The 69,176-nt window shown below is 45.3% G+C and overlaps 6 protein-coding genes across 7 annotated transcripts; 3 read left to right on the forward strand and 3 right to left on the reverse strand.

Moving 5' to 3' along the window:
- The first annotated feature begins 13,116 nt into the window (after positions 1-13,116).
- LOC119317714 (ribulose-1,5 bisphosphate carboxylase/oxygenase large subunit N-methyltransferase, chloroplastic-like) lies at positions 13,117-17,910 on the forward strand. The gene is made up of 13 exons (XM_037592209.1): positions 13,117-13,541; positions 13,640-13,803; positions 13,906-13,989; positions 14,088-14,145; positions 14,590-14,643; positions 14,795-14,866; positions 15,103-15,183; positions 15,695-15,867; positions 16,661-16,763; positions 16,864-16,995; positions 17,152-17,274; positions 17,376-17,534; positions 17,615-17,910. The coding sequence occupies exons 1-12, from the start codon at positions 13,161-13,163 to the stop codon at positions 17,463-17,465; spliced, it is 1,515 nt and encodes a 504-aa protein (XP_037448106.1). The 5' UTR covers positions 13,117-13,160; the 3' UTR covers positions 17,466-17,534; positions 17,615-17,910.
- Positions 17,911-21,035: 3,125 nt separating this feature from the next.
- LOC119317715 (cellulose synthase-like protein E2) lies at positions 21,036-25,544 on the forward strand. The gene is made up of 8 exons (XM_037592210.1): positions 21,036-21,432; positions 22,097-22,418; positions 22,603-22,743; positions 23,478-23,609; positions 23,709-23,921; positions 24,034-24,252; positions 24,423-24,770; positions 24,864-25,544. The coding sequence occupies exons 1-8, from the start codon at positions 21,137-21,139 to the stop codon at positions 25,404-25,406; spliced, it is 2,214 nt and encodes a 737-aa protein (XP_037448107.1). The 5' UTR covers positions 21,036-21,136; the 3' UTR covers positions 25,407-25,544.
- Positions 25,545-26,561: 1,017 nt separating this feature from the next.
- LOC119317716 (protein NOI4-like) lies at positions 26,562-27,775 on the reverse strand. 2 transcript variants are annotated; one of them, XM_037592212.1, is made up of 3 exons: positions 27,628-27,775; positions 27,254-27,466; positions 26,562-27,167 (listed from the first exon to the last, which is right to left on the reverse strand). In XM_037592212.1, exons 1-3 carry the CDS (start codon positions 27,631-27,633, stop codon positions 27,123-27,125), a joined length of 264 nt encoding a protein of 87 aa, XP_037448109.1. In that variant the 5' UTR covers positions 27,634-27,775; the 3' UTR covers positions 26,562-27,122. The 2 variants fall into 2 exon arrangements, with proteins under 2 accessions (XP_037448109.1, XP_037448108.1); XM_037592211.1 differs by having other exon boundaries at positions 27,254-27,478.
- A 2,382-nt stretch (positions 27,776-30,157) lies between these two features.
- LOC119319556 (early nodulin-like protein 1) lies at positions 30,158-31,253 on the reverse strand. The gene is made up of 2 exons (XM_037594019.1): positions 31,023-31,253; positions 30,158-30,869 (listed from the first exon to the last, which is right to left on the reverse strand). Exons 1-2 carry the CDS (start codon positions 31,219-31,221, stop codon positions 30,409-30,411), a joined length of 660 nt encoding a protein of 219 aa, XP_037449916.1. The 5' UTR covers positions 31,222-31,253; the 3' UTR covers positions 30,158-30,408.
- Positions 31,254-31,576: 323 nt separating this feature from the next.
- Positions 31,577-34,925, forward strand: LOC119317717 (tRNA (guanine(9)-N1)-methyltransferase-like). Its single transcript, XM_037592213.1, has 3 exons — positions 31,577-32,033; positions 33,467-33,826; positions 34,353-34,925. The coding sequence occupies exons 1-3, from the start codon at positions 31,632-31,634 to the stop codon at positions 34,623-34,625; spliced, it is 1,035 nt and encodes a 344-aa protein (XP_037448110.1). The 5' UTR covers positions 31,577-31,631; the 3' UTR covers positions 34,626-34,925.
- Positions 34,926-45,137: 10,212 nt separating this feature from the next.
- LOC119319557 (nuclear transcription factor Y subunit B-3-like) lies at positions 45,138-46,183 on the reverse strand. Its single transcript, XM_037594020.1, has one exon. It carries the CDS (start codon positions 46,181-46,183, stop codon positions 45,443-45,445), a length of 741 nt encoding a protein of 246 aa, XP_037449917.1. The 3' UTR covers positions 45,138-45,442.
- Between the last annotated feature and the right edge of the window lie 22,993 nt (positions 46,184-69,176).

Raw genomic sequence — 69,176 nt, forward strand, 5'->3', positions numbered from 1 at the left:
CGGCCGGATGGGTGGCGGAGCCAAGCGCGGCTCGGGCGTGGGCAACCGCGGGCGGGCGGCAGCGGAACGGGCCGGGTGGGTCCCGCTTGGGCCTGGCGGGCCGCGGTGGCGGGGAGGCGACAGGTGGCACGCCTTGATTGGCCGCGGGCAACGGCGGATCCTGTCCGGTGAGGCCGGACGTGTCCGGTGGCGGCGAGGGGAGGATTTTTAGGGTTTGGACTACGAATTTCGAAGGGGAGGTGTTTATATAGGTAGAGGAAGCTAGGAAAGTCCAAATGGGGTGCGGTTTTCGGCCATGCGATCGTGATCGAACGGCCGAGATGATGGAGGGGGTTTGGATGGGTTATTGGGCCACTTTGGAGGGGTGTTGGGCTGCAACACACACGAGGCCTTTACGGTTCCCCAGTTAACCGATGGAGTACCCAAACGGACTCCAAATGGCACGAAACTTGACAGGTGGTCTACCGGTGGTGTACCAAGGCCGCTTGGCAAATCTTGGTCCATTCCGAGAATGTTTAGCACCCTCTCTCTAAAAGAGGCAAAAGGGGGCGCCGGACGACATATGAGTGTCGGATTGCAAAACGGGCAACGGGGAAAAGCTCGAATGCATGAGACGAACACGTATGCAAATGCGATGCGCATGATGACATGATATGATATGCATGACATGAGGAAGATGCAAAAGAAGACAAAAACCCAACCATGAATCTCATAACTTAGTGCCAAAAATGGCAAGAGTTGGAGTACAAATATGGTAAGTTACATCCGGGGCGTTACAACACTCCACCACTACGAAAGGATCTCGTCCCGAGATCTAGGACTGAAAGAACTCCGAATATTCGGAACGGAGGTGGTCCTCGCGTTCCCAGGTGGCTTCTCGGTCGGAATGATGTGACCACTTCACTTTCAGGAATTTTATAGACTTTTTGCGAGTCTTGCGCTCGGTTTCTTCAAGAATAGCAACGGGATGCTCATGATAAGACAGGTCTTCTTGGAGATCAATCTCTTAAAAGTTGATGGTGTGGTCAGGAGTCTTGAAACACTTGCGAAGCTGTGACACGTGAAACACGTCGTGCAAGTTTGCAAAGTTGGACGGAAGCTCAAGTTGATAGGTGAGGTTGCCTCTTTTGCCAATGATCTTGAAAGGACCCACGTATCTAGGGGCAAGCTTCCCTTTGATACCGAAGAGATAAGTACCTTTCATTGGAGAGACGCGGAGGTAGACATGGTCTCCGATCTCGAAAGCTAAGTCACAATGCTTGCTATCATAGTAACTCTTCTGGCGCGATTGCGCGGCTTTGAGATTTTCACGGATGACTTTGCACATTTCTTCAGCTTCTGTGATTAAGTCATTGCCAAGAAGTTGGCGTTCACCAGTCTCTGACCAATTAAGAGGAGTACGGCACTTTCTACCATAGAGAATCTCGAATGGGGCCTTGCCCGAACTTGCTTGGAAGCTATTGTTGTAGGAGAACTCGGCATATGGAAGACAATGTTCCCACTTCATACCGAAAGAAATGACACAAGCCCCGAGCATATCTTCAAGAATTTGATTAACTCACTCGACTTGTCCACTAGTTTGAGGATGAAAGGTTGTGCTGAAGCGAATGTTGGTGCCCATGGCCTTCTGGAAGGAGTCCTAGAACTTATAAGTAAAGATGCTTCCACGATCTAAAGATATCAACTGCGGAATGCCGTGCAAGGAGACAATCCTGGAGGTATATAGCTCTGCCAACTGAGCTGTTGTGATAGATTCTTTGATAGGAAGAAAATGATCCACTTTTGTAAGCTTGTCGATGACAACAAAGATAGCATCATTTCCACGTTTGGACTTGGGAAATCCAGTCATGAAATCCATCTCAATGTGGTCAAACTTCCATTCTGGAATGGTAAGAGGTTGGAGGAGACCAGCTGGCCGTTGGTGTTCTGCTTTCACTCTTCTGCAGACATCACATTCATTCACGAACTGAGCAATTTTTCGCTTCATTCGAGTCCACCAATACGACTGCTTGAGGTCATGGTACATCTTTGTACTTCCAAGATGAATGGATAGGAGTGAATTGTGAGCCTCGTTCATAATGATTTTATGAAGGTCACCTTTAGGAACAACAATTCGATCCTCGAAGAATAGAGTATCTTTGTCATCAAGGCGATAGCACTTGTACTTGGGTTGGCTCTTGGCAATCCCAATCTTCACCTTCTTCACCATTGCATCAAGAAGTTGTGCCTCACGAATTTGATCTTCCAAAGTAGGAGAGACTTGGGGGTTGGCAAGAAATCCTTAAGGAACAACTTGGAGATTAAGTTTGCGGAAAGCTTCACAAAGATCCGGTTGGAAGGGCTTGAGAATTAAACTGTTGTAGTAAGCCTTCCTGCTCAAAGCGTCAGCAATGACATTGGCCTTGCCTGGAGTATATTCAATACTCAGATTATACTCTTGAATCATTTCGACCCAACGAGTCTGCCTAAGGTTGAGGTTGGGTTGAGTGAAGATGTACTTGAGATTCTTATGATCAGTGAAGATGTCCACTTTCCTTCCCAACAAGAGATGTCTCCATGTTAAAAGAGCATGGACAACTGCCGCCAACTCAAGGTCATGAGTGGGGTAGTTCTTTTTGTTAGGCTTCAACTGGCGAGAGGTATAGGCCACAACTTTCTTCTCTTGCATTAACACAGCACCGAGACCTTGCAGGGAAGCATCATAGAAAACCTTGAATGGTTTGGATTCATCAGGAGGAGTCAAAACTGGAGCTGTGACTAGCTTCTCTTTGAGGGTGTTGAAAGCGATGTCACATTCAGGCGTCCAGACATACTTCACATGCTTCTGGAGGAGGTTGGAAAGAGGCTTTGCAATCTTAGAGAAATTCTCAACGAATCTTCGACAATAGCTTGCAAGCCGAAGGAAACTGCGGAGCTGCTTCACATTCTGAGGCGGTTCCCAATTCACAATTGCATACACCTTCTCAGGATTAACAGCTATGCCCTTGGTGGAGATGATATGGCCAAGGTAGAGAATCTCATCGAGCCAAAACTCACACTTTGAAAACTTCGCATAGAACTGATGTTCTCTGAGTTTGTCCAGCACCAATCTCAAATGGTTGGCATGATCCTCCTTGTTCTTGGAAAAGACCAAAATGTCATCGAGATACACCAAGACGAAATCATTTGTGTAGGGGTTGAAGATGAAGTTCATCATGCGAGAGAACGTTGGAGGAGCATTGACAAGGCCGAAAGACATGATAGTGTATTCATAAGAACCATAGCTTGTTCTGAATGTTGTCTTGGGGATGTCTTGTTCACGAATGCGAATATGATGATAGCCCATACGGAGGTCAAGCTTGGAGAATACTTGGGCACCCTTGAGTTTCTCGAAAAGCTCATTGATGTTGGGAAGTGGGTACTTGTTCTTTATGGTCTTCTTGTTCAATGGACGGTAGTCGACGCAGAGTCAGTCCGTGCCATCCTTCTTCTTGACAAAAAGAACACCACAACCCCATGGAGAAGAACTCAATCGGATCAGACCCATACGCTCTTGTACATCGAGTTGTTTCTTCAGCTCCTTCAACTCTTCTGGTCCAAGCTTGTAAGGACGTTTGCAAACAGGTTCCGTGTCAGGCTCAAGATCGATGATGAATTCAATTGGCCGGTGAGGAGGCATTCCTGGAAGCTCTTCTGGAAAGAGATCTTGATATTCACAAACGACTGGAATCTAAGAGATGGCATTCAACTCGCCCTTCTCATTGAGAGAAAACAGTCGAATGGTATCGTCATGAGTGGCATAGATGATCACATCCTCAGACGAGTGTGTCAATTGAATCTGCCTGGCAGCACAATCAAGCTGAGCCTTGTGCTTAGAAAGCCAGTCCATGCCGAGAATTAGATCAATATCCGAGTTACCAAGGACCATTGGAGAAGACAGAAATTTATAATCTCCCATCTTGATAGAAACATCCGGAGCCATCATTTTGGTGTTCATGAACAAACCCGGAGAGGAAACCGCTATCGGTTTAGGCAAATCGACAGTATGCAAATCATGCATGGATGCAAAAGGCTTCGATATGAATGACAAAGATGCGCCAGTATAAAAAAGAACTTTTGCAGGAATATCATTAACAGGAAGATTACCCATGATCACTTCTGAAGAGTCCTCTGCCTAAGCTGCGTTCATCGTGTTGACCTTTGCAGACTTGGAATTATGCTTGACCACTGCATTGCTGGCAGATCTCACAGGAGGAGGAGGCGGAAGACACCTCTGGTTGAAGCATTTGTTTGCATAGTGCCCCTTCTGCTGACACTTGTTGCAAGTAACCTCTGAGAGCGGACGGTGATAAGGAGAACTTGACCTTGGAGCATGAGACGGAGCTTTGTTCTAATAGCCTGGGTTGGGTGGCTGGGAAGATCCATTGCCACCTTTACTCTTCTACTTATAAGGCTAACGGAACAGAGGAGGAGGAGGAGGCAACCAGAACTTTTGCTGCTTAGCTGCCACTTGAGTTGAAGAAGACGATGGAGTTGCATCCCTGACTCTCTTCTTAGAAGCATCTCACTTGAGCTAAGCAGCTTCTTGCTTTAGTGCCATGTTGTAGAATTCATCATACTCGGTTGGCTCAAAAAGCATGAGAGCTAGTTGCAGATCTTCTCTAAGGCCACCTCTGAATTGATAAATCATGCTCTTCTCATCAGGGATGCCTTGTTTGGCGAAGCGAGCAAGCTTCTGAAACATGATGTTGTATTTGTAAACAGACATGTTGCCTTGCTTGAGATTGCGGAACTCCTCGCGCTTACTCTTAGCAACACTTTGAGGAATGTGGTGAGCTTTGAAGTCTCGGCGGAAATCATCCTAGGTAATCACACGACATCCTCTGAAATATTTGTATTGTTGATACCACTCAGCGGCTTGGTCTTTGAGTTGGAACGAAGCAAACTTGACAAAGTCCTTAGGCCTGACATTGCTACACTCAAAATGTTTGCATATATCCACGAGCCAATCGTCAGCATCTGTGGCCTTGACACAGTTACTGAAGGACTTCGGCTGGTTTGCGAGGAACTGATTGAGGGTAGCAAACTGAGCTTGATTGTTGCCTTGGCCTTGATTTCCTCGGTTACGCTCTTGCAAGAGTTGCAAAAGCATCTGCGTGTTGGCGTTGGTGGCGGCCATGACAGCTTGCCATGCCTCCGGAGGTGGAGGTGGTGGCGGAGGTTCCGGATTCTGACGCGTTGGAGGAGCCATCCTGAAGAGGGTGACATCGGTTAGCATCTTGAAAGACATATATTCAAGATGAATCAATGGATCAAAATTGCAGCATATAGCCTTAACATTCGAACAAGGATGAACGAATGAATTCCAAAGTAAATGATCACACTTCCATAAAGTTGAGAAGCCACTTAGATAAATGTAGATGAATAAAACAACAAGGTACGGACATGAACAAATAATTGGTAAGGATTACCCAATCACAAACCAAATATCTGCCGGAAGAAATACTAGAGCTACATGAATTCCCACCTATGAAACTCCTGAAACTTTCTGGTTATGCAATCAGGTGTTGGGGATACAGGGGAAGCATAATATCTCACCCAAAACTAGCAAATCCTACATCCAGCTGTATACATCCTTCAACACATAACCAAGAAACCTTCGGAAATCATTTACCTCAACCTTCGAAAAGCATCTGTTATACGAGTTATGGCAATACTCCCGAACTCCCGCCCCAGTACTGGGTGGCGTCGAGGTTATCTCACCAGCAATTGCATAAAAGAGATTTTCGATGTCGGCGAACTCAGGTATTCCAGAACTGCAACGATAAAATTGTGACGACAACACCTTGGAGCTCAACTCCTCGGGACACTGCCACAACCCCTAAATGTCAGGAGGCACCAAGAACAATGTTCTCGTCACAAAACCATCGGAATGATTCCAAGATACCCGCGTGATCCTAAAAAAATATTTCATGAAATTTGAGGAGAGAAGAGTCAAAACTCTACGTCAGGAGGCCTCACCAGAGCGGCGAAGGGACTGAGGAGTAAAAAGAATCCTACTCTCCGATATATATAATCCTAAAAGACTCAAAACATTTTTCTAGACTCAACAACGTCAGCGATTCAATCAAGCAGGGGGCTCCTAAGTCGAGGAAGGCTCTGATTACCAACTTGTCACACCCACGATGCGGCTATATCTCCCACGTGTCGGAGCACGACTTAGAGGCATAACCGCATAGTAGGCATGTCGCAAGAGAGGTAATCTTTACACATCCCATGTACTGAATAAGAAAAGGGATAAAGGGTTGGCTTACAATCGCCACTTCACACAATACATAAATATAGCATTACATCATCTAGAATACAATCAAGGTCCGACTACGGAACCAAATAAAGAAAGACCACCCCAAATGCATAGATCCCCGATCGCCCCAACTTGGATCCTTTACCGATCGTCTGGAAAGGAAACATAGTAATGTCCCGAATCCTCGTCAAACTCCCACTTGAGTTCGGTCGCGTCCCCTACAATAGCATCATTAGCACCTGCATCTGGTTTTGGAAGTAATCTGTGAGTCACGGGGACTCAGCAATCTCACACCCTCACGATCAAGACTATTTAAGCTTATGGGTAGGAAAGGTAGTAAGGTGGAGCTGCAGCAAGCACTAGCATATATGGTGGCTAACTTACGCAAATGAGAGCGATAAGAGAAGCAAAGCACGGTCGAGAAGCTATAAAGATCAAGAAGTGATCATGAAACTACTTACGTTCAAGCATAACACGAGACCGTGTTCTCTTCCAGGACTCCGCCGAAAAGATACCATCATGGCTACACACGCTGTTGATTCATTTTAATTAAGTTAAGTGTCAAGTTCTCTACAACCGGACATTAACAAATTCCCATATGCCCATAACCATGGGCATGGCTTTCGAAAGTTCAAAACCCTACAGGGGTGTCCCAACTTAGCCCATCACAAGCTCTCACGGTCAACAAAGGATATTCCTTCTCCTAGGACGACCCGATCAGACTCGGAATCCCGGTTACAAGACATTTTGACAATGGTAAAACAAGATCAGCAAAGCCACCCGATGTGCTGAAAAATCCCGATAGGAGTCGCACGTATCTCGTTCTCAGGGCACACCGGATGGGCAAGACATCGGGTTGGCATAAACCCTGGTTGCCCAGGGGGCGCCGGACATCGCCCAGGTTGGACCAACACTTAGAGAAGCACTGACCCATGGGGGTTAAAATAAAGATGACCCTTGAGTCCGTGAAACCCAAGGGAAAAAGGTTTAGGTGGCAAATGGTAAAACCAAGGTTGGGCCTTGCTGGAGGAGTTTTATTCAAGGCGAACTATCAAGGGGTTCCCATTATAACCCAACTGCGTAAGGAACGCAAAATCAAGGAACATAACACCGGTATGACGGAAACTAGGGCGACAAGAGTGGAACAAAACACTAGGCATAAGGCCGAGCCTTCCACCCTTTACCAAGTATATAGATGCATTAAAGTAAACAGGATATAATAATGATATCCCAACAATAAACATGTTCCAACAAGGAACAAACTCCATCTTCACCTGCAACTAGCAACGCTATAAGATGGGCTGAGCAAAGCGATAACATAGCCAAACAACAGTTTGCTAGGACGAGGTGGGTTAGAGGCTTGACATGCAATATGGGAGGCATGCTATAGAAAGTGGTAGGTATCGTGGCATAGCAAAAGAGCGAGCAACTAGCAAGCAAAGATAGAAGTGATTTCGAGGGTATGGTCATCTTGCCTGAGAAGTTCTCCGAGTTGACGTAAGCTTGATCCTTGTAAGCGTACTCAACGGGTTCCTCGATCACATACTCGTCTCCCGGCTCTACCCAAGTCAAGAACACAAGCAAAGGAAACAACAATCAACCACGGTGTAATGCGCAAGCAACATGATGCAAAACATGGCATGATATGCGGGATGTGATATGCAATGCATATGCATGCTCCCGAAGGAAAAGATTGAACCAAGCCTCAAATTGGCAAACCAAGAGTGCCGCTAGAAAGATGAGTTGATTTCCGTCGAAATTGATATAAAGATCACCGGAAACGGATGCACGGTTTGCAAATGGCAAGCAAAACAATAATGGCACAAATCTGCGATTAACAGCACGATGCCATCTAAAATGCAACAAGAAACTAAGCTACTGCTCTCTAACATAGCAACAAAGCACATGGCAGTGATCTACTCAAGATGCTTGACAAAAGATGAACGCTGAGCTATGGCTAAATCACACAAGTGCAGGTTCAAACCAGCATGGCAAAAGTGCAAAAGATATCAGCATCACAGACTTAGTGAAAAAACTAACATGTCAGGAATTAACATCAGGAAGCAATGTTTAGAGCAAGATAACAACATTCTACAGGAACAAAACATAACAAAAAAAGGGCATGGCATGAATCTACTCAAAGTATATAACAAAAGTCCCTTACTGACCATAAGCCAAAAAGGATCAGAATATATGATGGCACCCATGTAAACATAGCAAGTTTCGTTAACAGATTCAGACTTAGCAAAAAACTGGACATGGCAAAAACAGAATTATGAAGGCCTCTTTGCGAGCTCGATGCACTCACCACAAGGCATTGCATGATAAAATAAGCATACTAACAGCAAGAATACATGATCAAGAAGCTAACCATGGCAAGAACAATCTCATAGCATGCATGGATCAACTACAACAACCTTGGCAAATTTGATTAACACGTAAACAATCTGCCAGGAACATTTTATAGCAAAAGTAGAGCAAGATTGAGTCATGCTAGGGCACTCCATAAATGCAAACAGTGACATGGATTGATAGAGCATAACCATATGTCAAAATCATCCTTACTGAACATACTCAAAAGAAGCATGGATCTCTCTGTAGCAACAAAAACACATGGCATAAAAATAACAGTAGAGCAATGACTTTGTGAAATTCGAAGTCTCAGAAATCAACAATATGACGAGAGCTACTTTGCATGCATTTGCTAGCACCACATTGATCATAAAAATACATGGAATACACCCCTGTAAAGATGGCATGGCATAGCCCAAAACACATGTAGATCTCATGCTCATATGTAGCACACAATAAATGTGGCAAAATGACATATGCTCATAATCTGCTAAGAATCAGCACCTAACATTTTATAGCACTCTTGCATCAACAATTTGAGCATCAAGATGGACTCAAACAAGCATGGCACAATGGAACAAAATGAAGAGCACAACATGATGAACATTTCGATATATGGCATGCACAAAACGGTGCTACGGATGAGGAGTTATGGCATGATGAATAGTGCATGAAAATGCAAAATAAAATGACTTAATGGCAAAAACGAGGTCAACCTCCTCGCGAAACGGATCTGGATCTGGGATCGGGCGGCGCCGGGCTCGAGGTTCACCGGAGATCTGGCCGGGGTTGGAGGAGTTGGACGCCAGAGTTGGAGGAGGGAGACGCCTGGAGGAGGACGGGGCGGCGCCGGAGCTGGGTGGCACCAGCGATGGACTTCGGTGGAGGCTCGGCCTCCGCGACGGCGAGCGGCGAGGCTCGGCAGGAGGCGGCGAGGCGGAGGGCCGGCAAGCAGCGGCGCGGTTCGGCGAGAAGGCGGGAGGTGGCGACCGGACGGGCGGCGGAGCCGAGTGCGGCTTGGGCGTGGGCAACCGCGAGCGGGCGGCAGCGGAACGGGCCGGGCGGGTCCCGCATGGGCCCGGCGGGCCGCGACGGCATGGAGGTGACAAGTGGCGCGCCTTGATTGGCCGCGGGCGGCGGCGGATCCTGTCCGGCGAGGCCGGACGTGTCCGGTGGCGGCGAGGGGAGGATTTTTAGGGTTTGGACTACGAATTTTAGAGGGGGTGTTTATATAGGTAGAGGGAGCTAGGAAAGTCCAAACGGGGTGCGGTTTTCGACCGCGAGATCGTGATCGAACGGCTGAGAGGATGGAGGTGGTTTGGACGGGTTATTGGTCCACTTTGGAGGGGTGTTGGGCTGCAACACACACGAGGCCTTTACGGTTCCCCGGTTAACCGACGGAGTACCCAAACGGACTCCAAATGGCACGAAACTTGACAGGCGGTCTACCGGTGGTGTACCAAGGACGCTTGGCAAATCTCGGTCTATTCCGAGAAAGTTTAGCACCCGCTCACGAAAAGAGGCAAAAGGGGCGCCGGAGGACATAGGAGTGTCGGGTTGCAAAACGGACAACGAGGAAAAAGTTCGAATGCATGAGACGAACACGTATGCAAATGCGATGCACATGATGACATGATATGATATGCATGACATGAGCAAGATGCAAACGAAGACAAAAACCCAACCACGAATCTCATAACTTAGTGCCGAAAATGGCAAGAGTTGGAGTACAAATATGGTAAGTTACATCCGGGGCATTACATGGTGGGCCCACAAGCTCACATGGCGCGCCCTAGGGGGCGTCACCTGAGCTTATGGCTCACTAGCAGGGCCCCTCCTGGTGATTCATCTTCTAGTATTTTTTATTAATTTCAAAATAAATCTCCATAAATTTTCAGGTCATTTAGAACTCCGGAGAATAGCCATCTCTAGTGTAGCTCCTTTTAGGTCCAGAATTTCGGTTGCCGACAATTTCCCTCTTCATATAGAACTTGCAAAATAAGAGAGAGAAAATCATTAGAATTGCCTGATGAAGTGAAATATTAACGCAATACATCATAAATAACAAAAGAAAAACATGATGCAAAATGGATGTGTCAACCCACAAGGGCCCCACAAGCCAAGGGAGCACGCCCTAAGGGGTAGGGTGTGCCACTCTGATTTGTGGGCGCCTCGTAGCTCTTTTTGCCCTAATTCTTCGCCTATAAAATCCATATATTCAGAAACCCTCGAAGCGAGACCTGAAACAATTTTATCACCACCGCAAGCCTCTGTTTTAAAGCGATCTCATTTGGAGGCATGTTCTGTCACACTGTCGGAGGGGGAATCATTAGGGATGCCATTTTCATCAACCTTGCCGCCTCTGTGATGATGTGTGAGTAGTTCCTTTAGGACCCACAGAGCCATAGTAGTACCTAGATCTCTTTCCATCCCTCTCACTCTCTCCCTCCCTCCCTCCATCTATCTATCTATCTATCTTCTATACAATGATCTTCTCTAGGATCTATCCGATGTAATCTTTTACGGTGTGTTTGTTGGGATCCAATGAATTATGGGTTTACGATCAGATTATTCATTGAATTTATTCGAGTCTTTGAGATCTCTTTGCTACGTAATTTTATAGCTTTGTATTTCTCTCTGATCTATCCGTCTACTTTGCCTAGGTTAAATTGATTTATCTTAAGCGGGTGAGGTTCTTTGTGGTAGGTTCAATCTTGTGATATTGCCCTGTGTTAGAAGGGGCAAAGGCATGTATTGTATTGTTTCTACTAAGGATAAACTATGGGGTTTGTTCATATTTATTGATCTTATTTTGGCTACATTATGTCATCTTAATTAAAGCGTTACTATGTTTGTCATGAACTTAATACTTTAAGATACATACTGGATATCAGTCTTGGGGTGGAGTAATAGTAGTAGATGCAGTTGGATTAGCGGTCTACTTGTCACAGACGTAATGCCCATGTAATGATTATGCCATGGTTGATAATCAAAAGTATGCTCAATTTTATCAACTTCCCAACAATAATTTGTTTACCCACCATCGCGATGCTTTCGACAGAGATGCCATAAGTGAACCTATGGACGCCGGATCCATTCTCCATCAATACTAAGATTCCTACAATTGCTTTGTTTGCTTTCTTTCATTTTCTTTTTTACTTTTTATTGCTTTGCATGTCACATCAATTTTAATCTTGTAACTGGCAAGAACAAGGGGAGTGACGGTACCACTGGCGGAGCTATGTGGTGTGCTGCAGGTGCCATGGCCCCCCAGCTCATGATTTTTTGTGAAGAAATACTGTTTAGAATGACACAAATTAAGATAAGTACATTATTTGGTCCCTCCACACAATTATATTTAGCTATTTGCCCCCTCAGTAATATATCGCTAGCTCCGCCACTGGACCACACCCTTGCCTTCGTTGGGTGCAAGCAATTGTTGTGTCTGTGTGCAGGTACTATCACATTGCTGGTGTGCTGGCTCCTACTGGTTCGATAAACCTTAATTCTTAACTGAAGGAAATACTATCTGCTATTATATTACTTCACCTTTACTATTCGAAAAAATCCAACAACTCCATCATGAGTAGCAATACTCTTATTTAAAAAAAGTCACGACTAAATTTTGTGCACTTGCAGAACATCAGGTTAGCGCTCCGGTTCAGGTTTGCGTTTGTGTTTGGCATGGGAAATGAGTGCAGGATTGGAGATCCTACATGTACTCGAGGTAGAGGCCGCCCAAGGCGTCACTGAGGAGTCTGAGGTTAGTGATCGGTTATACGGTTATGTTTATGACATCTTAAAAAGATGATCATCGTTTATCATGTATTAAAAATGTCCAACATGTATAAAAAAATGTCCACATGTATACAAAAAATGTATAATGTGTATTTGAAAAAAATCATTGTGTATTTTTAAAAAATCCACCATGCATTTTTTAAAATGTTCAAGGTGTACCTAAAAACGTTTCACATGTCTTATTCTTTTAATTTGTATTCCAAGAAGTCTCAATGTATATTTGGATTTTTAACATATAGTACCTCTGTACCGAAATACTTGTAGCTGGGGAAAACTAGTACAAGTTTCTCCCAACTACAAGTATTTTGGTACAGAGGGAGTATTCAACAAAAAAAATGCTCAAACATGTATTTATAAAAATATTCATCTTGTATTTAAAAAATGTTGAATGAGTACAAAAGAATGTTCAGTGCGTATACGGAAAATGTACAACGTGTATTAAAAAAGTCGACATGTATTTGAAATAATAAACAAAGGAAGAAGAAAATTAAAACCAATGCACATCATGAATAAAAACACAGAAAAAAACGCGTGAAATCTTTTCAAAACCGATGAAAGGTTTCATCTTTGCAAAACCGTTCGTCACAACAAGCCCTGTCAAGCCCACGAAAACGGAGATTTCAAGCCTGCCCGTAAGAGAAACGGATAAAACCCCCGGCCCGCCACGAACGAGCGGATAAGCCCCCGCACCCGCACACAACCGTCCCTCCACTTTCGCGGCTTCGCAATGGCCACCACCACCACCACCGCTCTCCACCCCCAGTTCCGGCCGCCGTCGCACCCGCGCGCAACCCGTCGGCTCCGACCATGCCCCTCCTCCTCCAGCGTCCGCCCCCGCTTCTCCGTCCGCGCCGCAGCGGCGTCGGCTTCCGCGTCCGCTCCGGCGCAGCGCGAGGTCGTCGCGGGTGTCCCATGGGGCTGCGAGATCGAGTCCCTGGAGAGCGCGGCGTCGCTGGAGCGGTGGCTCACCGCGTCGGGGCTCCCCGAGCAGCGGCTGGCCCTAGAGAAGGTGGACATCGGCGAGCGCGGCCTCGTCGCGCTCAAGAACGTCCGGAATGGAGAGAAGCTGCTCTTCGTGCCCCCGACCCTCGTCATCACCGCCGATTCGGTAGAAATGATCATACAATCTGTCTCATCAGTCACAACCCCATTAACGGCATTCAGTTTTCACAATCACTGTCTTTCTTGTGCTCGTGTCGTGTGTAGGAATGGAGCAACCGTGAGGTGGGGGATGTGATGAAGAGGTACTCTGTGCCGGACTGGCCGCTTCTCGCCACCTACCTCATAAGCGAAGCCAGCTTGGAGGGTTCGTCGAAGTGGAGAAGCTATATCGACGCATTGCCTAGGCAGCCTTACTCGCTTTTGTACTGGTATAGCCCCACGGTTACTGTTGGTTTGACACCCGAGTGATAAGACGAGTGGTTTTTGAGATAACATTCTCAATCTTGTACAGCCTTTCTTTGTCATTGTAGGACTCGCACTGAGATAGATGCATACTTGGTGGCTTCTCCGATCAGGGAACGGGCAATTTCAAGGATCGGTGATGTGATTGGGACGTAAGTGTCTATCTGTTTTTTGTCCTAGTCATTTACCATACCAAGTTTTCTCCTCTGTTTGGTGCCCTCACTGGAATGACGCCTTATGGTTTTGGCAGATACAATGACCTTCGAGATCGAATATTTTCTAAATACCCAGATTTGTTCCCCGAGAAGGTATGCTTCGCAACCGCTGCTATATTACTCCCTCCGTTCCAAAATACTTGTCGTGGTTTTAGTTCAAAAGTAATTTGGAATGGAGAGAGTAGTTTAAACTGATGAACATAAGAGGGGGGTTTGGAGAACTATTCTTGTGACATGGGGCATTCACGGGAATTCCATTTTATTTCAATTTAAACACAAAAAAACTGCCATCAATCGATTATGTCCGGAATTCGTCGCAGCCAGTGCCACCCAATTTCTATACACAGAAGCATAAATTCGATTAAGTAAATGTTCCGAATACAGCATGACTAAACAATGCTGATGATATTTAACTGTTTGACTATCACTATGAAAACATCGTTACTATAACAAATAATATGGTCTGATGACACCAAATGTACCAATTATTATCATTAATTGATTTTTGAGTTTGGTGCTGCTACTTTCTTATTTTAGGTGTACAACATGGAGAACTTTAGATGGTCCTTCGGCATTCTCTTCTCACGTCTGGTAAGACAAAGTGTCGTGAAGCTAAAATATGATGCAAACCTTGTTTTACTTCATTTTGCTTATCTGATAGCCCTTTCCATTACATATACATATGCTTTTGCTGCCCTTTTCTGCTATAAGAACACGCACACTGCATCGGACTATTTTGCAGGTTCGTTTAGAATCAATGGATGGAAAGGTTGCACTAGTTCCTTGGGCAGATATGCTTAACCATAGCCCTGAGGTATTACATTTTCTATATTTTACAAAGAATCATTTCAGTTCTAAAAAATGTTGTATGGAATTATGAAGCACAGCAAGTCCCACATTTCGCCTGTTTACAAAGAATTTTTAGCAATATTGTGCTGAATTCCTTAAGCACCGCATATCGGACAATTTTCCACCTTTTTCCATCATTTCCCAAGTCTTCCTGAAGTGCACAATGTCATGCATTTTTTCTTAGCAAAATCAACTTTCCAGGTAGATGCATTCCTGGATTATGACAAGTCATCGCAAGGAATAGTCTTCACCACTGATCGTTCGTATCAACCAGGTGAGCAGGTAACTTTTTTCATTTGTGCTTTGACTCTACTATATATTTTCTCCATACCAAGTTAGTTATCAAGAAGTCCATCACTCCTCATCCATTGGTAATTGCCATGTCCACGACATTAATGATGATCATAATCTTCACTATTGCTTGTTTTCGGAAGGCCATGTGGCATCTTCTTTTGGTTTTACAGAACTGGGAATTAGTTGAAATCCAATATAATTTCATCTAGTATATTGTGCACCCTTTTCTGTACCAATAGACTAGCATTTAAAGTACGAAATCATCTTGAGTCTTGTACAGGCTGTGTCTCTGCATCTATCCATTTTATATTTTACAGATAGAGTATACTTGATTTCAGATGGGCCACCACTGTACTTATTTTATTGTGGCCTTATCATTTTCTGCATGTGTTACGCTTGGGGCCAATTAGTCTTATTCCATGCATATATTATTTTAAATGTGTTTCTTATGAGAAATTATTACTAGCTAACTTGTCTATTTCTTGTTTGACCTCCTCAGGTGTTCATATCCTATGGGAAGAAATCCAGTGGTGAGCTATTGCTTTCCTATGGTTTTGTACCAAAAGAGGGAACAAATCCAAATGATTCAGTTGAATTCTTGGTGTCTCTTAACAAGTCTGATGAGTGCTACAAAGAGAAATTACAAGCACTAAAGAAACACGGTTTGTCAGAGTAAGTGCTCTCATCCTTTTTCCATGCGGAACTTCATATGCTTCTGTTACTTGGTTTAGGTTAGAGAAGTTCATTAAATTGGGGTATTTGTTGGCATATTCTTGTTTTTACTTCATGATAGTATCAAGAATAAAATACGAAAATAGCATTTTGTTTGTGCAATGAGTTTGTAACACATTTCATTTAGAAGAGAATTTTTAATCACATTTTGCCCTCAAGAAGTAAATTTAAGATGCTATATCTTGTGTCGATGGTGTTGATCCATTTGAATGTCTTGGTGCTGACATCCTCGTTGATTCGATGTTCTCTCTCCCAATAAAATGGTAAAGTTCCTGCTCACGTTTTGGAAAAAATGAATTTGCAGTTGTGCATCTAGTCATAGATTTTGACTTGGTTCATTGTTTTGGGTAATGGAAGAGAAAACTCGCCCAGCGTCTGGATCTTGAGATGCATATAGTCATAGTATTTATTACAAGATTTGTCCAAAAGGGCAACGAAAATGACTAGCCACATAAAACTGGAGAAATGCTCAACACCACCTAAACCGGGACATAAAGATCGTGGCAATCAACTCCAACTTCTTGGCACCATCCACCATAGGCTCTTGTTTCTTGTCAGTGTCACCTTATTTTCGAGAGGACCTTTAGGTTGCATGTTCTCTGGGGAAAATGGCACCAGTTCAGTAGTATGTGCAACATTGTTTTCATTTTTATTGCCTTGTTTTGTACATTTTTTATACTATCAAAGTTATATGGTTAGTATTGACAAGGGTGGATCTGGTCACCATTATCAGGTCTGAAAGTTTCCCCTTGAGGGTCACAGGGTGGCCAGTTGAGCTGATGGCTTATGCCTTCCTTGTAGTCAGTCCTCCTGAGATGATTCAACGCTTTGAGGAGGTTAGTGCTGTTATTTGGCACCAATTATTTTCAGAACTGTCTCCATACAGCTATAACAAGGGTGGTCAACACAGCTTGCCTATATAACTTATTTGTGCAGATGGCTGTTGCTGCATCCAATAAAGGTTCATCCAAGCCTGCACTTAATTATCCCGAGCTGGACGAGCAGGCTCTTCAGTTTATCTTGGACTGCTGTGAATCTAGTATAAAAAAATATACCAAGTACCTAGAGGTGAGATCTTGTCTGTGGCTATCTTGCAGATTTCACAATTCCCCATGTGATTTCAGACCGCGCCATTCCTGTTATAAGTTACACAAATCATAATCATTCGGCACCAATATTATTTCCTTCAAATGTCAGTTTTTAAGTCAAACAATAATGTTTCAGGGCGCCAAGGGTTCTGCGGAAGTCTCAATCAATACAAAGCAGGCCAACAGGACCTTGCTACTAAAGCAGCTAGCAAGAGATCTGTGCATCAGCGAACGGAGGATCCTATATCGTTCACAATACGTAAGCCAGCATAGATCTTGCAGCCTAGCTGGTTCCTTCGCTCTGCACGTCATGGGGTTATTCCTTGGCGCCTCACATTTCCTCCCGTTGATATGGTGCAGATATTGCGTAGGAGATTGAGGGACATGAGGGCCGGCGGTGAGCTTAAAGCTCTGTCACTATTCAATGGTCTCAGAAAGCTCTTCAAATAAACAGATGGGCTATATCTTCTGCCCCCTGAAGATTTCGGGGAGCAATGCTCGTGTGTCTCCGTCGACTTGGTAAATTCTCAATCTGTCCTCATTTTTTACCACCTTCGTCGTCGAATGCCGTATTTTTCACTGAACACCACATGATGCAGTTTCAGTTCCACCACCCAATTGCTGGTGAGCTCAGGTGTTTGCTTGCCAAAGGCATATTGCAGTATCAGGCCAAGATCTTCGGAGCTGCAACTGAATAGTACGTAGGGAAAACTTAGAAAAGGTTGATGTGAAACCAAGAATAGCTGCGAGTTGTGATTGAACAGCCCTGAGCTTGGCATACGTGTATATGTGATCTAGGGTGCTGCAGCGCATCTGTTTATCTTTTCCTACACAGAGCTCTTTTTGGGGTCGCCTGTACTCCCAAAGACGCCAGAGCATTCGTGCTTCGTGTCCAGTTCTACCGGTGCAGCTCGGTGGCGGTATTGTGTGACTGTTTAGAGCATCTCCAGCCGTTGGCCCCAGGGGGCGTCTAAAATCGCCGTCTGGGGGTGAGCCAGCGCAAAAAATCGGCCTGGGGCGAGTTGGTCCCCGGCCGCCGGCCCCAGGGCCGCTCCCAGGCACATTCAAGAAAGAAAAATATATAGCAAATTTCGGCAAAGTTCGGCGAAGTTCGGCTAAACATGACTAAATTTCGGCAAACTTGGGCATATATTAGACATGTTTGCGGATTTTCATTACATAACAAAATATATAACTAATCTACAAAAGAAACTGGTTGAACGCCGAGTAGTCGCCGCCGTCGCCGCCATCCTCACCGTCGTCGTCATCGTCGTCCTTCTACTCCTTGACGCAGGCGTCCCTGCTGGACCCCTGCCCGGCGTCGCTATGGCGACTGGTGGCGGTGGCGGCGGCGGCGGCGGCGCGTCGTCGTCGCTGTCGACGATGACGACGACTCCTCCTTCGTCGTGGCCGCCCCGGCGGCGCTACGTGAAGCGCCCAGGGCGGCGCAATGGCGCTCCCTCGCCATCTTCAAGGAGTCATGGCGTGCCCATTCCAGGACCGCATCGTCGTCTAGCTTCACGTCGCCGTGCTCCGTCTTCATGGCGGGGAGGCCCGGCTACGTCTTTGGCTTGACGAAGCGCAGAGGAGGAGCCGACAAGGAGGCGCGCCGCCCGTGAGGAATCAATGGCAAGGCTGACCGACGGCAGCCTTGCCATTGATTCCCCGCGGGAAACCGAGGCGTTGGGGAAGACGAGGGCGGTGTCACTGACGCGGCTGGCCCGCGGCTCTTTCGCGCCAAAACCGCTCGCCCCGGCGTCCCGGGCGCTCCCAGTGCGTCGGGTTTGGTCTGGGTCCGCCAGCGCTGATTTCGGCCCAGGCCGGCGAAAATCGGGCTCCTGGAGGCGCAACTGAGCCGTTTTTCCGGCGCCGGCGCGAAAAAATCGCCTGGGGAGGCCTTTCTGAGGGCGCGGCTGGAGATGCTCTTAGTTGAGAATATCATAACACGCAACCACTACTTTCTTTAGCACACGCACAACGCTATATTTCATAATAATAATAATATTTCTAGTATATTTTTCTTATATCCAAGTCTACTCACTTGGTACACTCAAAATACACCTTTGGTACTCAAAATACACCTATGGTAATCCCTTAACTTGCAAAAACATCTTATATTGTGGGATGAAGGGAGTACAAAATTGACAATCTAAAATGGATGAAATATCAGTAATTTTCTATTTACCAATTGAAATATCAGTAATTTTCTGTTTACCAATCAAAATATCAGCAATTCCCTATCTTATCAGTCGACCTCATCATTTAGAGAATCAATTCCTTATAACATTTTCCACTAAACTGGAGATCTACTTTTCAAAAACTTTAGATATATATATTTTTTTGCGACGAAACAGGGAGTTTTGTTCCAAAGTAATAGAGTCAAGGTACAGCGCAAAAAAATAGAGAGTTGAGGTCTAGAGGTGTGCTAAGGTTCCACACATTGCCTCCTCCCCATGAAAAGCCTAGGGTTCCTTTGCCTCCCGCCGCCGGTCCGCATCGTCTCAGGTGGCCTTAGGGCTATGGTGGTGCGGTGGATCCCGACTCTTGCCAGATGTTTTTTCGAGTTTTGTTAGGGTTTGTATCTTGATCAGAAAGACAAGACGACAACGACTCTCTGAAGATGGAATAATGTTTTCCCAGCCTAGCCCATGTCTTAATGGTGTGTGTAGCATCGCCAGTGGGCGTGCAGAGGTGTGTCTCTGGCGAATCTTTTCTTTGTGGATTTGCTCGGATCTAGCCGTAGTTCGTCTATGTTTGTGCGTCTTCAAGTAGGATCCTTCCGATCTATGCTATTCTTCAACAACGACGACTGCTATTCTGGTGCGCTGGTCCTATGAGGTCTTAGTATGATGACTTCTCGACTGTCTACTAGATACTACAAATGTTTTGACTGGCTCCAGCAAGGGATGGACGATGACGGCGGCGCGCCTTCGGCTTGCTTCAGCGTTTGTAGTCGTCGCTAGATGGTCTACGGATTTGAATATAATTTTTATTATTTTTGGTGTTTAATGTACTACCATGATTAAAAATGAATAGATCAAGTTTTTCCAGAAAAAAAGTGTAGAGGTAAGATTTCCTCGATACATGGGGCCTTCTACGTAACCACACAACCGTGATACTCTTAGAACGGCTATACCGAACTTAAAAAAAGAACGGCTATACCTTGCCAAACAATCTGCTATTTCATTTTGATCACAATGTAAGTCTATGGAACAAACTCCCTATCGATCATCAGGGCTTTAATCTCCAAAGCCGAATGATATAAAAAATCTCAATAGCAAACTGAAATATATTTGCTTTTTAAGAAAAAAAATAGGGTTTCATTGCCTCCCGCCGGTGTCGCCGCCGGTCTGCCTCGTGTTTGGTGGCCTTAAGGCTATGGAAGCGCGGTTGATCCCGGTTCTTCTCAGTGGGAGGGCTCCGTTTTTTATGTTTCTTCTAATTTTGTTAGGTTTTGTGTCCTATTCAAGAAGACGAGACAACGGTTCCTTGAAAATGGAATAAGATTCTGTTTCACCTAGCCCATGTTTTGATGATGCGTCTACCATCGTCGGTGGGCATGTGGAGGTGTGTCTTCGGCCGATCCGTCTTTGATGGATTTGCTTGGATCTGGTCGTCGTTCGTCTACATTCATCTGCCTTCGGGTTGGATCCTTGTCATCTACGTTACTGTTCATCAGTGACAATTGCTGTTTTCGGTGCACTGGTCCTATGAGGTTTTAGCACTATAACTTTTCGACTGTCTGCTATAATTTTTGCCCAGATCGAACGAGGGAGAGACGATGACAGCAGCACGCCATCGACTCGCTTCAATGCTTGCAGTCGTCGCTAGGTGGTGTATAAATTTGGATGTAATTTTTATTATTTTTGATGTTTGTTGTATTATCATAATTTAAGATGAATAGATTGAAATGAGCATGGTGGCGGCTAAGCTACAGCGATGTGTCTACTAGAAGACTGACAAGAGGTCAAAGTTCTCCAACACAGAGGCGGCTCCAACGGGGAGGCTCCGTTGACCATCCGCTACATACCCGGCCCCTGCACCTCTGACCCAGGGACCCAGGCCTACCCGTCACGCTCCACACCTGCGTTCTCGCTCGCTCGCACTAGCAGGCAGGGAGGATGGCCGGGAGCAGCGTCTCCGGCGGCGGCGGCCGCCCGCCGCTGTTCGCGACGGAGAAGCCGAAGCGGGTGCTGGCGTACCGGGTGTACGCGGGCACCATCTTCGCGGGGATCCTCCTCATATGGTTCTACAGAGCCACCCACATCCCGGCGAGGGGCAGCAGCAGCCTGGGGTGGCGGGCGGGGCTGGGGCTGCTCGTGGCCGAGATATTGTTCGGCCTCTACTGGGTCCTCACCCTCTCCGTGCGCTGGAACCCGGTCCGCCGCACCACATTCAAGGACCGCCTCTCGGAGAGGTTAGTGCCTGATCTGCGCCGCGCTTTTTTCCTTCTCTCTCGTAGAGCAGAGAGCGTTCGACGGAATGGCTAGCTGGACAAGTAGAGCTCCGACGAGAGCATTAGTTCAGGGGCTCGCCTTTAGAGGCGGCTTCCCTTCCGATTCTGAATCACACCAAGTCCAGCAACTTACATCTGTGATCCGCGAAGGCTTATTGCTGAAATAATGTGACATCGAGACTCGAGAACAAACCTTGCATTGTATTGTATGTCTGCAGCAGTGTAGTTAGCACATTCCCCGTTTTCTTTTTCAGCTGGGCTCAAGCCTGAAGTAGATACGCTTTGTCATAACTACCCAGAGTTATGGATACAGTTGAAAGATCGCACCCATGCTAGAATATGGTTCCAGAGTTGTGGATACAATTGAAACATCGCACCCATGCTAGAATATGATTCATTTACATAGATATATTTCAGCTAGGAGTCACGGCTACTGCCAAATCAGGTACTGTTATGCTCCATCAAGGACCTCAATGGCCATGGGTATTGTGATGATGCACATTCATGGCTAGTTACATGGTTCAGATAGCGCGGTATCTGCATAGCATCGTATGAACAAAAATTAGTTTGATTGTACTATCTATGTCTGTGGTGAATGACTTGTTAAAATACTGGCCACAAACAGATATGATGATGACCAGCTCCCTGGTGTGGACATATTTGTGTGTACAGCGGACCCAGCTCTTGAACCACCCATGCTTGTCATCTCCACGGTTCTGTCTGTTATGGCTTATGACTACCCGCCAGAGAAGCTAAACATCTATTTGTCTGATGATGCTGGTTCTGCTGTAACATTCTACGCTCTTCATGAGGCATCTGAGTTTGCAAAGCACTGGATTCCATTTTGCAAAAATTACAAGGTGGAGCCCAGGTCACCAGCTGCCTACTTTGCCGAAGGGGCTACCCCTCATGATGCTTGTAGCCCTCAAGAATTGCTCCGCATGAAGGTAGATCACAAACTTGTTCTGCACCTATGCAATTTAGCTTATCTCGAAAGAAATGATGTTGTGATGCAGTCTGATACAATATTTACTGGTGTAAGGGCCTGCTGGCCTTCCATTTTTGCCGTGTAAGGCTGTGAAACCAACACATTGTTTTCTTATCTGTTTTCCCCTCTTTTGTGAATTGCAGGAGTTGTACAAGGATCTGACAGATCGCGTGAACTCAGTAGTACATTCAGGCAAGATTCCCGAGGTTCCAGAATGCAACCACAGAGGCTCCTCTGAATGGAATGAGATGATAACTTCTGGAGATCACCCTTCAATAGTCCAGGTAAAAAATGGTAGTTTGGTCAGAGTCTGACTACTAGATGAAGTGCATGGTAATTGATTTTGAAATTCAAAATAATATGATAACTATGAGAAGTGTGAAAACCAACTCGTGTAGCTAATACAAAGCTGGTGAATTGGTTATAAAAGCTAACATATAAGAGTGTTGGTGAATTGAAGTGTTGTGGAAAAAATAAATATGTTTTTATGTTTATCAAGTAGTACCTATGGAGAATAATTCTAGGCAATCTGTCCACTGTTAAAACTATTCCAAAAGGAGCTTCCATGTTCGCTCTGAGAAGCTAGAAATCCCACAGTAGTGTTCGCTCTGAGAAGCTAGAAAACCCACAGTAGTCAGAGGAAAAAGAAAAAGATGTACACCGCTTATTTTAGTGGCTCTGCAGTATAGCAGTGCAAATTAATCAGTGTGCAATAGAGCAGTTATTACAATTATAAAAGTTTAACGCATCATGTTGGTGTAAAAAAATACAATTGTTGTTTAGTTTTTTACTATCCAACCATGCAATTGATAGTTAATTCAGGTAGTTAAAATAAAAGGCATAGGTGCTTGTTTGGCTGAATGTAATTCAACCTGATGTAAGACGAGCCTGACATGGTTGATATTCATCCAGTGAAGAATCTACCTTCAAAGAAAACTGTAATAGCAGAGTAGAATTTATATTTCTTATCTGCATAATTTTGGTGATCCCGTCTAATCAAATGGTTCTCCATTGCTAGATTCTAATTGATAGAAACAAACGGAAGGCAGTTGATGTAGATGGAAATGCATTGCCAAAACTTGTGTATATGTCACGCGAGAAGAGACCTCAGGAACAACATCACTTCAAAGCTGGATCATTAAATGCTTTGGTAGGTGTCCTCTCTTGGTATAGTCAATGATTTTCTAGAATTACCATTTAGAATCAACCTTCATTGTGTTTATATACCTTAATAAGGTCAATTGTGCAGATAAGGGTATCTTCGGTGATAAGCAACAGCCCAGTCATTCTGAATGTTGATTGTGATATGTACTCCAACAACTCTGAGTCCATTAGAGATGCATTGTGCTTCTTCCTAGATGAAGAGCAAGGTCAAGATATCGGTTTTGTGCAGTACCCTCAGAACTTTGACAATGTGGTGCACAATGACATCTATGGCAATCCCATCAACGTTGTCAATGAGGTCAATTGAAAGATAATATAGCACCTCCTAAAATTTCGACAAAGGACACACCTATGTCTGAAGCTGTAATTAAGACTAATCTGGTTTGTTGTTTCATTGACTTGATGTTCAGTTGGATAACCCTTGCTTGGATGGATGGGGTGGAATGTGTTACTATGGCACTGGATGCTTCCATCGCAGGGAGACCCTCTCTGGACAAATATATAGTAAAGATTACAAGGAAGACTGGGATAGAGGAGTGGGGATAGCAGAAAATGCAGATGAGCTGGAAGAAACGTCCAAGTCACTTGTGACATGCACGTATGAGCATAACACCCCGTGGGGCATTGAGGTATCTCTATCTCTTTCTACAAACCTGAATATGAACATTTCCATTGATCCCCTTCTCTTTGATGAGTATATACAGAAAATCCTTCAGGTGATGCCCGAAGGATGTCCTTCCTTGCATGTGTGTACTGTTATGCAGATCATTTTTGATGAGTTTGTGTTTCTGAATTGCAGAAAGGAGTTAGATATGGGTGCCCACTGGAGGATGTGATTACAGGATTGCAAATCCAATGCCGCGGGTGGAGATCGGTGTACTACAACCCCGCTAGAAAGGGCTTCTTAGGCATGGCCCCTACCTCACTAGGCCAGATCCTGGTTCAGCACAAGAGATGGTCAGAAGGGTTCCTCCAAATATCCCTCTCCAATTACAGTCCCTTTTTATTAGGCCATGGTAAGATCAAGCTGGGTCTTCAAATGGGTTACTCGGTCTGTGGCTTCTGGGCCCTGAACAGCTTCCCCACCTTTTACTATGTCATCATTCCTTCACTTTGCTTCCTCAGTGGCGTCTCTGTTTTCCCTGAGGTAATGACTAACATTCTACACTATGTTCCCTAGCTCATTTTTACGCACCGCGGTTCAGTTCTGACACGATACTTGCATGTGCAACTCATTCAGATAACCAGCCCTTGGTGCATTCCATTCATATACGTCGTGGTAGCTTCATACTCCTGGAGCCTAATGGAGTCGCTGCAATGTGGTGACACTGCAGTGGAGTGGTGGAACGCACAAAGGATGTGGCTCATGAGAAGGACCACCTCCTACCTCCTGGCGGCCATCGACACGATCGGGGGAATGCTGGGCGTCTCCGAGTCCGGATTCGAGCTGACGGTGAAGGTGGACGAGTCGCAGGCTCTGGAGAGGTACAAGAAGGGGAAGATGGAGTTCGGGCCCATCTCGGGTATGTTTGTGATCATCACCACGATCGCGCTGTTCAACCTGGTGTGCCTGGTGGTCGGGCTGGGCAGAGCTCTGTTGCGCGAAGGAACGGCAGGGTTGGGACCTTTGTTTCTGCAGGCTGTCCTCTGTGTGGCCATAGTGGTCATCAATGCTCCGGTCTACGAGGCCCTCTTCATCCGCAGGGACAGCGGAAGCCTGCCTTATTTCGTCACCCTAGTTTCCCTTTGCTTTGTGTCGTCGCTCTGCCTACAGGCTATCTAGAAATGAATTCGGGGTGATAACGATAGACGGACATGCCCTTACTATGAGTAACATTTTGAAACAATCTATTTACACGGCTCTGAACTTCCATGTTATTGGACAGCTGCGACAACGATGTGGTATTCAGTTCCCTAGACTCTATCTACTAACCTTTAATTCAGATTTCACTGTCGCCAAAGTTCTGTCTGATAATATGAGTTTGATTAGATTTAGAAGAGTTTTATGGGGAGACACGGCTGATATGTGGTATGAGCTCAAAAATCTATGCAGTAAAGTAGTTTTAAACGATCAAGAGGATAGATGTAGTTGGCTGCTAACTAAATCTGGTAGATTCACGGTTAGATCTTTGTATCTTGCTTTAAAAACGGATCAGGCTGCCTGGCCTCATAGGAAATTGTGACAGGCGAGGATACCGCTGAAAGTTAAGTTTTCTTGTGGTTGATGTTTAAGAATAGTGTCCTAACTAGAGACAATTTGGCGAAAAGAAACTGGAAAGGAAAGGATAAAAACTGTAGTTTCTGTGATTACCCAGAAACGGTTGATCATCTTTTCTGTACATGTGTGGTGGCTAAGTTTGTGTGGGGTGTGGTTAGGAATGTAACTGGAATTCATGACATTCCATGCAAGATAGAAGAGTTTACTGCCCGGGTAAAAAAAAATCCTAAGAATAGTAGGCAAACAATAGCAGTGGGTGTTTCTGCGGTGTTTTGGACTTTGTGGAAAGCCAGAAATGCTGCTACATTTCATCATGTTTACCCTCATGATCCTAGTGTGTTGTTCTTTCAAATATCTTATTGGATGTCTTACTGGGCTGGTCTACAGAGAAAAGAAGGGCAACAGATGTTGCGGGCCGTCGCAACACTGCTGGTTGATGTTGCGAATGGTTTCTTCAACAAGAGCAGAGGATGGGCGCCCATGGTGAAACGTCTTGACATCGGGGAGTAATTTTGTCTGTAATGTTAGCTGAATTTCTGTCCTCCCTGGAGAGTATGTGGCGATGAGTGGGGGAGAGGAGCCCTGTGTGGTTACCTCTCACCTAGGTATGCATTTCTGATAAGTATGGAGTTTTTTCTTAGTTGCAAGCTTTATTCTCTTGGTTGTCTAGTTGCTGATGCCTGGATGTCATGGTAGGACATCTGAGGGCTGGATGGAATCTGAAGAATACTTGATCTGTTTTATTGGTTTCCTTTCATGCAATGAAATGAAATCGGGGGCATGCCCCTCAATTAAAAAAAAAACGCTGTGGTATTCTCTACACCCATGCGATTAACAGCTACTAATGCATCATCATTTTTGCATATAGTTTTGCCCTAACGATCATCTGGTAGTTCTGCAGGGCAGGTTCCACATCGAACGGGGCATCTCAGCTTGAAGCTGCCGGTGGCAGGCAGGATGGGGAGTTTACGCACGCACCTGAGGCTGAGAACATCTGAAAGGAAAGCAGATGTATCCGCATGGTATGAGCAAGTTTCTTTCTCTTATGCGAAAGCCATACATCGCGCCTGGCGACAGGGTCACGTGCGACCGTCGCATAATTACATCAACATCGTCTCATCTCATCCCCGAAGTGGCAAGTGTTTGTGTATGTACGATAGTAGTACGTTTGTTTATGAACGAAGCAGCGACATTGACACTCCCCTCTCCTCCATCCCATCGCATTCGCATTCGCGCGACACTCCGCCCGATCCCCCTTCTCCTCTTCCTCAGTGTCCTGGCTCAGGGCTGCGTGGGGCTCGGCGACACGCAGCAGAACCATTTCTTCTGCAATATCAGATGGAAATGAATGAATGAATCTCTTGAATCTCTTAAGATAGGTGAGGAAGAAGAAGAGGAAGAAGAAAAGGTACCGAGGTGTTGGGCCTGGAGTTGCTGTAGGACTGGTTCATCTTGGAGTCGGGCCTGGCGTCCTTGCCGTCGGCGGACCTGCTGGCCTTGTGCACGTTGACGGGGGCCTTCTTGTCATCCCTGGCCTTGCTGAAGATGACCGTGAACCCGTCGGCGGAGGCCGGGTTGTTCACGTCCCAGGCGCCGAACTTGGGGATTGTGCGGCCAGCCTCCATCTGAGCCATTTTCTTGTTTCAATGCACCATCATCACATTATTTGTTTGCGACATTAAAACAAGATCCATGTAGTATGATCAACCAAGGCAGTGCAAACAAGATGAACCAGAGATCGATGAATCCATAGGCGTAAATTCACGCAGGATCTTGATCAACTCACCGACATGTTTATGCCTTGACGGGGTGGCGCGGTGCCCTTGAGCGGTAGACGCGAGAGAAAATTTTGCCCCCTTGAATGGATATGAAGCGCAAGTGCTTCGGGGCAAAATTTCCCCCGGGATGAGAGGGAAGGCGGTCAAATATAGCAGGAGGAGAAGATTGGGGGGATCGCAACGGCACCCGCCCACTTATACCCGCTAATCTCATGCATGCTCTGCGTGGGACGTTGCCTGGCTAAAATTAAGCACATTTCCCAGCGGATTTTGTTTACTCCCACTACCTTTTTTTTAACACGGCGGCTCTGGTTTCGGAGGCAGCAAAACGGCCTAGGGAGCCAGAAAAACTGGATTAGGGGGGCCAAGTGCTGTCAAAAGAGGCTGGGAGGGCCAAACTATAGGAAAAAAAGATTTTTGGCAACAAATAGTGGACTATTTTCTTCCTGTTCATAAGTAATATTAGCAGCAATCCTTGAGGGGGCTTGCTGGCACTCCCTATCTCCGTCGCTGCTTCTGCCGGGCCCGCCTGGTAGCCGTGTCCTGTTTGCGGCTAGGTGGTGGAGTCACCGGATCGCATGTCTTTTTTTTGACATCCCCGGGGTAGTGCGTGGAATAGCGAGCAAACATGCACCTTCCGTGCACACCGTGCCTTTTCCTAGGCTCGGGCCAAGAAGTTGGGGCAACGGCAGCGAGGCGTAGGAGATGGTGGACGGATGACGAAGCACTGAGCCTGAGCCGGTGACGACGTGGCGGCTGTGAGGCGTAGGTGGTGGTGGACGGAGGGCGAAACACTGAACCCGAGCCGCTGACAACGCCTGATACAGGTGAAGGCAAGGACGAAATCTGAAGGGGTTGGGTGTGGATCAGCAGCGCCAGAGAGGAGGGATTAGAGGGAAGACCAGGGCGGTAAGGGTAGGGAGAGACACCAGGTGGTGCAGCATCGACACCAGCCATGGGTGGTGGGAGCCAGCGGTTCAGCTGATGCCGACTTGCAGGTCGTTGAGGTGACGCGCAGATATGTCGCTAAAAAGGGAGAACGCCGGTGACAAGAAACGAAGAAGGTGGCAAGGAGACATGACATCCCACAGACTCGCGAGGCGCACGTTACCTCCTCTATTCCACGCATTGAGCACTGAATAGGAGGACTCATATGCGAGTAGCGGAGCGAGATCCAAAAGTTCCTTCTAGTTTCATTTTCATGGAGTGCGAGAGAGATAGCACTGGACAAGACATGTCTTTGTGTCAACTAAAGTTTATAGTAGCAAGGGATTTTTACGGAATCATGTACAAAAAATACTATATAAATTTAGGTGATGAATGTGCTTAAAAAGACCAAATAGTTGAGAATATATTTTTGAGGAATGCTGCAAAGTCGCGTCGCGAGAAAGGCAGGGATACATGGGAGGGGTGTAACACCCCGACCAAACCCACTGGTTACTACCCGTTGTGTCCGGGATCTAGACCAGCACTAGTTTTTACTGCGCATTTTCATCCTCACTCGTGCGCATCCGGAATCAACTTATCGGTCGACCACCCGTTTTTAAATTGCTCCAAGACAAACACGCTTAATTTTGATTTTTTTTTTGAATGGGCTCCTAAAAAAAGTTGAGTAGTCTATCTTCCTTCGTGCCCGATGAAGAAGACATTGTGTCATTCGGCCAAAAGTTCACATAAATTCAAAATTTTACAGAGTGAGTAGCTTGTTAACTGGTATATATGTTCGCTCTACGTTGGTATGTTGATTGTTAGTTATGTCGTTTCGGGAGGGACATGGCATTTGCTATAGCTTCTGAATGAACAAGTTCATGGCCCTGTTTGGATACTCTAACTTAGTTAGGGATTAGAGTTAGATTCTAACCTTGAACTAACTCTAGCTAGAGAGGTGTTTGGATGGTAGGGTTAGATGGAGCGCGGATACGGCGAGACGCCTTCACGGGCAGTGCGAGAGGCAGGGAGGGAGAGGACAAGAAGCTGTGAGGAAGTGGGGAGGGATCTGCTACATGAAGAGCAAGAGAAAAAGATGTTTTTTAATGGTCTCAAAAAGAACTAACCCCAGACTTTATTTTGCAGATTGTTTCGGACGAGATCCCTTCGGGGGATGGTCAAATAAATAGATGTGGTTGAGTTTTAAAAAAAAAGAACTAACCCAAATAAGTATATCTTGGATGGATTAGATTTTTTGAATGGGTTAGATGCATCTAACCCAAACTAACCCTTCTGTTTGGATATTTTTGAGTTAGTTGAGTCCAAACACAAATTAACTCTAACCCATGGATCCAAACAAGGCGCATGTCGATGGCTCATGGAACAAAATAACAACACAAAACATTCTAAGAGCAACTACCACCCCTACAAGATGGTGGCTGAAACATCACGAGAATAGTGGTAATGCTGGAATACTCTGACTTCTTGGAAGCAGTCTGACCACACCGAATTTATGGGTGACTAGCTCGACAGAGACCATTTCGATTGGCAAAATGCACCGTGAGAAGACCTCCTACCGATTGCTGCTGGTCGACAGGAAAACGGCGACAGTAAACCAAATCAATAAGGCGAAATTTATTTCCATTTTATTTGACTGGATCGAATGGATTACATGACACCAAGGTCTCGCCTGAGTAATTCACCTAAGACTCGATAACAGATGTTCCTCCCCTTTTTTTTTTTTGACTTGAACAGATGTTCCTCCCTACCATTACCTATAGATCTCGAGACTAACATTAATCCCTACACCGATGACACAGACCTAACGATCGATAGCCTACATTAACCTCTTCCAAGTAAGATCACGCCAACGCGATCATGGCGACGACACTGGCGACAAGCCCTGTGACAGTGGAGAGCGCCCGCCTGGACGCGCCACTGGGCTCGGTCGACGGGCTGGGTCCGAAACCGGTCGTCGAGGTGGATCCGCCAGAACTGGACCCGTACGACGGGGACTCCGGGGCCGAGACCGCCTGGTTGGGGCTGGGGCTGGGGCCGGGCGCGTGGCCGCCGACGACGCCGACGGCGGGCGGTTTGGCCGGAGCGGCGGCCAGCGTGGAGTGCCCGACGACGCTGGCGATCATCCGCTGGCCCGCCTCGCAGTGCCCCGGCACGCCGCTGACGAAGAAGAAGAAGCCCGTCCGGTCGAACTTGAACTTGGTGTCGCCGTCCGCGAACCGGGTCAGGGGGGTCACCGTGCTGCACATCTTGTAGTCGTCGTGGTTCACCAGCAGCACCGAGTCCTTGGCCGCGTACTTGAAATCTGCGCGCCGGCCGGCCGCCATGAATCAAGAACGCAAAGTGAGTTACTATTATGTAGGACAGGAGTACCAAATAAATCAAGCAATAAGGCTTTGCGGTAATCAAGAAGAGCGCTATGGGGTTCGATCTGGATGCGACGGTAACTGCTGCTTACCCAGGACGTCGCCGACTTGGAAGCGGTTCTTCTTGGCCCAGTGGTTGTACGTCTCGGTGCCGTTGCCGGCCGGCACCGCCCACCCCCTCTCGTCGCCGACGCTGTACACCACGGGCGCCGCCGACGCCGGCGACACCGAGGCCGCGAGGAGAATGCAGCAGCAAGCAGCAGCAGCAGCGAGGACGATGACGCTGGCCATTGGAGAAGGATCAGAAAGGGCACTAGTGTGTAGTGTAGTGGTGTTGGTGTGAGATCTAGCGATGGTGGCAGTGGCCTTTTATACCGAGGATCCGGAAGCGAGTGGCGCCGGCGAAACGGAGGTCAGTTGCCAACGTGCAGGAGGAGAGAGCGGGGGTCGTTGCTGCACAACGGGAGGAGCCGTTGGGCTGTCCGGTCTCCGCTGCATGGCGATAGGAGGCGTTAGCTTCTGCGACGAGTCGTGGGTTGAATACGTAAACCCCCTTGAGAGGCGTATTTCCTCGAAGTACGTCAAAGAGGGTCGGTTTACGGTAAATATCATGTTTGCGTAGACTCCACCAGATTCTGCGGAGAACCCCAAACCCCTCTCCGAACCCAGGACTACTCCCTCGGCGGCGGCGGCGCGTTGAGATGGCTGACGGCGCGGAGAGCGGGCAGGCCGCGGTCGTGGGGGACGGGAACCCTCCGCAGCTCTCCAAGAGCGCGAAGAAGAAGCTGCTGAAGCAGGAGCGGCAGGCGGCACGGAAGGCCGAGCGGAAGGCGGGGGAGAAGGAGCGCCGGCGCGCCGACATAGAGCGGCGGAGGCGCGAGTGGGAGGAGTCTCTGACCGCGGCGCCGTCGCAGGAGGCGCGCGAAGCGATGCTGGCGGCGCGCAGGGAGACGCGGCTCGAGCGGGTGGGAAAGCGCGTGGAGGAGCGGGGGGCGCGCGCCGAGAGGCTCCGGCGCGCCGCCGAGGGTGGGCAGAAGGTGGTGCTTGACCTCGAGTTCGCCGACCTCATGCGGCCCAACGAGATTCACAGCCTCACCCAGCAGGTGAATTCCCCTTGTCCTTGTTGCCTTTCTCGCTATGTTTTGTGCTCACACTAAGTAACATTGATGATCAGAGATTTATAGTAAGGTAATTGAAAGGGGATTATGCGATTCTTGATGATTTACACTAGCTCGTATGCACGGGGAGAGTCTCCGGCCTTGTTGCTGTAATTGGCGAACTGGAAGTGCTAGTTGGATTAACATTAGACGCTAATGTTGTAGTTGTTCAATATTCAGATAAGCTCCTTCGTTGTTGTAGTGAAAGCTTGAGTAGTCCCTTTCATTATAATTAATAATTGGCTTAATTGTGAATGCATATGAAATATAATTTGTGACATGGCATATTTTTCAGTTTGCATCTCAAGAACTTACCAGTTTGTGTGGTGTTGCTATCTATCAATTGTTAATCATGGGTGTGATATACCCAATTCTTTCTCGTCTATCTGAAACATTCAGAGCAATGTAAAATGCACTGGTATTAGAGCATCTCCAACAGAAGCCCAAAAAAACGGCGCGCTAAAATAATTTTACAGCGCCATTTTAGTAATTTTAGCGCGCCGTGGCCGATTCAGTCCAGCAGAGGCACAAAAATATAGCGCGCAGAGGACAGCGCGCAGCAGTCCAGCAGACGCACTAAAAAATAAAGCGCCACAAATATATCTACAGCAAACAGGTCCCTAAACATTTACAAATAAGTCCATCTGTTCAAAACAAAAACGCAATTGGGTCCCCAATGGTTGGAGCAAGCTAGCTTGCTGACCTTGCAAATCATCTTCCGCCGGCCACCACACGCGAGCTAAGCTTGCTGTGAATCGCAAACGCGAGCTAGCTAGCTTTAGCTTCCCTTCTAAATCGTTGGAGCAAGCTAGAGAAGGGCAACGGCGGCTCCCGGCCGGCACGCGCTCCCGGCCAGCGAACTCGAGGCGGCGAGCTGCAGCCGGCGAGCAGAAGGGCAGCGTCGGCTCCGCCCCGTGCTAGGACGAGCAGAGACGAGCACGCAGAGGAGTGGCGGCGGCCGGCGGCGGCGCGCTGCAGGGAAGGGCTGTAGCAGCGAGCTCGAGGCGGGACGAGCAGAGGAAGCGGAGCAGCTGGTCTTCGCGCTTCAAATTGTCCAGCGCGCTGTACGCCGCGCACCAAATATCCCGCGTGCGATGCAGAAATTCCCAGCGCGCTGGATGGATTTTACAGCGTGCTGGCTTTTGCAGCGTCTGTTGGAGATGCTCCGCGCGCTAAATTGACGTTTTTTCCAGCGCGGGCTACTTTTAGCGCCTCTATTGGAGATGCTCTTAGCATCTGCAAAGCTAATAAAAATGAGAGTACCATTTCTGATACTGCGTACTTAGGTAATATCTAAATGCCTATGACCAAGATACTTTACACCTTCATGAATATTTGTCTGAGTAAACATCCGAACTGTGAACTAATGCAAGTTACAGATTATGTACTGCTATGCAGTGAACGGAAGATCAGCAACCCCGGCTCATCTATGGTTGACAGGTTGCAGCGGAGAAATGGGGACCCAGGTTCAAAGGATACCTGGCTTTGATAAGTGGATCATAGAAAAAGAGGCCAAGTCTTACCTTGAAGCATTTGCAGACTGTAAAGAAAATCTTGTGTATCTTACAGCGGATGCTGAGACTGTCCTTGATGAACTAGACATGTCGAAAATATACATCATTGGTGGTCTAGTGGATCGGAACAGATGGAAAGGCATAACACAGAAAAAGGCAGTTGATCAGGGCATTCAGTCTGCGAAGCTCCCCATTGGAAGTTATTTAAAGATGTCAAGTTCTCAGGTGCGCATATGCATGCTCCTCTATTTTTTTCATTACAAGTTAGCTTCCGCAGTTAATATTATATATTTTGTTGCCTCTATGGCATCAAATTTGTTATTGTGTTTGCATTTCAAAATATACCTTGGGATCATATTGTTATGATGTCTTCTTTCAAATAATATGGACAGCTTTGGGATCATATCATCATTTCTAACATGTTAGAAGAACCTAGAGAGCATTTTATGAATGGGAAATATACCACACATGTTTTTGCTGATTTTCTAGAGAGTACTGTTTTCACATTTTAATGCAGAAACCGGAGAGCATTTATAATTATGTTGCTGCTTATTTTAAACTACTACTCCCTCCTTTCCATAATTCTTGTCGTGGTTTTAGTTCAAAGTACAAAACAAGTTGTCAACTGTTGTTGATCGTTCTTACAGTCAACCAAGTGTTTGAGAATGTATTAGTCTTGGCTTCGGAGGACTTTGGAGAGCTATACTAAGAATCTAAAATTATTGACTCTCCTTGCATATTGATCATATAGGTTCTTACAGTCAACCAAGTGTTTGAGATAATGCAAAAGTTTGTGGAAACAAAGGACTGGAAGACGGCATTCTTTCATGTGATCCCACCGAGGAAACGAGGAGAAGCTGGAGCAGCAAATGATGATGATGCACCTGAAGGGGCTGCAAACGGAGATCTTGACAAGTGTTTAGAAGAGGAGGTTGATGATGATGAGGATGATGGTGATGGGGATGAAGAAGCCGATGTTGCTAACAAAAGACATTGTGTTAGAAGTGAAAATGGAAAATCTTAGAATCACTCTTTTGGTGCAGTGGTGGAAGTGACTCCTGGATAGGCTATTATCTCCGGGAAGAGCAGAGGGAAAGAGCAATCTACTGTGCCGACGACTGAAATACGAGTCATCTCCAAGTGTATCATTACTATTAACGTTGCTGAACTGCTTTGTTTACCTAGGTTTATTTGTTTGGAGTACTCTGAGGTGTCGTAGTATTTTTGTTTTTGTTATCTGAACTACACCCTGTACTTTTGTACGGCGCGAGGAAGGAACGTGCTATATAACAGCACAGATAAATAGAGTGCTTCTGTTCTCATCTTTGATGGTTTTCTCTTGGAGTTTAGAAAACACATGTATTTTTATAGACAACACAGGCATCTATCTGCTTTAGAAACACAGATATCACCCAAACTCAAGCGTGCCTACAGACACGCTGCTGCGTTCGTTTGGGTCCACATGGACAGAAACCATGGTTTTGCGTCACACGGACAGGAGAGGAGACGGACAAGCCGTTTGTCCGTTCGGGTCCACACATCAGCCACCCAACGCGATATCCGGGTCCTTCTAAATGCCACGAGTGTGTGTTGGGGTGGAGGCATCCGTGACCACTCTGCTCCCCGTCGCCAACAGGCAAAAACCGAGTCCAACGGCGGCGCAATGTTGTGGAAGTGGACCTCGGGCAGCACAACGACGAGGCCGACTCCTCCTCGGGGCGGCGCCGTGCGGCACCCTTCACCGTGACGTTGACGGGGGCTGCGCCGCCCGTGCACGACCGTATGTACGCATGTACGTTCCAGTCGCAACGTGTCAGAGGTACTAGGAGGCTGTCATCCCAATGCCCTAGGCCGGATGTGCAACTGCCCAACGGCTGGCATTTGAGCCCATAAATGGTTTCAGTGCCGGTCGTTCTGGCCTCCAGTCGCGGGTGCGGTGGAGATCCACCGCCATCACGATCTACTGCCCGATGATCTCCGCCACGACTCGAGCCGAGGACTCCCCCCTCCCTCCCACTAGGATACGTTTGCCGTGCTTCGTCGCTCATGAGCACGCGTGTGCTCCAACGCCACCGCATGAGCCGCCTGTGGTGAAGGAGAAGGAGCCCGAGGACGACCAGGCCCTCAAGGCCTCCGAGCTGGTCGAGCTCACGCACTGGTCTGACCTGCCACTGTCGCTCCACTCATCGGCGGTCGTGGCCACTGCACTGGCGGGGCCATACCCATAATCGCCTCAGTCTTCATCGACCTCGTCAGCGACGAGAATGAGGACAAGGCGATGAGCATTTGATCTAGGTTTTTAAACTTATGTTTTTAGCTCAATTAATGTAACGAACGGACTTTTGGCGGCAAATTATCTTTTTTATTTTGAAAAAAATTTGTTGGTCCACACATTAGGCCTCAGATGGACTTTTGTTGTCCACATGACCACCCAAATAGACAAAAAAGGACACATTTTATGTCCGTTTGGGTCAGCCCATTGGTGTTGACCTAAGGAAGAGTCTCCCCCACCCCCATGGCATTTTCTGTTTAGCGCTTCAGGTGCCTGTTACTGTGCAATTTGCAAACAGGCGCACATCCCCTCCGTGGTGGGTTGGTCGATCTACCATTTTTTCTTCTGTTTTTTACAACACAAAAGAGTGTGAACAAGTGACTCCATGCATCAAGTTTGTTGAAATAACCACCCCGCCACCCTGCCCGCACGGACTACTTACATCTTATTTCGTTTTTTCATTCTTCCTCCTTTGCTTTTTTCTTTTTCCCCTTTTCTCTTTTTCTTTTTTCCTCCTCTTTTTTCCTTTTATTTCTTCTCTCTCATTCAATGAAATTTTATTTAAATTCATTTACAAAAAATGATGATTTTGTATTCAAATTCATGAACTTTTTTCCAATATCATGCTCTTTTTTCAAATTGGACAAACATTTTTTTTAAATCAATGAAATTTTTAAAAATTTGATTAATTACTTTCAAATTCAATGAACTTTTTTTCAAATTTGATGAACATTTCCCAAACCCACGAAGTTTTTTCAATTTTACCTTTTTTTCAAATTCATAAACTATTTTCATATTTGCAATTTGTTTTTCAAATTCTGGAACAGTTTTTGAATTGTGCGCCAGCGGAGCTAAGTGTTTCAAACACACAACAACGTTGAGATTTGGAAAACATTTCTTGAAAATTACAAGCAGTTTTGAAATGCTGCAATTTTTTATATTCCAGTTTTTTTGGAGAAGTGAACATTTTTGGTAATTCTGATTTAAAAAAGGAACACGAACAAATTTTGCAAATCCCGAACTGTTTTTAAAAACTTGTTTTTTTTTTCAAAAATTAACATTTTCTAAAAAATTAACAAATTACAAAAAGCGCAAACATTCTTTGAAATTTCCGCATATTTTCTGAGATCATGAACAGTTCTCAAACTTTTGACAAAATGGAAACAAGAACATTTTTAAAATTCATAAAAGAATGTTAAAATAGAACATTTTTTGCAATGTAGACATGTTTGCTCTGTATACTTTTTTGGAAATGCGAACAAAATTTCAAACATGGAAAGATTTTTTGAAATTGCGAACAAAATGTTGAATCTGCAAACATTTTTTCGAACATGAATGTTATTTTTGAAATGGTGAACAAATTTTGAAAACAGGAACATTTTCTTGAAATACCTGCACATATTTTGAAACACGAAAGTCTTTCTGAAATTATGAATAATAAAATGAGAATAAGTTTTAAAATTCTGGAACTTTTTGAAACATGAACATTTTTTGAAAATGTGAACAAAATTTAGAAACAGGGACATATTTTTAAAATTGTGAAGAAATTTTGAAAAGGAGAATTGTTTTTTAAATTCTTGAAGATATTTTCAGGCGCAATCAGTTTCTAAAATTGTGAACAAAATTTTAATATGAGAACATTTTAGAAAATTTTGAACAATATTTGAAATCTCCAAACAAAAAGAGATAGGAAAAATAAAAAACCAAAACAAGAACAAAAAACGAAAAAGAAACATAAACAGAAAAAGGAAAAAATAAAAGAAAAAAGGTTCAAAATAAGATGCCCAGTTCAGGAACCTTCTAGAATGTTCCCAAAACCGATAGAAAGTGGCTGGTAATTTGTGGAAGGTTTCTAAAACCGAAAACGCTGGAACATGTTAACGGGCTGGCCCAGCTCATCACTTTGATCGCCAGCTTGTGCGAAAGCTCGACAATTTGACGAACATGTTAACGAGCTGGCCCAACTCACCGCTTCAATCGCCAGCCTATGCGAAAGCTTGAGAATTTGACGCCAAATGCGTCAGATAGGATCTTCAGGGACCAACTAACTAAAAAGTGCTCGTTCCCAGTCAGGTCACTTGGTGATGGGCTGGGAGCGCGCCACTGATACGTCCGTTTTGCATCATATTTTTATATTGATATTGCATTATGAGACGTACTTACATATTATGGTACAATATGTATGCCTTTTTTTCCTTAAGCTGAAATTTTGGACCGAAAATGAACAAATCTGAGTGACCTATTTTGCATAACTCCAAAAGTCCTAAAACTTTACGGAGAATTATTTTGGAATATATAAAAATATTAGGAGAAGAAAATACCAGAGGGGACCCACCAGGTGGGCACAAGCCTGGAGGGGGGGGGCTACCCCCTAGGTGCGCCCCTAGGGCTTGTGGGTCCCCTGGCAGGCCTCTGGTGCCCATCTTCTGCTATATGATGTCTTTTGACCTGGAAAGAATCAGAAGAAAATTTTTGGGACGAAGCGCCGCCATCTCAAGGCGAAACCTGGGCAGAAGCAATCTAGGGCTCCGGCAGATCTGTTCTGCCGGGGAAACTTCCCTCTCGAAGGGGGAAATCGAAGCCATCGTCATCACCAATGATCCTCTCATCGAGAGAGGGTCAATCTCCATCAATATCTTCGCCAGCACCATCTTCTCTCAAACCCTAGTTCATTTATTGTATCTGATATTTGTCTCAAAACTTCAGATTGGTACACGTGGGTTGCTAGTAGTGTTTATTACTCCTTGTAGTTGATACTAGTTGGTTTATTCGGTGGAAGATCATATGTTCAGATCTTTAATGATATTTATTACTTCTCTGATTATGAACATGAATATGCTTTGTGAGTAGCTATGTTTGTTCACGAGGACACGGGAGAAATCTTGTTATAAGTAATCATGTGAATTTGGTTTTCGTTTGATATTTTGATGAGATGTATGTTGTCTTTCCTCTAGTGGTGTTATGTAAACGTCGACTACATGATACTTCACCATGATTTGAGCCTAGGAGAAGACATTGAGAAGTACTCCCTCCGTCCGAGTTTATTATACCCCTGGACCAAAACGCATGTACGAAGACACCACAATTAGTTCCCCAAAATAAGCACCGCTCCTTCGGTTTTCTCGTGTGATTAACTGCAAAAGCAATGCTGCTCCGGCACAGCTTCCTGCATGCAGCCCCACGGTCAAATAATCTAGCCAATCCCTGATGCTTGGGAACCCTTTTGACAACCCCACACTCAATTAAGCTGCATGCAGCCCCGTCAGATAAAGAAAGGTACGAAGCATTTGCAGCACAAATCGATGCAGGGGCCTTTTAAAACCGGACGTGCTTCCTCCGTCCACGAGCCTAATAAACCTGAACGGAGGTAGTAATAAGTAGATGATGAGTTGCTAGAGTGATAGAAACTTAAATCTTAATTTATGCGTTGCTTCGTAAGGGGTTGATTTGAATCAACATGTTTCATGCTATGATTAGATTTATCTTAATTCTTCTTTCCTAGTTGTGGATACTGCGAGAGGGGTTAATCATAAGTGGAAGGCTTGTCCAGATAAGGATAACACCCAAGCACCGGTCCACCCACATATTAAATTATCAAAGTAACGAACGAGAATCATATGAGCATGATGAAAACTAACTTGACAGTAATTCTCATGTGTCCTCGGGAGCGCTTTGCTTTATATAAGAATTTGTCCAGACTTGTCATTTGCTACAAAAAGCATTGTGCCATCTTGCTGCACTTTAGCTACACTTTTACTTGTTACCCATTACGAATTATCTTATGACAAAACTATCTGTTACCGATAATTTATGTGCTTACAGAGAATACCTTGCTGAAAAACCGCATGTCATTTCCTTCTGCTCCTCGTTGGGTTCGACACCCTTACTTATCGAAAGGACTACAATAGATCTCCTATACTTGTGGGTCATCACGCTCTCAGCTGCCGCCACGTCTCAGGCTCTGGGTGCTTTCTTCAGATTTATTTTAATTTTTCCGCACGCGATTTTGGTTTTTAGATGGGTTTTTTTGGGTTTTTCAGCTTTTCGGTATTTCACCGGTCTTCCTTAGCTTTTAGACCAAAAACATTTTTGAATTTTTTTACACGAAAAAACATATATTTTTTTCCTTTTTGCGAGAGGCATGGTTTTACTTCCGCGAGAGGCATGGTTTTGCTTCCGTGAGAGGCACGATCATGCCTCTCGAAAACGAAAAAACATATTTTATCTTTTTTTCGCGAGAGGCAAGGTTTTCCTTTGAGAGGCACAGTTTTGCCTCTCGGAAAGGAAAAAAAATACGTTTTCTCTTCTTTTTTCTGCGAGAGGCACGATTTTGCTTCCGGTGTGGTATTGCTTTCACGAAATGAAAAAACACATTTTTTTCTTCCGCGAGAGGCACGACCATGCATTTAGTAAACGAAAAAACGCATTTTGTTCTTTCGCGAGAGGCACGATTTTGCTTCCGCGAAAGGCACGGTCGTGCCTCTCGGAAACGGCTTTCGGAAAGAAAAAAACATGTGATTGGTTTGGTTTTTCGTCCAGCTTTTTGTCTATATTTTGTGAAGAAAAGTTCTTTAAAACCTATCAACACGGGATCTAGTTTTGAAGATCTTGACGTAAGGAATTCAATGGTGAAAATGGTTCAAGATTTGGCCGCACGGTTTAAGAGATAAATTGTTTTGAATAAACGGATCTATATAAAGGGGAAAACTCACAGGTCGTGACAAATGACGCACATACAGCACGCCACTTGTCGCAGTCCGAGGAGGTGGAAGTGGTCTTTGGAAGGAGATCTCCTCAATTAGTGATTTCCGGATCTCCACCACCCCCCGCCGACCCCCATTGAGTTCTGAAACGAAACCATTTGCAGACTATGGGCCAATCCTATACGCCACCTGCGCCCCCCGGAGCGAGGTGCCATGGGCCGACCCAGTTCCTTGTTTTCTCATACGGTTGTTTCATTCGCTATTATTATGTTTTTTCTGATCATTTTTTCTATTATTTTTGGGGGTTTTGTTTCTGGTTTTTATTGTTTCTATCTTTTCTATTTTTCTAGGTATGGGTTTTCTTTCAAATTTTTTATTTTCATTTTTGTGTATTATATGAAAAAGTTCATCGTGTATTACAAAAATATTCATCGCATATTAAGAAATTGCACATCGTATATTGAAAAAATTCACCATGCATTACAAAAATGTTCATCATATATTAAAAAAAGTGCATCATATGTTTAAAAAATGTTCATCATATATTAAAAAATATTCAATGTGTATTTGAAAATTGTTTGAGGGTATTTTTATGAAAATGTTCACTATATTTTAAAAATATTCACCGTATATTACAAAAAGTCCACGATGCATTATAAAAATGTTCAACGCATATTACAAAAATGTTTAAAGTGTATTTAAAAATTCTTCAACGTATATTACATAAAGTTAATTGTATTAAAAAAAAGAAATTCCAAAATTTGTTCATGTTTTACAAAAAATCATATTTCAAAAAAATCGAAATAAAAACCAACCAAAAATTGGGTTCGCTATAGTAAACGAGATTCTATAGTGTTGGGTCGCCACAGTACCTTCAATCGCAACAGTGTTGGGCCGACCCAATTTTTTGTGCCTGTGCGAACACTTGTCCATTGGACGCCCGCATGCGTCCTATAGGAGCTTCTCCAGACTATGGGTGATTGGGTATGTCTGTTATCCTCCATAACATCAAGCCAGCCCTGGGGGATGCAACTTTAGGCCGTCTGGTTACCTGAGCGTGCGATTGGGCGTGAATATCAGGATACTCAAAGCAACTCAAAGACTGACTGTGAAGGAATGGCCGAATTGACCATTTCCAACGAGCCAGGCCCGAGCAGGCACGCGGATGCACACGTGGAGACTCACATGAGACATCGTGTTGTTTTCCAAAGCGACGCCATAAATCTCCTCACCCCTTACTCTCCCTCCTTCGCGTTGTCACCCTCTCTCACCGGCAGCGCGGCAAGCATCAGTGGCAAAAAGATCTCGATGACGAACACCGACGGCGGGAAATATAGACAACGATCACTGGCTTCAACACCCCTTCGCCAGCCCTACGTCAATGGCGGTAAGCTCTTCTCTGGTCGATTTAGGGATCGATATAGGCATCGATTTATTGTTTGATAGGGCTCGATATATATGGCTATCAATTTGGGTGTGCATTTAGGCTTTAATGTAGGTTTTGATTTAGGGAAGATCAGATCGATTCGGCTGTACGTCCATTTGATTTCATGGTAGATCAGTTAGATTTCCTGGTAGACCAGTTTGATTTCGTGGTAGATCAGTTAGATTTCATGGTAGATCAGTTAGCTTTCGTGGTAGACTGGTTCTGGTAGTACAACAGTTCAATTCCATTCTAGATGAGTTCCATTTCATGAAACATCAGTTTGATTTCGTTGTAGATCAGTGTCATCTTCATTGTTGTGCAGTTTGTGTATGCGGGTGATGGTAGGTACGGGGTTGATTCTACACATTGTAGTTCCGATCCTAGTACCAGTTGTCCCCTTCTATATGATAGCATGCAGTGAAGATTGTCACCATTGTGTAATATGCAAAGTTCTTTATTGATGGTAGGTACGGGGTTGATTTCTATTATTGTAGCCATTTGGTTCATGCCTAATACAAACCGTTAGCAAGCATGTAGCTTACAAAGAGCTCAAGATCATGATGGATCTCCAGCAGACATAAGCCAAAAGCAAAGTTAACCTACAACAAGGAATGTTGTCCACGATCATAACCACATCACCAGCCAACCGTAGACTCCAGACTAAGTTTAAACTCCGAATTACATCAAATATGAACAATAACTAGCATAACTAGTAAAGCAAGGAGAAGAAAAATAAAGGTAGATGAAGGTGGTCCAGACACTTTCGTAGAAACCAACACTAGCAGAGCGTCAGCCCTGAAGATTTTAGCCACCAGTCCGCAAAACGTCGTGCCTGCACCCCTGCGATGGGCGATAAACTTCACTTGCTATCGGCTCAACAGTCTTAAACCAGCATCAGCAGCCTTCGATTTTCTCCTTTATCTGTAGAATTGACCAGCTAGAAACCCAATAGGCAATCAGTTTAATCATTCATAGGTTTTCTCTCAAAAATCCAATGATTTTTCTCTCAGAAATCCAAAAAAAATTCTCTCAAAAATCACATATGCTCGTTTCGTTGGAAGCTTGTACCAGTACCAGGGTACTACTGCTGGAGTAGACGGGTGAATGGAAGCGTCGGAGCGAGGTGGTACGCAGTACGCACGGAGGGCCGTCGCCGCACAGTGCGGTGCATGGCTACAGGGGTTTTGCAGGTCCGGGTGTTTCGTCACGTACGTACGCAGGGCGCGGCAGCAAAAAAACAAGAAAATAACTGAGGCGTGAGCTCACGCGGCCATGCGTACAGTGGAGGGACAGGGAGGGAGGGGATGGTCACTGGTCAGCGAGGCTAGCCCGTAGCTGGTGCATAGGGAAGGACGTCGCGAGAGCAGAGAGAGCTCACAGAACTAGGCGGGCTGCGGGCCTGCGGTTCCCGAAGCGGCAGCAAGGCGGGCATGCACTGGGGCAGCAACACCAGCGCTAGCGCCAGCGAGAACCGATATATTAACCTGGTGGAACCTGCGCGTGCCCCGCACTTGTCGCGCGCCCGCCAGCGGATTGCTACACGTGAAAGATGTACGCCCATACCGTACGCATGTTCGTAGGAGTAAGTAGTACCGTACCTCGGTCATGGGTGTGTACGTACATCAGCACCCTCTACGTAGTACGGCTCTTCACTGCTCAGTTGTTTCCTCTGCCAGGTCCGTCCAAATTTAGGGCCGGTTCAGTAGCAGTGTTCATCGGGGTAGGATGTATGTGCGTGTTTATATGAAATGAAAATGAACGAAACTGACCCTTCTCCAAAACTTCAACACAATGACCCTAATCTGAAAATATTTCAGAAACAGGCCCTTTTGGATGACGTCCGGGGCTGGGGCGTGCCCCGGACTAGGGCGCCATGCTATTTGGCATGATGCCCTAGCTCCCTTCCCCCCAGCACCCAAACTAGGCAATCTCCTTTCTAGCTTCCCCCGCTGACCTAACAGGGAGCTAAGGCCTTGTTTGGTTCCAAATAAGTCACCAACTTACAAGTCGAAAAGTGTAAAAAGTGACTTATTTTGCCAAACGGACCCAACTTATAAGTCACCCCAACTTATAAGTCATAAGTTGCTTCACCCTAACTTAAAACTTATAAGTCACCCCTTTTACATGGGTCCCATCACCTTTACATTAAAAGACAAGGTGAAAAAGTGTGCTCAGATGACTTATAAGTCAGATGACAACCAAACAAGAGTGACTTATAAGTCACTGATTTTAAGTCACCTGACTTATAAGTCAGGTGACTTATTGGAACCAAACAGGCCCTAAAACATCTCCATCTCTGGCTAGGTCCTGGCTCATGCTCATCGATGATGCTACGGACGTTTGCAACATCCCCTTCTCACACTCAAGAGCTATGTTGATTTGTCCTATGGCTGATCCAGACGACTGAAGAATAGCAAACACGTCCAAATTGTCATGTGTCCTACTTGATTTTTATTGTTGAAAACAATAAACACAACCGTGTCTTTCACGAACTAGCAACTTGGCAACACTTTGCCCGTGTATGGCAGTGCATGCCACTTTTGCTTTTCAAGAAACAAGTTGTCGCCATGCTTTATACATAAAATACACATCAAAATACACGGCCAAATGATACAAAAGTATTTAGAAAACTATTTTACAAAGCAGATCCCAGAATGACCCGACAACATAAAACCCACCACGACTACACTGTCGAGAAAGAACACACGCCACGCCCTAAGACATCTAAGCTTCACAACAACGCCCAAGAAAGAAACCGATGCTAAGTATTGCGGCTGCCTAGTCCGAAACGGACAAGGGGCTTCACCCAGACCCTAGAACTGAGAGTAGAACCGCAACGACATCCACAAGAGGAGAGCGACACCTATGAGTGTCCCCGCCAAGACACAAAGATTTTGCTCGCTGCCCACCTGTGCCACCGCTGACAAGCGCGACAAGCACAAACCTCCAGACCCGGATCTGAGGGTCACCACGACCACTCTTGTTTTTGGGTTAGCGGAAGTTAGTCCAATTTACTTGATTTCGAGCATCAAATCTTGAGTAGGCATGCATTCAGAATAACCCCAGCTGCGAGGCTGCACACGACGTACGTGGTTAAAATGCATAACACACAGGTCTTTGAATTTGCATGACGGTTTGATCCCTTCGATTGCATAACTAAGATGAGGAGATAGATCGATGGTGCTCCATCGCGATGACTGCAGCACAGCTAAATTTAGAAGACGCGTACTACACACTAATGTGCACTGCACTAAGCTTAGGAAGAAACTACACGAACAGTGAAACTGGATGCTCGCCACGCGAACGTGGCAAGTGCAAACTGGATAAAAGTGGCTAGCTAGATGCGCCTAAGGTAGTTTCAACAGGCTGCATCAGCCGCTAGATGCTAGCTACGGCACGCGTTCCTTCGGTGCATGCAGATACGCAGGGTTAGGTCGCCGCTACTTGTACCCGAACGTCTGATGGTGCTCGAAGTTGCCCCCCGGCGGCGTGCTTTCACCGCCATGGCCATTGCCGCTGCTGCCACTCCCGTCGCCATTATTACCGCCGTTACCGGGAGCGTAGGGCCCTCCATAGTACGCGGCCATCCCATGCTCGCCGCCGTACATCTCGTACTGCGGGTACTGGCCGTGGTGCGGCGGCATGTGGAACGGATGGTGCGGATGCGGGGGCATGGCTCCTCCGCCGTACATGCCGGCGGCATGCATCTGCATGTCGCCGTGCGGCACCATGGGCCCCGGCGCCCCGCGGGGCTTGAGCATCATGGGCGGCATCCCGTGGTGATGGTGGCCGGCGCCGGCGCCGCGCGCCTCGCCCTCGAACTCGCGGAAGCGGTGGAGGTAGATGCTGAGGGGCTCGACGTAGTCGTCGAAGCCGAGGCGGCTCATGGCCCAGAGCACGTCCTCGGCGGTGATGGTCTTGCGCTGCTCGCGCTGGCACCGCTCGTTGGCCTCCCCCGTGATGAAGCTGATGTACTCGGACACGCACTCCTGGATCGTCTCCTTGGCGTCGTCCGAGATCTTGGCGTGCGACGGCAGCACGCGGCGCATGATGCGGATCACGTTCGCGATCGGCATCAACCTGTCCTGCTCGCGCACCGCCGGTGCCTGCCCGCCGCCGCCGCCGTTCCCCGCGGCCGCCGCCGCAGCGCCGTTCGCCGCGCCGGGGAAGCCCATGTCCATTTTGGCTGGCTAAACCTGATCGGTCGAGCTAGGGTTCTTCGTGCACGTAGTACCTAGCTAGTGGGAACACGAACTGCTGCTTGCTGGCTTTGGTGTGTGCTCTTTGCGATGTGCGAGGGAGGGAGGGAGGGAGGATACGTTAAATAGGAAGCTACGAGCGAGGTGTTGACTGGAGGAGCTAGAGCTCGAGGGGCCGGGGCATGCATGCACCGCGAGGTTTCGCCGCGCCTGTGCGTGACAAGTGGCGGCGGCTTCCCTGTGAATTACTGCTCCATCTGTGAACTGGTGATGCCGCGATATGGCATGCAATGCATGCTCTGCAAATCTGCATTGAGCCATGCAATCGCTATTATTCAAATGTAAAGCCGGAGTGACCAACCAAGCAGTTTTGCTATTTCCCAACACACGCCCAGTACTTAATGCACGCTTCAGATTAATTTACTGCTCCCGCTACCTTTGGTAAAACTGGGTTTTATCGCCGTTGGATGCATGCGCTTATTTTCAAACGGTTGACATTTAGGGTGCAGCTAGCTCTCATACTAGCACTCCACGTAACTTATACTAGCACTCCGCGGAGATACATGGATTTTTGTTTTCTTTCTTTTTGTTTGATTAATCAAGGTGTAGAGGTTAGATGTCACTTTGTTAATTCCTCTAGACGAAGATTAGCAAATCCGTGACATTTATATGAGTCGCCTGAAAATAGGGTTGGGATAGTAGCAAGGTAGCCCCAAGGCACCGGCAGAGGCGGGGATGAGGGTTAATCGGTGTGGGTAGGAAGGCCTTTTCGATTTGACAACCAATATATTGGACCGAGATTGAACTAGAGACGGGGACGCCATGGCCTACCGGCGAGGACTCGAACAAAACCTCCGCCGGAGGCGAGGTAGGGCGAGAGGAGGGTATGGCGGGGTGAAGAAGAGCATGTGTTTGAAGGAAGAAGACGAACATTGCCAGTGTGTGTCTGGAGGATGAAGAAGAGAGACAACTGCGCTGGATTTCAACTCAATTGTTCGGATGAAATCATGAAATCGACTAAAACATAACATTTAGGCGGTCTCATTTTCAGAACTTTAAACATAATAGCTTAGCCTCAGTTAGATGGAGGCTGAAGGCTGTCATAAGTGATGTACACATAAGAAGAGTAACAATGAGACCAGGCTAAAAGGAGATGGATATTTCAGAAAGACCAAAAATGTCATTCCTTAGTTAAAAAAATAGATTGTTTTTTCTGTATGGATGCATCTAGATGTTGTTTCACATGTATGTAAAATTTCATAGAAAATACAATAATTTGTAGCCCACGTAAAAGGACAAATTCTGGCCCAAAAATAGTAAAAGAACGGCCCGTTTTTATGCACTTATTTTTTTTTTCATGTGCACCACATATGAAAAATTATATGCACATCTATATGTGTATGTACTTTTTTCAGAAATTTTTGAGGTGTTTAAAATCAAGTTTCTGGCTAAAAATTAAAGAGTTGTGTGGAACACTCAATACTCCTACTCCCAGAACACCTCCCAACACCGAATCGAGGAATTGTGAACCAAACTGTGGTTGAACGGTTATGAGGACAGTGATATTCGCAGTCCATCAATGCTCAAATCCTGATGCTCATATTTATTCTAAATTTATTTCAAAATTTCCGGCAATGCATGTGTTTCTACTGTTTTAAAAAAAACATCGAATCGAGGAATCGTCGCAGGTAGTGTGGCTAATATGCTTCCAACCATGCATGCGTCTGCAGTGTGCTCACCCTGGCAGAGCCGCAGCACTAGTGGAATACTACGTCCTGATGAAATTGTCAGGTCGTGCATAAATTGGGCTTGCGTACACAGAGATGACATGATCGTAAGTACATGGACACGGAAACACTAGACTTTTTCTTAAAGTACATGAGGGCGCAAACATAGGTTACGTACAAAACAGGCACACGGAGTGCAAAGGAATATGTAATACTATAGAAAAATGTAATGTGTCACAACATCTACAGCCGGGTCTCTTATACCCGTCTCAAACGCTTCGGTCAGTGACCGGTCAGAAAAAAAAGACCCAACCGGACTTCTCAAATTGCGGACAAATGCCCGGACCGACCGGCATCTCTCATATCCAGCCTAAATATAGAACGGATATAGGGCGGCCTGGGCACGTCCAGGCACGTCCGCCTGACAGGCCCGACCCACCACGGACCCCACAAAAAACCTCAATTCGGGAGGCGAGCTTAAACCCTAGCTCACTCTCTCCCTCTCTCGCTCTGTCCGTCCACTCCTCTCCCTATCCGGTTCCGATCTCATCCACCACCATGAGCAGCTCCGGCAGCGACTCTGGCTCGGAGCTCGACTACGAGGAGGAGATGGCCCTCCACATTGCGGTGGAGCGGTCTAAGGTGAAGACTGAAGGAGATATGCCCTAGAGGCAATAATAAAGTTGTTATTTATATTTTCTTATATCATGATAAATGTTATTATTCATGCTATAATTGTATTAACCGGAGAATTGATACATGTGTGAATACATAGACAAAACAAAGTGTCCCTAGTAAGCCTCGACTAGACTAGCTCGTTAATCAAAGATGGTTAAGTTTCCTAACCATAGACATGTGTTGTCATTTGATGAACGGGATCACATCATTAGAAGAATGATGTGATGGACAAGACCCATCTGTTAGCTTAGCATAATGATTGTTAAGTTTTATTGCTATTGCTTTCTTCATGACTTATACATATTCCTTTGACTATGAGATTATGCAACTCCCGGATACCGGAGGAATACCTTGTGTGCTATCAAACGTCACAACGTAACTGGGTAGAGCGGCCTGGGCACGTCCAGGCACGTCCGCCTGACAGGCCCGACCCACCACGGACCCCACAAAAAACCTCAATTCGGGAGGCGAGCTTAAACCCTAGCTCACTCTCTCCCTCTCTCGCTCTGTCCGTCCACTCCTCTCCCTATCCGGTTCCGATCTCATCCACCACCATGAGCAGCTCCGGCAGCGACTCTGGCTCGGAGCTCGACTACGAGGAGGAGATGGCCCTCCACATTGCGGTGGAGCGGTCTAAGGTGAAGACTGAAGGAGATATGCCCTAGAGGCAATAATAAAGTTGTTATTTATATTTTCTTATATCATGATAAATGTTATTATTCATGCTATAATTGTATTAACCGGAGAATTGATACATGTGTGAATACATAGACAAAACAAAGTGTCCCTAGTAAGCCTCGACTAGACTAGCTCGTTAATCAAAGATGGTTAAGTTTACTAACCATAGACATGTGTTGTCATTTGATGAACGGGATCACATCATTAGAAGAATGATGTGATGGACAAGACCCATCTGTTAGCTTAGCATAATGATTGTTAAGTTTTATTGCTATTGCTTTCTTCATGACTTATACATATTCCTTTGACTATGAGATTATGCAACTCCCGGATACCGGAGGAATACCTTGTGTGCTATCAAACGTCACAACGTAACTGGGTAGGGCGGCCTGGGCACGTCCGCCTGACAGGCCTGACCCACCACGGACCCCACAAAAAACCTCAATTCGGGAGGCGAGCTTAAACCCTAGCTCACTCTCTCCCTCTCTCGCTCTGTCCGTCCACTCCTCTCCCTATCCGGTTCCGATCTCATCCACCACCATGAGCAGCTCCGGCAGCGACTCTGGCTCGGAGCTCGACTACGAGGAGGAGATGGCCCTCCACATTGCGGTGGAGCGGTCTAAGGTGAAGACTGAAGGAGATATGCCCTAGAGGCAATAATAAAGTTGTTATTTATATTTTCTTATATCATGATAAATGTTATTATTCATGCTATAATTGTATTAACCGGAGAATTGATACATGTGTGAATACATAGACAAAACAAAGTGTCCCTAGTAAGCCTCGACTAGACTAGCTCGTTAATCAAAGATGGTTAAGTTTCCTAACCATAGACATGTGTTGTCATTTGATGAACGGGATCACATCATTAGAAGAATGATGTGATGGACAAGACCCATCTGTTAGCTTAGCATAATGATTGTTAAGTTTTATTGCTATTGCTTTCTTCATGACTTATACATATTCCTTTGACTATGAGATTATGCAACTCCCGGATACCGGAGGAATACCTTGTGTGCTATCAAACGTCACAACGTAACTGGGTGATTATAAAGATGTTCTACAGGTATCTCCGAAGGTGTTTGTTGGGTTGGCATAGATCGAGATTAGGATTTGTCACTCCGAGTATCGGAGAGGTATCTCCGGGCCCTCTCGGTAATGCACATCATGATAAACCGTGCAAGCAATGTGACTAATGAGTTAGTTACGGGATGATGCATTACGGAACGAGTAAAGAGACTTGCCGGTAACGAGATTGAAATAGGTATGAAGATACCGATGATCGAATCTCGGGCAACTAACATACCGATGACAAAGGGAATGACGTATGTTGTCATTGCGGTTTGGCCGATATTGATCTTCATAGAATATGTAGGAACCAATATGAGCATCCAGGTTCCGCTGTTGGTTATTGACCGAAGATGTGTCTCAGTCATGTCTACATAGTTCTCGAACCTGTAGGGTCCGCACGCTTAACATTCGAAGACGATTTGTATTATCAGTTATGTGTTTTGGTGATCAAAGATTGTTTGGAGTCCCGGATGACATCACGGACATGACGAGGAGTCTTGAAATGGTCGAGAGTTAAAGATTGATATATTGGACGATAGTATTCGGACATTGGAATGGTTCCGGAGTGTTTCGGGTATTTATCAGAGTACCGGGGGCTTACCGGAACCCACTCAGGGGAAGTAACAGGCCACATGGGCCATAGGGGAGAGGCAAGGCACCCCACAAGGGGGTGGCGCTCCCCATGGGGAGTCCGAATTGGACAAGGGGAGGGGGTGCGGCCTCCCTTTCCTTCTCCCTCTCCCTCTCCTCCTCCCTTGCCCCCTCCGATAGAAGGAAGGAGGGGGGGGGCGAATAGGACTAGGAGTCCAAGTGGGTTTCCCCCACTTGGCACGCCCCCTAGGCCGGCCTCCTCCCCTCTCTCTCCTTTATATACGGGGGCGGGGGGCACCTCTAGGACACATCAATTGTTCTTAGCCATGTGCGGTGCCCCCTCCACCGTTTACTCCTCCGGTCATATTGTTGTAGTGCTTAGGCGAAGCCCTGCGCAGATCACTTCACCATCATCACGCCATTGTGCTGACAAAACTCTCCCTCGACACTTTGCTGGATCAAGAGTTCGAGAGACGTTATCGAGTTGAACGTGTGCAGAACTCGGAGGTGCCGTACGTTTGGTACTTGATCGGTTGAATCGATAAGACGTTCGACTACATCAACCGCATTAAACTAATGCTTCCGCTTTCGGTCTATGAGGGTACGTGGACACACTCTCCCCCTCTCATTGCTATGCATCTCTTAGATAGATCTTGTGTGATCGTAGGAATTTTTTTGAAATTGCATGCTAGGTTCCCAACAGTGGCATCCGAGCCAGGTCTATGGTAGATGATATCCACGAGTAGAACACAAAGAGTTGTGGGCAATCATAGTCATAATGCTTACCACCAACATCTTATTCTGATTCGGAGGTATTGTTGGATGAAGCGGCCCAGACCAACCTTACATGACCACGTTCATGAGACCGGTTCCACCGACAGACATGCAACTTTTTTTTGCATAAAGGTGGCTCGTGGGTATTTGTTTCTCTAACTTTAGTTGAATCAAATTTGACTGCGGCCGGTCCTTATTGAAGGTTAAAACAACAAACTTGACGAAACATCGTTGTGGTTTTGATGCGTAGGTAAGAACAGTTCTTACTAGAAGCCCGTAGCAGCCACGTAAAACTTGTAACAACAAAGTAGAGGACGTCTAACTTGTTTTTGCAGGGCATGTTGTGATGTGATATGGTCAAGACATGATGTGATATACATTGTTGTATGAGATGATCATGTTTGTAAAAGTTATCGGCAACTGGCAGGAGCCTTTTGGTTGTCGCTTTATTGTATGAAATGCAATCGCCATGTAATTGCTTTACTTTATCACTATGTGTTAGCGATAGTTGTAGAAGCAATAGTTGGTGAGATGACCACGATGCTATGATGGAGATCAAGGTGTCAAGCCGGTTACGATGGAGATCATGACGGTGCTTTGGCGATGGAGATCAAAGTCACAAGATGATGATGGCCATATCATGTCACATATTTTGATTGCATGTGATGTTTGTCTTTTATGCATCTTATTTTGCTTACTACGGTGGTAGCATTATAAGATGATTCCTCACAAAATTTCAAGGTATAAGTGTTCTCCTTGAGTATGCACCGTTGCGACAGTTCATCGTGCCGAGACACCACATGATGATCGGGTGTGATAAGCTCTACGTTCACATACAACAGGTGCAAGACAATTTTGCATGTGCGGAATACTCGGGTTAAACTTGACGAGCCTAGCATGTATAGACATGGCCTCGGAACACTGAGACCGAAAGGTCGAACGTGAATCATATAGTAGATATGATCAACATAGAGATGTTCATCATTGAAAACTACTCCATCTCACATGATGATCGGACATGGTTTAGTCAATATGGATCACATGATCATTTAGATGACTCGAGGGATGTCTATCTAAGTGGGACTTCTTAAGTAATATGATTAATTGAACTTAAATTTATCATGCACTTAGTCTTGATAGTTTTTGCATATCTATGTTGTAGATCAATGGCCCGTGCTACCGTTCCCTTGAATTTTAATGCATTCCTAGAGAAAGCTAAGTTGAAAGATGATGGTAGCAACTACACGGACTGGGTCCGTAACTTGAGGATTATCCTCATTGCCGCACAGAAGAATTATGTCCTTGATGCACCGCTAGGTGAAAGGCCTGTTGCAGGAGCAACTGCTGATGTTATGAACGTCTGGCAAGCTCGATCTAATGACTACTCGATAGTTCAGTGTGCCATGCTTTACAGCTTAGAATCGGGACTTCAAAGACGTTTTGAACGTCATGGACCATATGAGATGTTCCAGGAGTTGAAGTTAATATTTCAATCAAATGACCGAGTTGAGAGATATGAAGTCTCCAAGAAGTTTTATAGCTACATGATGGAGGAGAACAGTTCGGTCAGTGAACACATACTCAGAATGTCTGGGTACCATAACCACTTAACTCAGCTGGGAGTTAATCTTCCGGATGATAATGTTATTGACGGAGTTCTTCAATCACTGCCACCAAGCTACAAAGGCTTCATGATGAACAATAATATGCAAGGTATGGAAAAGACTATCCCCGAGCTCTTCGCAATGCTCAAAGCTGCGGATGTAGAAATCAAGAAGGAGCATCAAGTGTTGATGGTTAACAAGACCACTAGTTTCAACAAAAAGGGCAAAGGAAAGAAGGGGAACTTCAAGAAGAATGGCAAGCAACTTGCTACTCCCGGGAAGAAGCTCAAGTCTGGACCTAAGCCTGAAACTGAGTGCTTCTATTGCAAAGGGACTGGACACTGGAAGCAGAACTGCCCCAAGTATTTGGTGGATAAGAAGGATGGAAAAATGAACAAAGGTATATTTGATATACATGTTATTGATGTGACCTTACTAATGCTCATAGTAGCATCTGTGTATTTGATACTGGTTCTGTTGCTCATATTTGCAACTTGAAACAGGGGCTACGGATTAAACAAAGATTGGCTAAGGACGAGGTAACAATGCGGGTCGGAAATGGTTCCAAGGTCCATGTGATCGCCGTCGGCACGCTACCTCTACATCTACCTTTGAGATTAGTTTTAAACCTGAATAATTCTTATTTGGTGCCAGCGTTGAGCATGAACATTATATCTGGATCTTGTTTGATGCGAGACGGTTATTCATTTAAATCAGAGAATAATGGTTGCTCTATTTATATGAGTAATATCTTTTATGGTCATGCACCCTTGATGAGTGGTCTATTTTTGTTGAATCTCGATCGTGGTGATACACATATTCATAATATTGATGCCAAAAGATGCAAAGTTGATAATGATAGTGCAACATATTTGTGGCACCATCGTTTAGGTCATATTGGTGTAAAGCGCATGAAGAAACTCCATGCAGATGGACTTTTGGAATCACTTGATGCTTGCGAACCATGCCTCATGGGCAAGATGACTAAGACTCCATTCTCCGGAACAATGGAGCGAGCCACTGACTTATTGAAAATAATACATACCGATGTATGTGGTCCGATGAGTGTTGAGGCTCGCGGCGGGTATCGTTATTTTTTGACCTTCACAGATGATTTGAGCAGATATGGGTATATCTGCTTAAACATTATTCAGAGAATTTGAAAAGTTCAAAGAATTTTAGAGTGAAGTTGAAGATCATCATAACAAGAAAATAAAGTTTATATGATCTGATCGCGAAGGTGAATATTTGAGTTACGAGTTTGGTCTTCATTTAAAACAATGTGGAATAGTTTCGCAACTCACGCCACCTGGAACACCACATCGTAATGGTGTGTCCGAACGTCGTAACCGTACTTTATTAGATATGGTGTGATCTATGATGTCTCTTACCGATTTACCACTATCGTTTTGGGGTTATGCATTAGAGACAGCTGCATTCATGTTAAATAGGGCACCATCTAAATCTATTGAGACGACACCATATGAATTGTGGTTTGGCAAGAAACCTAAGTTGTCGTTTCTTAAAGTTTGGGGTTGCGATGCTTATGTGAAAAAGCTTCAGCCTGATAAGCTCGAACACAAATCGGAGAAGTGCTTCTTCATAGGATACCCAAAAGACACTACTGCAGGATGCTGGTAACGCGACACTACGATCAGAGACCCTTCGACGAAATTGTGTGTGATGCCATAATCGCAAACGGTGGTGTAAAAACCCATCAAAAAGGTGCAAAATGTTTGCGATGGAGGATGCATCAAACACGGTTCAGATTTGAGTTGCGTGTGCGACTGAGGGCATACGGTTCAGTTCCGTTAACCGTTTGCAATGAGGAGGAACAAAAGAAACGGGCAGCCAGATGAAGGTGTGTGCGATGTACAACATACGGTTCACTCGGATGAACTGTTTGTGATTAGGCAACACAAAAGAAACGGTCAGCCATATCAAAGGTGTGTGCGATATATGGCATGCGGTTCACTCGGATGAATTGTTTGCGTTGATACATGAGAACAGAAATGGTTCAAATGAACAAGATGTATGTGATATGAGGCAAACAGGTCTATAATCAGAAACGTGTGCGAAGACCGATAACAACACAGACGATTACTGCTAACAAGCCGTGTGTGTTGTGAGCAAACGGTTGCTGGTATACAATTGTGAGTGATTGATGAAAACATCACCGACGGGTTCCATTGTTTAGTCCGTGTGCGATTTGATTTTCTTTGTCCGCACAACATCTACGCTCTGTCTACAGAGCATCAACACATATACTTAAAATGACAACATTGTATAACCAAATTAAGCATACAATTACACAAATGACTACACACATAACATTTCCACACACCAAAGAAAGCAATTACATGTATATTAAAGTAGGAGAAACGGGGATCTAATCATCTACTTATTGTTGCGACGAAGCTTGCCATTGCTCCGCTTCCGGCTGGATCCTTGGCCGTTTTAGGGAAGGAGGCACTTCCTCATGTCAACGATCCACCTGCACATGTCGTAGCTCATGTACGCCTCCTTGGCCGCGTACACGACGTGAGCTTTGTTGAGTTTCTCCATCCAGTCCGAGTACCAGGCACACTTGTCCTTGTTGCACGAATCCTTCATGTCTTTGTAGTAGGGGTCGATGATGGCCTCGGTGAGGTGAACCAGTGAGTCCTTCTCATGCTCCTTGCTGCCCAGATCTTGTATTGGCTCTGAATGTCGACAAGATTCTGGCAGGCGATGCCCGAATTCTCGAGCGCCTTTACATCGTTGGTGATGTCCACCGTAGAGAACATGTAGTGGGGGCTGTTGACAAACCCGGAGAAACGCTCGCAAGGCCTTGTGGCCAGGTAGTAGTGGTAGACGAGGACGTGGTGGCACACGCACATCTAGGCGATGGCAACCTTGGGATGAGACCCAGCACGAGCGCGGGTGTACTCGAGGTCGAACCCGACCACCTTGTACTTCTCCGCGACAAGCAACAACTCCATGATGTGGATGGAGTGCTCCACCCAGACCGGGTCGTTGGTGTACACCATCGAGAGGTGAATGAACCTTCCGTGGGTGTCCACCACGGCACGCATGGTGAACTGCTGCTCGTTGTTGACACCCGCTCGGAGCACCATTGGAGCCACACATGATACCCTCTAAGAATTTCTCGTGGTGGGTGTGCTTCTTGCAATGGTGGGGCGTGATCGAAAGGTTGAAGAGACACAAGGGTAGGTTAAATGGCCGCTGTAATAAATGGGGGCCGACCGGCCTGTAATCGTCACGTCTTATCACAACGTTCATAGCGGAGGATTCCAGTGCATGCTTGACAACACCATACCGCATGTGTGGGCTCGAAGAGGCGCCAAATTTATCGTTGGTGAGCCTGTTCCAGTGCTATCGTGCTGTTTACCGCGCAAGCTTCCCGCCCGGCTAGTTTGGCCACGCGTCGGCTAGAAGAGGGACAAATCGTGGGTGTTTATTGGCAAAAAGCTTTGTAAAAACGAAGTGTGTGGAATGACTTCGGTCATAAGTTTACCCTTGGGTGATGTGATCAAAGTTACACAGAAGGGTGATGATGGACACTTGAGTGCGATAATTAATTCTGCGCTCTATAGTGCACACGGTGGAAGAAACCAACTGTGTGCAATAATGTTGAAGATCGCAATCGAGTTAGCTATACAGATCGTGTGTTGTGAGATCGACAAGGTAAACTGATTCGAGAATGGTTAATAAAATCTAAGACCATTGCATATTAAGGTCAAAATAGTGCTAGCAATATACGAGTCTCATACGATGCCATTTCAACGATTGTACCACAAAAGCTCGAAATGTTACAAGGTTCAAATTCCAGAGTTATATGGCTCAAATTCGAAGATTACAAGGTTCAGACTGATATTAGAAATGAAATTCAGCTCATTAGCTGCAAACGCTTGCGCTGATCCACTGAACATGGATATCAGAGAGGTTCAAACTAATATCACCACTTCTAAGTCTGGCTTTGAAACCTCACAATTTTTGCAAAGGGGCCAGCCACTAAGAAGTCATGTATGGGATTGACACGTTGACTTCCGATTACTCTGTCATCTGAAGTTCCAAAATGAAATTCATCATTTTTGGAGCCTACTCCGTTATGCCGCAGGCGTCGGCGCTGATCAACAAACCATTCATTTTTGCGAAATAAATGTAGGGCAAACCTCATTTCCTTCAGCACCCTTGCTCCGAGAACAAAGAACCTGGTGAATATAATCTCCAGTAAGGTCCCTCGGTAGGAGTTCAAAGTAATTTCTGAGAGATGCAGATCTAGGCATTCGACGTGATTGTTATATTGTATCACATTATCCACCACTGGGCCTAATCTTATGTGCAAAAGAAGAAAACGTGTTAGTGCCTACATGCAGTTTTGAACATTACTACAGGCCTAGCTATTTGGTTTGCAGGATTTGTAAAATGCACTAGCTATTTGGTTTGCAGGATTTGTAAAATGCACTAACATGCCATCTTCGATCTGACATGATTAACATGGGCATTTGATTACATTCTAGAAAAATGTAGCCTTCTTCACAAGAGGTTGGAGTGGATGAAAAGTTCCCTAAGAAAACTAGTACAGATGAATCCAAAGGAGAAATGCTTATTGATTGTAACCATATGGATCAAGCAACCAATATGGGGGGGGGGCATGTATGTACTGAAATCGTCCAAAAGAACCTTCAGAAATCATAGTACATCATCATTGTAAACTTGGAAAAAGGTGTCACAAATTGAACTCCCTTATGGTTAACATTTAACAGGAAAGGAACATCACCTCGATATATAGCTTCTCTAGGCACGTAAAGCATCTCAGGAAACTGACAACTTGCTTCAGGTCGGGCCCAATAGATTCTAGTGCCAAGACCTTCACTATGCGCAGTTTCGGGGTCAAGCTTGTCGGAATCATTTTCTGAATGACAGACGAACAAACATCTTCAAAATTAGAAATAATGTTAATTTGTAGAAGGAGAGGTAGAAGGCGGCTGTTGTACCTGAACGGGTGTGGATCCAATAACAAGTTCGGAGCATTTGTCAGACGAGTAGCCCACCACTGTCAATTTCGATGCAGAAGTGACATTGATTCTTGTTGGACCTTCTTGATCAACTACAAGTAATCTCTCAAGTACAAGTGTGTCCTGGATGAGCATACTATGGTAGACATCTTGTGGTGTCTTCCTGCCGCACCAACAACACACATAAATAGTCCGGAGAGTCATGGAGGTGATGTGGAAGGTACTCAACCCATTGATCACCTGAAGACGAAGGTACTCGAGTGCAGTACAACCACGGAGCAGGCACTCCATGTCACCCTTTGAGAGGCAGACGGCAATGAGCTCGAGGTGCTTCAGTCATGGTAGAACAAGAGCGGGCGCGTCATTAAGGGACGGGAAATGGCAGTTCCCGAACTTGGCAACACGCAGCGTGGGCGCGAGGCGGAGTGCAGACGTTGGTAGCGACCGCTTATGCCCATCATCAAAAGTGAGCTCCTTGAGCTGATCTAAGGCGGGGGTCGGAACCAGTCGTTAAGCTTGGCTCGGTCCTTGCCGTTGAAATGAAACTTTCCCATTCTAAGGCCTTTGGTTGGGCCAAGGTGACTGCCGAGGATCTTGGAGAACGCATCCAAGCTTTTGCGATAGCCATGGCAGAGCTCATGGGCGTCGATGAGGTCGAGAGAGCTGGAGTTCCATAGGGGGCGCTACCGCCGGGAAAGGAGGGTTGTCCGCGCCCCATATTTGATTGGGAGGAGGGAGATGATGACTCTCAACATATCATCAGGGAGGCTGCTGATTAAGTCTAGGCCTGCTGGAGTCGCTTGCGGTTCTAGCTCGCCCCGCCTCTGCTTGTTGGTAGCCCCGTTGTCCACCTCCGGAGTCTCCTTGTCAGCGGCGCTTTCTGATAGAAATGGGAGTACAGGGAATATTTAGTTAAAACAGGGCAATAGAAAAGTGTATTGGTAACTAGAAGTTATTAGGTAGGAATATAGTAAGAAAAGGGAATAACAATTGGTTGCTTAAATACTACACAATTCATTTGACATTGCGGGGTAAGTGAACGTATGCAGATAGTTGGAAAAAAAACTTACTTCGAACAAAGTCTGGACAGATGATTTTGTCGGGGAAGTTAGCATATATCTCATGACTAGGCCCTTTTATGTGCAGTGCAATTTTAGTGCCAACTTTCAGTACATAAAACTTTGCAATTTCATTCCAAAAGCCAGTGCCAAAATAGGAGTCACCATGTTCATCAAGTCTTACAGTAGCAATGATTGTAAATCCATGGTTTGTGTGCAGTATGACATCCGTGGAGCCTTGATGTATGTAATGGAAAAAATGTGCACTACATAATCTGTTGCATAGTGAGGGATGTTATGTGGTAGGACTGTTAAAGAAAATATGGTAACATGCAAATATGGGCCCAAATTGAAAGAACTGTACATCAGTTGAAATCGAAGGACAAAAATCTATAATTAAACAGATAGGGTAAACATGATGTCATGGAAAAATGAGAGTAATCGAAAGAACAATACATCATGAATTTTCCTAATATAGAAAGAAGAGGGGGGAAATCCCCTTTGACGTATATGGTGCATGTGGCACATTTTATCCAAATGTAGCAATATTTAGAATATGTTCAGGAAAGTAGGCCATGCCAACCGATTTAGGGTGAGATTGAACATACCGTGCGCGTGCTCAAGTTATCTGGTATGGAGAGATGGAATCTCTGGCGGCGGTCGCAAAGTCCTGAAGTGTCGGCACACTGTACATTCTATGAATGAAAGAAAACCCTCAAATCAACTCGAATAAAAATGAATTCACGGCGATTTCCGCCAGGTGATTAAAGGAGGTAGATGAACTGGGATAAGAGATGAGATAATATCTCGTTAAACTAGTTACCTTGTCGTCCATGAGAAAGAACCCTCAGTACGGCAGATTCCCCAACCGAGCAGAGCTGGGTCGACCGCGAGCAGCATCGAGAAAGTCGATGGCGATAGGCGGCGGCAAGCGGAAGTGGCGAAATGCGGTGGGCTTTGCCGGCAACCTAGCGGCGGCGGCAGGCGGCAGGCGGCGAGCTAAGTGTTTACCGCCGCGATAGGCGGTGCCATGGCATAGACGCGGAGGAGCTTGTGCAGGTGTGAATGGGGAACATACCGGAGGGGCCGAGGGGGTGGCGGGCGGGGTGAGGGTTTTTGTGACATGGGGATGGTGAGGGTTTTCTTTTTTCTTTTTTGAATTGGATGGTGAGGGTTTTCTGTCTCACAAAGAATTTTGGGGGCGACGGTTTGCTAGAGCGAACCGTGTGTGATTGACGCAGGAGGCAAAATGAAAGTCATTGCACACGGTTCCAATTTTGGGAACCGTGTGTGATTGACGTACTACCTCCGTCCTGATTTATTGGTCCCCCGTTGTAATTTTTACCAAAATTTGGTGAAATATCTAACATACTCAAACATAGATAATAAGCGTACACGTAGATAAGTATAGTTCAACCATAGGTAGTACATAGTTCAACAGTATTAAGCATACTCAAGCATACATATATAGTTCCATCCATCCCACATCTCATCTCACAAGCCGGCACGATCCTGAAGCTTCTCTAGGTATTCGGCGTACGCGCCATGCGCCACCCTTCGAGAATACTTCTGCTTGAAGGAGCCAACGACCCATCCTCTTGCATACGCCAGAACACTTAGATACGCGTCATGAAGCTTCTGGTTGCAAAATGGGCATCCATAGCCGCCGTTCCAGGTCCTAATACGCCTCTTATGCATTCCCGCATAAAGCTCCCTTAGGATTTTCCTGTTGTACCTCCTCTGGACATCTTCATCCTCACTGTCCACATCGTCAGACAACACCTATACAAATAGTAAAACAAATTTGGCATCAAATTAATGATTACATGCCGTGAAGTAGGATTAGGAATTTATGGCTATTTATTTATACATATCCAGAGATTATGGTTCGATTTTTAAGCGCAGTCGTCTATGTACAGACCAATCTTGAAGAAAATAATGGCACAAACATATGTAGGTCATTGAAAATCAATTGTCAAGCCCTGGCTAGGAATTATTAGCATGAACACTAACCCTAGTCGGATTACTAGCAGAAATAATTTGCACAGATGAAACAACTAATCACTTATCACCTATACCATTCAAACAATCAATACACTACACAGATCTAACGAAACTTACACAGATTTCATGGATTGGGAGAACATAACCATATGATTTCTATTCCAAAAAGGGGGAGGCAAGAGTAACCAGAGAAACCCTATGATCTATTTGACACATAAACGGATATAGATGACTAACCAGCTGTCCGTCGTCATCGGAGACGTCGCCGGAGTGGTCGTCGGAGTCGTCGCCGGAGTGGTCGTCGGAGTCGGTGTGGAACTCCGCCTTCGGCCGTGGAAGCTCGACGCCGTCGACGATGTCAAGATGCAGTGATAACTCGCTGGCGGTGATGGCAACCTCTATCTCCATCGCCACGCCGTGCTCCGGTGCTTTAGCAGCCCCGGCGTCGCCACTCCCTCCGATGAGGCGCTTCAGCGGCATCCTCATACACTGACGACTTTGAGGACTTAGAGCGGCGTCGAGAATGCAAGCGGAGAGAGAGGATTGTGTGTGCGTAGCGAGGATGGGGGGTGCGGCCGCTCGGGCGCACCATTAATATGGAGTAGTGGGAGTTGTGGGAGAGATGCAGGCGACGGTCAAACGATGGCTCGCCTCCCCGTGAGCCTGCGCACCGGACTGCTGGCATGCCTACCAAAGTTTCACACAGCTACTCGCACGCCTCCCGATGACACTGTGCTGCGAGCACGCCTCCGTCAATTCACACACCTGCACGCGCGCCTCCCCGTATGTCTGCGCGGCGGACGCGTCCCGTCAACTCACGCCTGCTCGCACACCACACGAGTCGCGCAGCGGCACGTATATTGTTTTTCTATTTGGATGATTAATGCTGCCGCTTTATTGCTTAACCGAAGCATGGCACGTATCCATTGTTAGTCTAACGCTCACGGTTCGAATAAATAATCTGTTTGGGATATTGGTTCCCAATTATTAATAATCTCCCATCTGTAATTAGATAAAGATTACATCAAAACTGGTCTCAAATTTGACAAAAAGTACAATGCCACTTTGTATTGGTGTCCATGTGACAACACGGTAAGTTTCATGAACTTCAAATAAGTTTTGGATGTACCAGAATTTAAAAATCAAGATTCTCAATATTTGAAATTTGTTGCACGGGGAGTAAACATGCACCCACTGAGACACATGTGTTTTTGCAATCTATTTAGGTGCACTGTCACATGTGCATGTAGCTCAAATTTGATTTTTGCACATTATACCCGTAGAAAATCAATCAATCAATGTACTAAAACGTCTTAATGATCTCTGTGATTTTTTTGAAATTAGAACGTCCCTCCTTTGGTAACATGTATGTTCACAGCGGGATAATTAATTTAACATGCATCGTAGTTGCGGTAGATTTGCGGTGTGTGTGTGGTTGTGTGCGTCTGGGGGTGGTGGGTGGCTCGCAGTACACTACGAGTTGTGACCCACCGTGTGGGTTGGTGTGGGTTGGCTGTTTTGTTAGGCAGGCTGGTGCCACATCAGAGTCGTGAAATCATTATTTAAAACATTACACAACCCTGTCATACATAAATTTTTTGGCCACATGCAGTCGATGGTTGTCCTACACGACACTCGATACTCGCATGTGACGCTTTCTGTGGGCCCGCGAGGTCGTCGTCCATCACTTTGACAAATAGTCGGCAGTGAGGTTAATTTGACCAGCAAGGTAGAATATTTTTTGTTTGTGTTATGGTGGTATATAGTACGCGTCGAAGAGGTGGGAGGGGACTAGCATATATACTATACGTACGCATCCGTGAACAAGTACACCTCACTCAGTGTCAGGACTTTTTGGTTTCCGAGGCACGTGCCACATCAAAATTGTGAAATTGGTTATTCAAACATCACACAACACCTTTTTGGGCCACATGCATATCCTAGCTAGGACACCCAGGTGTGACGCTTCCATCCATGGGTCCACGAGGCCATCGTCGATGCATGCATGCATCACCTTGACCTACATCGGGAGAGGTTAATTAATTTCACCATCGATGAGGATTTTTTTGGGTTACATATATTACGGCAGGGGCATATAGTATGCGGTGAAGAGGGGGGAAGGGGACCATCATATGTAGTACGCTTGATATGAAACTCGCTCTGTGTGGGTGCATGGTTTATGGTTTTTGAGGCATGTGGCACATCAAAGTTGTGCATTTTGGGTATTCAACATATATATGTTTGGCCCACATGCAAAGAGGCGGTGGTTGTCCTCTCGCACCCACTTAAGCGGTTATCAGCGATATCGATACTTTCCATTTGTGGGCCCACTTGGTCCATCACTACTTTTTGCCTGACAACAAGAGAAGTTAATTTGACTTAGGAGGGGATTATTATTTTTGCTCTCGGATGACAAGCATGATACAGCTTGAGCACGCACACATGCATGTGTACGCATGAATCCCTCCCATTGAGTCGAAGAGGCTAGTACAATGACACATCATGAACCGATCTCGCTTTGTATGGGGAGCTAGTGTACGATTTTTGACACACGCGCCACATCAATGTTGTGTATTCAAACATGCATGCACGCATCACCTCCATACATATGCATGTAGTGGTTGCCTTCAAACGGTACACTCCCTCGCGTGGTTATCAGCGACAAGCCTATATATTCGTGGCCCACGTGGGCATCCATGATCACCTGACCAACAACAAGATAGGTTACCATGGCGGATTCTTCATTTGGTTCGTGTTATCGTAGTATAGGTTATAGTGAGATTCAGACGTAATTAAGTTTGAGTGCATATACTATGCACGCATGGATGCATGAATCCCCGTCGTTGGCTTCAAGTGTGGTGTAACATACATATGCATCGTCAACCTAACTCTCACTCAGTCTGGGGATTTATAGTTCGAAATCACGGTGCCACATCAAAGTTTTTCCATTGTTACTCAAAAACACACCTCTCCATACATATGTTTGGGCCACACACATGCAGTGGTTGTCTTCGGGGACTAGCTACTTGCGTGATTATTCGCGAGCCAGCCCATCTCCAGAGTCGCATGGACGGCCATCACTTTGACCAACAACAAGAGAGAGGTTGTACGACCAAGGTGGATTATTCTTGGTCCATTTTACGATCCATCTTGGTGAGATATATGCCTATCTGGCCCGTCGACTGAAAGTGTGTGTGTGTGGGGGGGGGGTTGCTGATACGTCTCCAACGTATCTATAATTTTTGATTGCTCCATGCTATATTATCTACTGTTTTGGACATTACTGGGCTTTATTATCCACTTTTATATTATTTTTGGGACTAACCTATTAACCAGAGGCCTAGCCCAGAATTGCTGTTTTTTGCCTATTGGTTTCGAAGAAAATGAATATCAAACGGAGTCCAAACGGAATGAAACCTCCGGGAACATGATTTTCTCAATGAACAAGACCCAGGAGACTTGGACCCTACATCAAGCAACCAACAGGGAGGCCACGAGGTAGGGGGCGCGCCCTCCACCCTCGTGGGCCCCCTGTTGCTCCACCGACGTACTTCTTCCTCTTATATATATCTACGTACCCCCAAACGATCAGAAACGGAGCCAAAACCCTAATTCCACCGCCGTAACTTTCTATATCCACGAGATCCCATCTTGGGGCCTGTTCCGGAGCTCCGCCGGAGGGGGTATCGATCACGGAGGGCTTCTACATCAACACCATAGCCTCTCCGATGAAGTGTGAGTAGTGTACCTCAGACCTACGGGTCCATAGTTATTAGCTAGATGGCTTCTTCTCTCTTTTTGGATCTCAATACAAAGTTCTCCCCGTCTCTTGTGGAGATCTATTCTATGTAATCTTCTTTTTGCGGTGTGTTTGTTGAGACCGATGAATTGTGGGTTTATGATCAAGTTTATCTATGAACAATATTTGAATCTCCTCTGAATTCTTTTATTTATGATTATTTATCTTTGCAAGTCTCTTCGAATTATCAGTTTAGTTTGGCCTACTAGATTGATCTTTCTTGCAATGGGAGAAATGCTTAGCTTTGGGTTCAATCTTTCGGTGTCCTTTCCCAGTGACAGTAGGGGCAACAAGGCACGTATTGTATTGTTGCCATCGAGGATAACAAGATGGGGTTTTCATCATATTGTATGAGTTTATCCCTCTACATCATGTCATCTTGCTTAAGCTATTACTCTGTTCTTATGAACTTAATACTCTAGATGCATGCTGGATAGCGGTCGATGTGTGGAGTAATAGTAGTAGATGCTGGCAGGAGTCGGTCTACTTGCTTCGGACGTGATGCCTATATACATGATCATACCTAGATATTCTCATAACTTTGCTCAATTCTGTCAATTGCTCAACAGTAATTCGTTCACCCACCGTAAAATACTTATGATCTCAAGAGAAGCCACTAGTGAAACCTATGGCCCCCGGGTCTATCTTCATCATATTAATCTTCCAATACTTAGTTATTTTCCTTTGCTTTTATTTTACTTTACATCTTTATCATAAAAATACCAAAAATATTATCTTATCATATCTATCAGATCTCACTCTCGTAAGTGACCGTGTAGGGATTGACAACCCCTTATCGCGTTGGTTGCGAGGATTTATTTGTTTTGTGTAGGTGCGAGGGACTCGCGCGTAGCCTCCTACTGGATTGATACCTTGGTTCTCAAAAACCGAGGGAAATACTTACGCTACTCTGCTGCATCACCCTTTCCTCTTCAAGGGAAAACCAACGCAAGTGATCAAGAGGTAGCAAGAAAGATTTCTGGCACCGTTGCCGGGGAGGTCTACGCAAAAGTCAAACATACCAAGTACCCATCACAAACCCTTATCTCCCGTATTACATTTTTCCATTTGCCTCTCATTTTCCTCTCCCCCACTTCACCCTTGCCGTTTTATTCGCCCCCCTCTCTCTATCCTCCCTCTCTTTCTCTATTTGCCTCTCTTTGCCCGTTGCACTTTCTACCGTTATGTCTGAAATTGGGGAAATTATTGTTGATATGGACAATAATAATATCATGAAAAATTCTGATGCTCCTGCTGAAGAACCCCCTATCTTACATACAAAAAAATTCCATATTGGTAGCGTTAATATTATTGGAAAAGGAGTTATCCAAGATTTCTTTACTTTTGTTGGTGCTTTACCTTCTATGGGTAGTTCTATCCTTCATAGAACTAGTAGTCTTGCGGACGCTATTGCCATGCTTGTAGTTGAACTTGAAAGGCAATTTATGCACATGCACCCTTGCATACAAAGGATTTCCCTAGAATTTTCTAATATTGAGCATTCTTCTGTCAAGCGTGCCGCTACTATCTTTTTGGCTCATGAATTCAGATTTATAATAAGAGAGGCCAAAGAAATCTTTGTGCATTATAGGGTGGACGCTGGCCGTCCTCCCATAGAAACTATCCTATTTGATCAAGAGGAAATAATGCGTTTTCAATCTCTAGATTATGTTGCTTTTAATGAAAACCTTAGAAAAAAGGTTCCCACCAATGTTCTAATTGATAGACTTTCTGAAATTAATAATGATTTTGCTATTCGAAATAATGAGCTAGGATACTCTCTTGAGTATAGGCTCACAAAGTTCTATCAAAAGAATGCTTATAATGATGAATTGGTTGTGCAATACGAAGGGCCGAAGGAGGAACCTATACCTCATAAAGTTGATCTCGGGGACTTTTGTCCCATTAAATTTAGACCTTTTGATTATTCTTGCTTGCCTCAAAGAAAACTTGCTGTCAAACGTACAGAATATGAAATGAGTTTTTATGATCTATCTTACTATTATGGCAATACCTAGATCTATCCTTGCTTTTTATGCCTAGCTAGGGGCGTTAAATAATAGCGCTTGTTGGGAGGCAACCCAATTTTATTTTTATTAATTGATTTTTCTCCTGTTTAGTAATAAATAATTTATCTATCTCTGTTTTGGTTGTGTTCTTGTGTTTAATTAGTGTTTGTGCCAAGTAGAACCGTTGGGAAGACTTGGGGAAAGTCTTGTTAATCTTGCTGTAAAAAACAGAAACTTTAGCGCTCACGAGAAATGCTGCCATTTTTATTTGGAAAGTGCTATTTAGTTAATTCTTTTTGAAGATGATTAATAGATAAATTCCTCACGTCCAGAAATTTATTTTAGAATTTTTGGGGTTACAGATCTTGCGCTAGCTACAGATTACTACAGACTGTTCTGTTTTTGACAGATTCTGTTTTTCGTGTGTTGTTTGCTTATTTTGATGAATCTATGGCTAGTAAAATAGTTTATAAACCATAGATAAGTTGGAATACAGTAGGTTTAACACCAATATAAATAAATAATGAGTTCATTACAGTACCTTGAAGTGGTCGTTTGTTTTCTTTCGCTAACGGAGCTCACGAGATTTTCTACTTTAAGTTTTGTGTTGTGAAGTTTTCAAGTTTTGGGTAAAGATTTGATGGATTATGGAACAAGGAGTGGCAAGAGCCTAAGCTTGGGTATGCCCATGGCACCCCCAAGATAATCTAAGGACACCTAAAAGCCAAAGCTTGGGGATGCCCCGGAAGGCATCCCCTCTTTCGTCTACTTCTATCGGTATCTTTACTTGGAGCTATATTTTTATCCACCACATGATATGTGTTTTGCTTGCAGCGTCTTGTATTATTTGAGTCTTTATTTGTTAGTTTACCACAATCATCCTTGCTGTACACACCTTTTGATAGAGACATACATGATTTGGAAATTGTTAGAATACTCTATGTGCTTCACTTATATCTTTTGAGTTATATAGTTTTGCTCTAGTACTTCACTTATATCTTTTAGAGCACGGTGGTGGATTTGTTTTATAGAAACTATTGATCTCTCATGCTTCACTTAGATTATTTTGAGAGTCTTAAATATCATGGTAATTTGCTTAAATAATCCTAATATGCTAGGTATACAAGATTAATAATAAAATTCTCTTATGAGTGTGTTGAATACTATGAGAAGTTTGATGCTTGATAATTGTTTTGAGATATGGAGATGGTGATATTAATGATGTGCTAGTTGAGTAGTTGTGAATTTGAGAAATACTTGTGTTAAAGTTTGTGATTCCCGTAGCATGCACGTATGGTGAACCATTATGTGATGAAGTCGGAGCATGATTTATTTATTGATTGTCTTCCTTATGAGTGGCGGTCGGGGACAAGCGATTGTCTTTTCCTACCAATCTATCCCCCTAGGAGCATGCGCGTAGTACTTCGTTTCGATAACTAATAGGTTTTTGCAATAAGTATGTGAGTTCTCTATGACTAATGTTGAGTCCATGGACTATACGCACTCTCACCCTTCCACCATTGCTAGCCTCTCTAGTACCGCGCAACTTTCACCGGTACCATAAACCCACCATATATCTTCCTCAAAACAGCCACCATACCTACCTATTATGGCATTTCCATAGCCATTCCGAGGTATATTGCCATGCAACTTTCCACCGTTCCGTTATTATGACACACTTCATCATTGTCATATTGCTTTGCATGATCATGTAGTTGACATCGTATTTGTGGCAAAGCCACCGTTCATAATTCTTTCATACATGTCACTCTTGATTCATTGCATATCCCGGTACACCACCGGAGGCATTCACATAGAGTCATATTTTGTTCTAAGTATCGAGTTGTAATTCTTGAGTTGTAAGAAAATAAAAGTGTCATGATCATCATTATTAGAGCATTGTCCCAGTGAGGAAAGGATGATGGAGACTATGATTCCCCCACAAGTCGGGATGAGACTCC

This window comes from Triticum dicoccoides, chromosome 6A (assembly GCF_002162155.2).
Source record: "Triticum dicoccoides isolate Atlit2015 ecotype Zavitan chromosome 6A, WEW_v2.0, whole genome shotgun sequence".
Classification (NCBI taxonomy): domain Eukaryota; kingdom Viridiplantae; phylum Streptophyta; class Magnoliopsida; order Poales; family Poaceae; genus Triticum; species Triticum dicoccoides.

What these genes read in the sequence shown, in the direction of transcription:
- LOC119317714 (XM_037592209.1), top strand. Translation starts at nt 13,161, where the DNA reads ATGGCCACCACCACCACCACCGCTCTCCACCCCCAGTTCCGGCCGCCG. An exon ending in TCGTCATCACCGCCGATTCG is followed by an intron (nt 13,542 to 13,639) that starts GTAGAAATGATC and finishes TGTCGTGTGTAG; the next exon opens with GAATGGAGCAACCGTGAGGT. An exon ending in CAGATTTGTTCCCCGAGAAG is followed by an intron (nt 14,146 to 14,589) that starts GTATGCTTCGCA and finishes TTCTTATTTTAG; the next exon opens with GTGTACAACATGGAGAACTT.
- LOC119317715 (XM_037592210.1), top strand. Translation starts at nt 21,137, where the DNA reads ATGGCCGGGAGCAGCGTCTCCGGCGGCGGCGGCCGCCCGCCGCTGTTC. An exon ending in ATCACCCTTCAATAGTCCAG is followed by an intron (nt 22,744 to 23,477) that starts GTAAAAAATGGT and finishes CTCCATTGCTAG; the next exon opens with ATTCTAATTGATAGAAACAA. An exon ending in GCGTCTCTGTTTTCCCTGAG is followed by an intron (nt 24,771 to 24,863) that starts GTAATGACTAAC and finishes CAACTCATTCAG; the next exon opens with ATAACCAGCCCTTGGTGCAT.
- LOC119317716 (XM_037592211.1), bottom strand. An exon ending in ACTCCAGGCCCAACACCTCG is followed by an intron (nt 27,168 to 27,253) that starts GTACCTTTTCTT and finishes CTGATATTGCAG; the next exon opens with AAGAAATGGTTCTGCTGCGT.
- LOC119319556 (XM_037594019.1), bottom strand. Translation starts at nt 31,221, where the DNA reads ATGGCCAGCGTCATCGTCCTCGCTGCTGCTGCTGCTTGCTGCTGCATT. An exon ending in CCAAGTCGGCGACGTCCTGG is followed by an intron (nt 30,870 to 31,022) that starts GTAAGCAGCAGT and finishes GCCGGCGCGCAG; the next exon opens with ATTTCAAGTACGCGGCCAAG.
- LOC119317717 (XM_037592213.1), top strand. Translation starts at nt 31,632, where the DNA reads ATGGCTGACGGCGCGGAGAGCGGGCAGGCCGCGGTCGTGGGGGACGGG. An exon ending in TTCACAGCCTCACCCAGCAG is followed by an intron (nt 32,034 to 33,466) that starts GTGAATTCCCCT and finishes TGCAAGTTACAG; the next exon opens with ATTATGTACTGCTATGCAGT. An exon ending in TAAAGATGTCAAGTTCTCAG is followed by an intron (nt 33,827 to 34,352) that starts GTGCGCATATGC and finishes TTGATCATATAG; the next exon opens with GTTCTTACAGTCAACCAAGT.
- LOC119319557 (XM_037594020.1), bottom strand. Translation starts at nt 46,183, where the DNA reads ATGGACATGGGCTTCCCCGGCGCGGCGAACGGCGCTGCGGCGGCGGCC.